We start from the raw sequence: 60,948 nt of genomic DNA, 5'->3' as shown, positions 1-60,948 counted from the left end.
TAGCATTCAAATCCATATAAAAGCAACTACCGTTATAGAGACTGATACATTAGAATTCTTGACTTCAAAAATCAGCTGATTTTGCGATGATGAATTTAACCACTAGACTAACCTGGCAGGTTCAGTTTATTCTAAAATTATTATTTAATAGTATTATATAAATTGCTTTATAATAATTTATTATTATAATACGTTAATTATTAAATGAAGTATTTGATTCTGACATATTTAAAAACACAAAATTAAAACCTTTCCCCAAACAAACTAACAAAATCTGAAAACATATCTTTGAGAAAAATTAAAAATTTTGAATTCTTACTTTTTCAAATATTTAAGTTAAATTTTATTATAAAATGATCGCTATGGTGCAATAATAAAAAAATTGAAACTTATTTTTCATAAACTTTATTAACATAAATCTTTGATTATTTTTAGCAAATATAGTACAATAGAAATTGACAATGATTAAGGAAATAATTAAGAGATCATCAATTATTTTTCTGACATGTTTTGTTTTACTCATTAACATTCTTGAACATCCTAGATTTCACATTAGTTTACTAAAGTGAAGGTGAAAAGTGATAAAATATATTTTTTTTAAAAATAACTTTTAAAAAAATTATCAATTCTTTTTAAATTCTCTGGATTTTTTTTTTGTTTCGTACGAAAAAAATAATAAGCGTTCTTTTTTACAAAACATTCTAAAACAAAAGGTTTAGAGAGATAATTTTTCCTTCAATTTATATTTTATTTCTTTATTAGAAAGTTCAAAACTGATCAAATTATGTAATTATTCAAGAAATCAATCACTTTTTTAGGGGGGGGGAAGAATAATTAAAATAAGAGTTAAAAAAAATTTATGTAACAATTTTTTTTATTAAAGAATAAATTATGTATTAACTTTTTTAATTTGATATTTCATTAATTAAAATTTATTGAAACGTTAAAATAATAATGTGTGATAATTTTTTTTTCAAAAAAATCAAATTAAAGGAATTTCATAATCTTAATTTTTTTACATTATCATTTTTGTTCTAACATCATTGTACTCAAAGTTATATAGTTTTATATATTCAGTTACTTATTTTTCTTGTAAAGATAATATTAATTTTTTTCTGATGTGAAGTAAATAATTTTTTTATACATTAATTAATATAAAATGAATTCACAACAGTTATATATAAACTCACATGCATTGTCATAGTCTTAAGTTATACAATTCAAATATCTCTTTACAAAACAAATTATCATATATTACTACTGTTTTTTGTGTTTAAAATCAAAATTTTTAAAATTATATTGTTTTTTTTTTTAAATTTAGGATCAAGGGAGGGGTATTGTTTAATAAAAATATGTTTTGAGTGTTAAAAATTTTAAATCGAGAAAAAGTTTTTTTTTTCATTTTGGGGGTCCTATAGTCAAGAGAAAACGTTCGAGTTTAATTAATTTTTAAGAAAATAATTTCTAAGTGGTGTTAGTAAAATTGTTTAAAAAATACAAAGATACAGCCGTAATTCTAAATAAACAAATTGTAATTTTGTAGGGAGGCGAAAACTTTTTGCTAATTATTTTTTTCCCAAGAAATACTAAAGAGTAAGGGCTATCAAATAATTACAATTTAAAAAGTATTTTTTGTTACCCATTCATTACACCTTTTCTGAAGCAAAATAAAGCTAAAAGAAGAAAAATATGTAGCTATTTTTTTGGGAAGGGGTAGATATAAAATAATCATTTTTGGTAATTTATGATCTTGATAAAAAAAAATTCAACTTTTGTAAGAAAAGCTTTTTGTTAAAGTGGCCCAGCAATGATTTGAGACTTTATTTCAGCCAAAACACCTCCTTTTTGCAAAAAATTTAACACATTCTTTCTCTCCCAAGGTAGTACCTGTCTACAAAGTTTGAACACAATTAGTTAGCAGAGACCAAATTTATAAGATCAATTACAGGCAAACATACATATGTACGTATATACTCACAAAAATCCATCTGAAAAAATAGATTTTTTTGGACTTGGGAACAGTGGATTAAAATTTTTTTCGCAGATTATTTAAATTTATTTTTTGGTTAAAAATTTTTTTTAATGTCTCCTTAGGCATAAAACTTAAAATAAACCAGTTTTTTAAATTTTTTTTAGTGGTCTATATACTTTTTCAATATAGCTTTGGCTGTTACAACAGCATATATCTACATAGCCAGTAAAGTAAAATACAAAAACTGTATGGTTATAAATTATAGTGAAAAAAATGAACAGATTAAAATATTATACTGGACAATATTTTTTTTAAAAATCACTCAGCCATAACTAATCCAATTATACTTAATTATATAATAAAGATGTTAATAAACAAATTAATAGTTTACTTAATCTAATAAACAAACTAATTAGGTCCTGTGTAAAATGATAAACTGCAACCCATTAATTAGTGGTTCCACAACAACATGATGTGTAGATGAAGTTCTAATGGTTAAAACCATCAGTAATCTGCTTCCCAAACTTAACCTGAATCTTAACCTAAAGTTAACCTATAATTTACTGTATGTTGTTGGCATTTTATTAGTACCTATAACCATAATGGTCTGTGCCAAACCATCAGGTAAATCTTAAAAGATATTCTTTTATTGTGATCATAAGAAACTATCACTGATATAAAGCTAGCAATAATCAAAGTCGACCAAGTTATAAGACAAATTCCACATAAAACCCTATGCCCTGCATGTACTAGCTAAAGTAAGACATGAATCAATTTTTTGTTGGCATATTCAGTGAGCTAACTATAATATCACAAATTACCATGCTAAATTAAGGAAAAATCATTTAATTCTGCAAACGACATAATATGTTATTCACGACAGGAACTGGCATTGTAGTAAATATTATTTCTCTTAAAGAAAGCAACTCTTATTGATTCCAGTTTTACGTCAGGTGCTTTATTTGTGTCACATTGCAAATGCGTATGCTAAATAAAAACGCATCGTTTTTTTAACTATAAAGTCGGTTATTACAAAATAATACAATCAGTTACTTGCCTAAGTTCCTGCCGGTAATATTACTATGACTTCTTTTGGGTTGACTCATCTTTCTTAGTAAGGAATATACTTTAGAGTTCAGTTCTTCATCATCTTCATCACTGCTCACTCTGGTACTAGAGTTATTTTGATTTTCAATAACGAATTGTAACATATGTTTTATATCATGCACTTGACTGTATAACTCACGTTCAACTGGAGTAGATTTATTACCACCATCTATAGTCAATATATTACTTACTCTCAGCATATTAGATGGATCATAATAACTGTGTCTTACACATGGTGGAAATGAAAATTGTTTCCTGTAACAAAATAAATTTTTATCATTTCCTGTAAAAAAAAAAAAAAAAACATTTATTTCCTAATTTATTACTTTTAAAATATAAACGTATCAGTATGAGGATTGTTCAGAAAGTTCATGGGCCTGACAAAGAACCACAATATTTTTCAGAAATTTTTTTTAATTTTTCAATATTAAAGGTATTGAATTTAAAAATAACATTACTTAATGTCCTAAATAAAGCGTAGTGAACAACAATACATGTTTGCTTTACTAAGTCACCATAAACAAGTAACTAAAAGCACTTGTCTGAAAATTCACAGCATGCCATCTAAAGGATTGTACTTGACAAATATAAGTCATTTGGTCATACTTTCCTCACCTCAGTGTTAGACCAAGAATTTTCTGAACAGTCCTTAATGTAAATACATGGTGGTTCATATGCTTTCATTTATTTTAATATTTGTATTTAATAAACCATCAAAAAATGTGAATATTAAAATTAAAACTAGCAGGTATACTTACTTGCCGTGTTTTTCTTTCTCCTCATTTCTAATACCGATTTTTACAATTGCTTCCAACAAAGTATCAGGAAGTCTATGTTTAAATTTAATGTTAGCAGCAGCAGCATTTGGCTCTATATCTAATTTTGTGGGTACCTGATGTCTTTTCTTTAACATATGTCGGATGGGTGTTCGTTTCAATAACCCATGAGTTGCAAATTTCTCAAAATGTGATACAAATTCAACTTGTTTTCTTAGACATTTCACATGACCTTCAATCAATAAATCCTGTTAAAAAATTAAGGTCACAGATTAAAATAAATTAATAAATAAACCTATTCTAGTATTATGCTAATTATTATTATTTTTTTAAGTATGTAATAAATAAAAATAAATAATTGTGAAGATAATTTCATTCTACGATTCTAAAATCTCATGGTACACTCTGTGTTTGTCATTTTGCCTTTCTATGTGCATAGAAAGACACAAAAGAAAGCTTATGTTGATATATTTGGAGGTTTCCCAGTAAAACTCAGTCATCCCTCAAGCTATAAAACAGTCCCAACAGTTTTATTAATTTGATTTTTTTTATTTTGATGGTGGCAATGTATTTTAAAAAATTTCTATTGGTCATAATGCTAAACATTGTGCCCAGGAATAAAATTTATTGAGTTCCCCAATTTATTTTTCTTTATTGATAAGGATTTCAACTGTGTAATTGAAGGAAATTGAATATACTTTTAACATTATATACTTTGATTTTTTGTAGTTTTTGTTTTATGTAATTTTTAAAACACAAGCTAAAAAATATTTTTGTTTAAATTAAAACAGGGTGTTAAAATGTAATGAAAATTTTAGTCTCAATAAAATGTTATCATGTAAATATTTTTGTGATGTGTATGTTGCAATCGATTCAACTCGTGAACAGTAAGCAACCCTCTCAACAGCCCAATGAGATGAGAATGTTATGTATGGCATGTAAATGAGGTGTAGTCATGTACAGTCTCAGGCCAACCATTCCTGAGACATGTGGTGGTTACTGAACCCCAACCACCAAAGTACACTGGTATCCACTGTCTAGTATTTAAATCCATATAAAAGCAACTAACTTTTACTAGGATTTGTAAAAGTTCAAAAATCAGCTATTAAAAATCAGCTGATTTGTGATGAGTTAACGACTAGACTCTCTATAGCCCATTGGACTAAATAGAAATTTAAAAAGAATATATATATCAAACAAAAAGATAATTTTGCTCTTGACTTTTTTCTAAGAATACCAATATTTCTTTTTTTAAATATTTGCAAAAACCCCCATTTTTAACCTTAAATAATCCCACATTCAATAAAGTTGAATTTTACGTAATAGACTTTTAAATGTACTTCCAAACATTTTTTGGAACTAGAAAGTCTATATTATTTTTTATATGCATAATAATTTCTTGCCTACATTTAATCAAGGTGTCACAAATGATGCAAGTGTTTTTTTTCTCAGGAAATGAATAAATATTTTTTAATCGATAACATTTTTAGAACTATATTTTTGAAAATTATTAAAATTTCTTTGTACATGTATTTCTTATTCACATTTGAAACAGGTTTAAATTTATGAGGTGCATCCTTTCTTCTAAGATCCATTTTTCTAATGTTTTTGAAAAAATGTATATTACAATTATTTCATTAAAGTAGTTTAAATGCATAAATATGAATGTAAAGTATCTATCTATCAGTATGTTTCAAAATAATTCAAAAGCCTTTTTATAAAAGTTCATTATTAATAAAAAATGTCTAAAATAAAAACTTGTTAATCACAAGAAAAACTCATTTTACATCTCAACTCAAACAAAATAAATATGACTAGGGTTATATTTATTCACATTCATACCACATTAAGAAAAAAATTCAGTGTTACCAACAATATAACAATTTTCTCATGTATTCTTCCTGCTAAGAGATACAATTTAAAATTTTGGGTTACATGACTGGGCTGTCTTATTTAAGAAAACCGTTTTACAGAGAAAGAAATAAAATTTTACACATTCTCTAAGAAATAATTTTCACTAAACTTTAACAAAAGGTTTTGTTCCAGCTTACAGAGGAATTTCAGTTAATTCACTTTTTTATTTTGAATCTGTGACTAGCTTGGAGGTTGCAAAATAAATAGTTAAACTTACCTTTATATCACTGACTGCCAAGCCAACCATAAGATTCATCAAAACAACGGTTGCCAACCAAATGAATAATAAGAAAACTAATCTACTAGCATATAAATCAGGTCCATGTTCACTGAATAAATCTTTATATTCAAATTCTCCTGCCATCATTGTTGTTGTTTTAACAAAAGAATATAAAGGATTACGGAATAATTCATTATTTGGAAATTGAATACAAAAACAAAACACAAAACCGATGATGAGGCAAATAAATGACATTAACACCTAAAACAAAAAAAGTAGTAATAAATAAAAGTCGCTAAATATTAAATAATAAATATTATTATTATACACAATGAAGTAATAAATGTAATGATACCGTAACTGTTAATTGCAATCAGTCCTGTGAAAATACACCAAAAAACATTATGCTAATAATACCCACCCAGTTACTGTCAGACTGACACAGAGAGTTACCACATGCCTTTCCTTGTGGAAAGAATGCTCTAACTAAATTTCAAGAATGAATAAATAAATAAAAATTTATTCTGATCAGAACATAAAAATACATTACATAGATCATTACATTACATAGATCTGTAAATTTAAAACAAATAAGGTAAAAAATAAATTTTTTTGAAGTTCACGTTAATTATTTAAATACAAGCACATGGAATAATAAGTTGCCAAGTTTACACACCTGATACCCTATAGTGCAAGTGAATTTATCCCTCTAACATCTGGAGGGCCAAGCAGCCTGCTGTTTCTTGGTGGGATGAGGACTGGAGGAATGCACTAAGGAATCGTCGCAGGGCTTTACATAGTTTCATTCGATGGCCTATGACAGAATTGCCCTGCACCTTCCAGAATGCTAGACCAGTATGCCGTTTAGTATTTTGGTGTGCTAAAGGCAAATCTTGGCATAATTCAGCCAAGATTATACCATTTCTCAGACATCTTCATCATCTGTTGTATGAAAAAGTTCAGGCAATCTACACAACCGATTGGACTCAAAACAATGGCACTCTTTTTACCATGCCAATTGATGTGGCAAATGCGTTTGGAAATTCATTTATGTCAGTTTCTCTTACATCTTCATACTGTCCTGAGTTTATGAGATACAAGTTACAAATAGAAAGAACTGTTTGTTATTAGAAACTTACAAAATGAATTAAAGATTCCCTTTACTTTTGATAAGCTAAGGTATGCCTTAAATAATTCTCTTGACACATCTCCCAGAAACGATAATATCAGGTTCAGTATGTTATCTCATTTCCTAGATACTTCATTACGACACCTTTTGTCTATTTATAATGAAATATTCTCTGACCAGGTTTTTCCAGTTTCTTGTTCAGAAGCACTGGTAATTAACGTACTTTAAAACCTGTTAAAGATAAATTGTATCCTTCAAGTTATTATCGTACAATCTCCTTGACCAATACCCTGTGCAAGGTGATGGAATGAATAGTAAACTGTCATCTAGTGGTACCTTGAGACAAAATTCCTAATTATTCTCAAACAATACGGTTTCGCCAAGGTAGATCGTCTATCGATAGTTGCCTTGGAATCTGTCATTCGAAACGCCTCCTACTTCACCAACGTCTCATTGCTGTATTTCTGGATATGCGAAAGAGGCACGACACAGCTTGGGAAGAGGGATCCTAAATGCAGTACATGAATGAGATATACAAGGAAATCTCCTTGCATTTATTAGGAGTTTTCTCAGTAGTCGGTCCTTTGTACTTCGAGTTGGAACGACGGTATCCGAAAATTTTTACACTAGAAGACGTAATACCACACGGAAGTATCCTAAGTGTTACCTTGTTTGCCGTAGCTATAAATACTATATAACAAACTACGTGCAGAAACCCGTTATGTCCTCGTTATTTGTAGATGATTTTTCAAATTACGTTGCGTCTAGATCATTAGCTACTGCCGAGAGGCTGCTCCAACACACAACCCATTTAGAGACTTAGTGTAAATGGATTGGATTCACTTTTCCCCGGAGAAAATGAAATCCATTTGCTTTTTCCGCCTGAGGGAACATTCTGACGCTCTACAGTTTTTATATGGTAACCAGTTGAACCATGCACGCGGGTTAGATTTTAGGACTGTAGTTTGACCAACAACTAATGTGGGTAACACATTTAAGAAGCCGAAGGTAAAATGTTAAAAAAGTGCTACACATGCTGAAAGTTCTATCGAATATTTGTTGGAGAGCTGATCGATGCATGTTGCGCTTCTACCGAGCTGTGTTCTGTTCCCGCATAGACTACGGCTGCGTGGCTTATTCTTCTATATGAGCCGGTTTTTTGACGGTGTTCCCCAAATAACATCTTAATCAAAATCAGGAATGGCCAAGATCTACTGCTAGGCATCAGAACTCAGCGATTTTTCTTAGCTCTAAAGATAAAATTACCTCCTGAAACTCAATGTTATTACCACCTTTGGGAGCCTTCGCCAAGGGGGAAGACCGCCAATTTTTGCTTTAGTCTTTGTCGGTATCATAAAAACTACACGAATCCGGTTATCTTACCAAAAAAATTTTACAGTGTTGGAAATAGTATGAATCCAGTTGCTACTGTTTACCCCAGGAAAGAAAAATGTTGTCAATATTCCCTTTGTTGCAGCAGATCGTATTATTTTACCTCCTCTACACATAGTACTAAGTCTGAGGAAGAATTTTGTAAAAGCTTTAGATAAGGATGGAGACAGTTTTAAATACTCAGCTGAGGTTTTTTCACAATTTAAGTGAAGACAAATTAAAAGAGGGAATATTCATCTGCCCACAAATAAGAAAATTAATTTGTGAAAATATATTTGATAGAAAACTGAATCCTAAAGAACTAGCAGCATGAAAGTCATTCAAAGATATTGTTGCTGGTTTTCTTGAAAACAAAAAAGCTGAAAACCACGATCAGTTTATAAATAAACAATAAATGAATTACAAAAATTTAGGCTGCAGAATGTCATTGAAAATTCATTTTTTACTTTCTATTTTGGGCTTTTTCAAACTTGGGTGACATTGGCAACGAACAAGGAGAAAGGTTGCACTAAGATATATTGCAGATGGAACAACATTATCAAGGCAGAGGGGATGAATCTATGATGAGTGACTACTGCTAGATGATAAAAAGAGAAGACTTTACTGAACACAAAAGGAAAAAAAGAAAAAGAAATTAAAATAAACATAAATGTCTGCAAAATAAAGTAAGGATTTTAATTTTAATTATTATTATTTTTGTATTCTATTACTTAAGAAGTCTCTCAATATTTTAAAAGGTCATAACTAAAAACCTGATGAAGAAAAACTTACTTCATTTTAAGATTCAGCATAAAAATTACATTGTAATTCACCTACTTTTATCTCAGTTCAAATTTTTTTTTTACCCGTGTATTTATTTGGATTATCAAATAGTTTACACTAAAATAATAGGCATGTAAAATTGTAATAAAAACACAGGAATAAAATAATAATAATAATAAAAATAGAATGTTTTAACAGCAAATCAAAATGTTAGAAACAAAAGAATACTGTTTTCATTGTTTATAATACTATTTTCAGGCAAGTAAATAGAAGAGATTGTGAACCACCTAATCAGCCACACAAATTTTAATAATTTTTATTGGACTTTAAATATTTATTAATTTATTAGTATTAACGCCACCACAGCTACAGCTTTATTTAAAAACAAAGTAGTCAATCAGATTTCGGTGGAAAATGGGCCGATATAGAGTTTAACATAGATTCAAAACAGTCTCTTTATTAATTTTAATAAATGGTTATTTATTTTATAAATATAATTTAACCAAACTGAACCTATGCTCGCTTCGCTCGCTAACCTTGACTAATTAACAGGAGTGTTTTGATTATTTAAATAATAAATAATTGCAATAATTACTGAATTTATTAAATAAATACTTAAAAAATTACGGTGTTAATTAGTCAAGGTTAGTGAGCGTAAGTTAAGTTTGGTTAAATTATATTTATAAAATAAATAAATATAAATAATCATTTATAAAAATTAATAAAGAGACTGTTCATTTTCCACCGAAATCCGATTGATTACATTGTTTTTAAACAAAGCTGTAGCTGCGGTGGTGTTAATACGTAAGTACCATTTATTATTACAACATAATCATATAAAAGTAAAGAATAATCATACAATATTTTATAGTATGTTTTTTAACACTTCCATTAACTAGTGAGTACAAGATGGAACCATTGCCCAGGACAGAACTTTTTCATTTGCAAACAAAATATATTAAAATGAATCTATTGTACCATACAGGATCCAATTAAAATAATAGAATAATATTGATATAAAAATGTATATAAATTAACATTTTAAAGATTATACGAAGAACTTGAAAAAATGAATATTGTAAAAAATATTTTGAAAATAATAATACTGTGAGTAATAAATTATTTTAACGCACAAAAGTTTCAATAAAAACTAAATTTTACCACTTAATTTACAATCACTATCACTTAATTGTAACTTCAGAATTGGTTTTCCCTTGTGAACAAACCTAATTTTTAATAATTTTTTACAGTGTTTTTGTTTTCATACTGGTGTACATCAGTTGTGGCAGATTGTTTCTGTTTACAGAGAGAGAGACACTATAATGCCAAGTTTATTTACAGTATTCTTAAAAAAATTGGTTCTAATAATTTTCTTCTATGAAATGGTATTCATAGCTTCCCAATTGTTTTCATTATATAAATGTGATTCATGAAAGGCAAGAGGGGTGTTGTCTTCTTCATTAACTTTGATAATTTGTGCTAAAGGATGACCAGAACATACATTGTACCTCATTTTTGTTTTATAAAAGTGACAAAGTAAATATTTTGTACTCTGTTTGACACATGAGGATCATGAAATGTATTCTGAAATACTTCTTGCTTTTGTATTAAAAGTTTACTGACAGATAGTATTCTGAAATGAAAGCTCCTTGTCATGTGAAAAAGCTCCTTGTTTGTGCATTACAAACATGTCATGGTCAACTGTTTATCTAAAGGAACACAATACAATAAGAAAAAAGCTTATTGACAACATAGGAATTTCCCATGCTATCATTGCTGCCAAGTGCATTTTGAGTCTCATGACTTTTGGATCACTTATTATCGATAATATCTATTTAACACAAAGTAAAGTACAGTAAATATGATACATACCCTAATAACATTAGTGAGAACTGCCAAAAACATAAGTCCATAATAGCCGAATTTAGGAAATCGTGCAAGCAGAAACATAACACGAGCCCACCCAAATAAAACAACAACTGACCCCACATAACATAAAGAATCAATTACTAGTATAATTTCTCCACACTGCAACGCTATATAAACTAGTACTATCGAATACAATGGACATATAAAATTTAACCATGGCTCAACCTGGGTCCAACGCAGCGGACCTAATAATATCAGTTCAAAAGTCGATTGTAATAACATCAGTGTACCAAAAAAAGATAGCAAATATGCGAAGAAATCTCTCCAATCCTTTTCATGAAGCTAAAAACAAAAAAATTACATAAGTCACACTCTTTGAGATTACGTAAAATAAAACTTTAAATAAAATACAGCATGATATATTATCATACAAGGTCTGTAAATAAAGTAATGAGACTAGTTTTTTCGCAGCCAAACTGGCAATAATGTAAAGTTACTAGTGAACATGGTTATATGAACACCTGATTAATATTAGATATTAATATTTTTAGTCTATTGTTGCTATGTGAGATGTAAACAAACTTTTCATGAAACATATTTTTGTTGTACATAACGAAATTGAGTGGATACTAATTATGAGCAACATTGTGCAATCAAGTTTTTTTGTTAAACTCAGTAAGAATGCTACTGAAACTTTTTTCAAAATTGAAAAGGGCGTATGGAGATGAAGCTCTGTCACGAGCCCAAGTTTTTAGGTGGTTTAAAGTATTTTCAGATGGCCAGGAATCAGTTGCGAACAATCCATACTCTGGAAGACTATTAACATCAAAAAGTGACGACAATGTTGATCATATCAGAGACTTGATATGGTACGACTGGCGATTAACTGTCAGAATGATTGTAGAACAATTGAATTTGAACCATACCACAATCCACCAAATTTTTTACAAACAAATCAAACATGGAAAAAGTTTGTGCAAAATTGGTCCCAAAAAACCCACTGTTGAACTGAAAAACAACAGGATGGAAGTGTGCCGCAATCTTCTAGGGTGAATTGAAACAATCCTAATTTTCTAAAAAAAATGTTATTACTGGTGATGAATCTTGGATATTTGAATACGACCCAGAAACAGAACACCAGAGGAAGAAGTGGCACACTTCAAACTCACCCCCTCCCCAAAAAAGCAAAAATGAGCAAATCAAAAATCAAAACCATGCTAATTTGTTTCTTCGATGGTAGTGCATTGTGCATAAGGAGTTATTGCCTACAGGACAGATTGTAAATCTGTATGTTAACTGAGAAATTCTTGAAAGAATGCGGAAAAGAGTTGTCTTTGAGACCAGCCATCAAAGACAACAGGATACTGCATCATGAAAATACACCTTATCATACTGCACTCTCAATTAATGAGTTTTTTGCAAAGAAAAACATTCCTGAAGTTCCTCAACCTCATGAATAAGTTCCTCATGAATAAGGTATTCATCTGACTTGAGTCCCTGTGACTTTTTCCTGTTACCGATTTTAAAAAAGCATCCCAAAGGACACCGTTTTGGAGCAGTAGAAAACATTTTAAAAAATGAAACCGACCATCTGCTATGAAGAGTGGGAAAACCATTTGAAGCGTTGTGTGGTTTCCCAAGGGAACCATTTTGAAGGTGATAAGAGTCATGCATAATTGGATTGTAAATAAAATGTTTTTCTGAACCAGTCTCATTACTTTATTTACAGACATCGTATTATTTAAAATTTAAGCTATACCTTGATGTAAAAAAAATTTAATTAATATACAATAAAATATCAGTTATTCAAATGCTTTATAAGATATTATAGTACTGCAACTCTTCTTTATTTTTAATAGCTTCTTTATTCTTCATTATTTTGACCGATGCTCACCATTGATAAAATTATTTATTATTATTCTTTTATGATATGAGTGCATCTAAATAATGTTTTTTTAATTATGTTGATTTGAAATTCATGTCAGTTAAGATTCATGTTTTTCATATATTTCAGTTTTAATAAAACTTTCTTCTACAAGTCCAACTATTGCACATCCGTGTAAAAAAAATATGTTTATTTGTATTTCTTTTCAAAGAACTATTCAAAATTAACTTAATGTTATTATTAAAAAAGTGTTTGCTTCAATAAAAGAAGTGACATTAGCCGTTTTCTGCTTTAATCTATTGATTAAAATTATGCTTTTTGGTTTGTTTTTTTTTATTATAACTTGGTCAAGGCAAGCAATTCTAGTTGAAGTATGAGTATATCATTAAGCTAAATTATAGACTTGCATTGCCAAACATAGGTTTTAGTTGGCAATTGTTTATCATTGTATTTTATAAATATAAGTAAAATTCTCTTGAAGTGTTTTACTAGTATTATTTATTTAGTTATTAATTACTATTATCTTAAAAAATAATATTAAAATAATTAAAATTTACAATAAATTATATTCAATTAATTATACACGATTGTAGGTGATGCTTATTTTCAATGTTTGTTAAAAAGCCATTTCAGTTTCTGTATGTTGTTAAAAGCAAAAACATTGGTTACAGACAATCGTGTGACTTCCAAAAATGATAAAAGTCATCTTTAAGAATAATCCCATGTCAAGTTTACTACAATCAGCACATCAAGCTCCTTAAAATACAGGCGATACTTGAATCTTGTGAGTTATACTGCTGTTTTGTTGACCACAAGAAAATAGTGAAGTTCATTAGTTTTAGAGAAAAAAATTCTGCCTAATGCCTCTTGTACTGCAATAAGTTTACATGTATCAAAATCATAAGAAATATTAGAATAGATAATAAAAAGCAACAAATTTCTGTAATGAAATATTATACAATGGGCACTAGGAAAGTTTTGCAATATGACAGAACATATCCACCATAGGTGGTTACAAGTTTGCGTAGGGTTGATAGACAGGAGTCTACCAACCCCTACTGTAGCCACACTAGTCACTGTCTCAGTGTCACTTGCTTTTTAGCTGCATTAGTGAAAAAAATTACTGATGTGATTGAAAACTGAATACCAGGAAATTTTGCATGCGGGTTAAATATTGATCAGTGTGCTTACAGGAAATAACTCCTGTGGTTTGAGAGAATTGTCGTAATCGTACAACAATATTTAAGTGATACCAAGAGTTTGAAGAGGAAATTTTGGCCTCGAGTCTTCAAGGTCAGGTCGACCGTCTTCATCTATGACTAAGGGAAACTTTGTTACAATGTGAAAAATGCTAGAGACAAATAGACATGTTACCTATCACCAAATAGAGGTGTCCTTGGAATTAATGCACCAGCAGTTCTTGCTACTCTGCGAGATCATCTTCAAATTAGAAAATTTTATACCCTTTTGATTACATATAACTTGATTGATGATCAGATGGCATGTCGTGTTTCATGGTGCCTTGAAAAATGGGAAATCTCCCTACATGAACAGAATTGTGATAGATGATGAAACTTAGCTGATACTATTATGACGTCCTGACCGAGGCTCAGAACAAAGTGTGGGTGTTCGAAGAGTTATATCAATGAAAAATATCTGTTAGCTGCATTCAGGGGAATGTCAGTATGGAAGGAGTACTATATGATGTTCAGTTGTTGATTATTTTCAAGTATATAATAGAAATATCATTCTTATAATGATGGTAATATTTATATTATGGATGGTGATTGTACAGGGACATCTGCTGCTTCCCTCAACTTGTGGGAAGGAAGCTATGTGCACAACTGAATTTATTGAAATCGGTGCCGTTGCCATCATTGTATGTAGCGTTCTACTACAATAACTGGGATATTCTGCTAATATTTGAGAGGGTTGTCAATTCTCTGCTTTACTGAAATCTCACAGTGACTATGTATTTAACAGACACAGAGTCTATACAATAATAATTATCCACCTTTAACTCTTTGACTTATATGTTTGTACTTTATTTAGGATTAAAATAGTATTTTTATTGTTTTATGCAAGTTCTATTATAATAATGCAATAAAATCAAACAAAAAAATTATTAAGAAAAATTATTTTTCAGTAAGGAGAAACATATTGTGAAATTCAGTCAATTAACTGAAAAATTACAATAACAGATTACCTCTAACTAAATTGTTTACACAAAACATCAAAAAATTTTAATTTTTTCAAATTATTTACTTCATAAAGTTAACTTACTATAGAAAAGATGTCACTAAATTCTTCACTTTTCTCACCACGATGAACCAGAGCATAAGTATATGCTGTTAATATAATTACAAAACAAACGTGTGCCATAAACAAGATTGAAAATATTTGTTTTATTTTTCTCCATTTTAAAAATATGAATGCTTCTATTAAAGGATGTTGTATTATCTTAAGTTTTTCTGATAATAATGACACCATTGATTTTTGCTTCATGTTATTTTTTTGTATTAAGATGTCAAAATCAAGGGTTATCTGTTGGAAAAAATAAAAAAAAGTAGAAAAATTATTTGAATCTTTTCCTAAGAAAACAATTTGTTAAACATAATAAACTGCTCATGAATTTAATACATATAATTATATCAGAATAAAACATTAATGTATCTATTAAAAAGAAAAATATCAGACCAGAGTTTTTCAAGAAAGCTGCAACAGTATCATGATTTTCAAATCATCTTTAGGGAAACAAAACCAGTAATTTTAACTCGATTCATACACAGAATGCATAAATACATTCCAAATATTGCAAAAAATTAAAAAATACAAAATTATATGTGAGAAATAGTTACAGAAAATATTTACAAAAAAATCATGATTCAAAAAAATTTATACAAAATATATCTGTAAGTAGCATTTAAAAACAATTAAAATGTAAAGAAAATGCATAAAAATAAATGGCATCTACTCAAAATTTAAAATACTACTGAAAAGATTCATCTCTTTAAAACCATTACTATGCATCTTACAGACTGAATATTGGAGTTGGGAAAAACCCTTCTTCATATTTTCCTGGTAGATGGCTTTAGGATCATATAGCTGGTAATATTAATCAAATATAATAACATGTGTGGTTTTGAAAGGTGACATAACACTAAGTATTTTTAGAAAGGTTATAATTATATTAGTTTATTTATTTCAGAGTTATCGCAACTTGAAAATAAAGAAAAAATTCAATAAATTTTGAAATTTTATAAACAAGCGAAGAATATGACTCAGGCTACAAGAATAACTTGTGACATTTATGTATGTGATCAGTATGTATGGCACAAAACTAGTTCAAACATTTTCAGTTTGGAAGTTTTGATGATGCACCTTGCTCTGAAAAATTCAATGAAATCATTTAGAGTTGACACATTAACAGACATGATATCAATGATGAATAAACATAGACTACAAAACAGTTTTAAACCAGAAGATTGAATGGAACTAAAAAACAATGTGATGTTTGAGTGCTACATTATTTAACAATGAAAAATTTAATGGATTAAATTTCCATTACAAATCGTTGCTAAACTGGAATAAAGTCAAACCACTTTTTAAGTAGCTAATTACAGGCGATGAAAAATGCATCACACACAGCAAAAATGTTTGGAAAACATCTGGCGAAGCGAGGTGAAACTCCACAAACAGTAATAAAGCCCAGAAAAGTGATTCTATGTATGTGTAGTGGGATCTGAAAGGAACTGTTCACTATGAACTGCTCCTGCTCGGTTAAATGATTGATTTTAACCTCTGTTAATAACTGGAAAAATTACTCCAAGCAGTCAAAACTGATCTGTAGGAAATTTGGAATCTTCCATCTTTGGTGACGTATTGAAAATTGAGAGAGCTTGGCCAGGAAGTTTTAACGCACCTATTTCATAGTCATGACCTTGCCCTGTCAGACTACTATTTGTTACGTTCTGAGAACTCTCTAAACATAAAAAATTGACTTCAAAAAAGGGCTGTGAAAATCACTTTTCAGAGTTTTTCGTTCAGAAACAAACAAATTCTACAACTAAGGGGTTATGATTTTACTTAAAAATTGGCAAAAGGTGGTCAATCATAACGGTACATATTTGATCAAATAAACTTCATTTGAAATAAAAAAGGATTATTTTATTTTGCATTAAAATATGAAAAAAGTTTTCTTTAAAACCAGTATATACTTTAGGTAATATAACCAAACAGGTTGTAAACAACACGACAAGAAATCCAAGTTGCTCTTGAAACCACATAACTATTCTCAATGTAACAAGCATACAATGCCAAGTCTGCAAAAGAAAATCAGGTGTGAAGTGATTTCCTGTTCGCTCTTTTTTTGCAGATGTTCTGCTCTGCAAAATTGATCTTCAATGTGTTCACTGTAGGGATTGATAATTAAAATCATTATCCACACAGATAAAGATAAGAACACATTTTTTTTTACAGAATCAACAAGAATGTGGTCTTATTTAAACGCAACACATTTAAAAAATAGTCATAGATTAATGTTTAGTCAGTCACAGAGTCCCTAGTCTTAAAAATTTAATGTCAGTGCCAACTATTAATCATTATGAAAAATTGTAAAGAATGTTAATTTTTTAGATAAAATAGGTGAGAACATTTGACATAAAAACTGCTTCTTTTTAATTTGTGGGAGATGTTGCAAACAGATAATCTCAGAAAATTTTCTTTGGGATCACTTTAATCTGTTGACTGTCGGTCTTGAATTTTTTCCTTGCTGCCAAATTGAGATACTTGTGGTCATGCTATCTTGATTGTATTCTGGCTCATAATGATGGATCAAGGCCTCATATAAGTTATACTTTAAAAATTTCATTCTTTTCATCAGAAATTGAGTTGAAATTCCTCACTGCCAAATTCAGGAATTTGTCCATGCTACGTCGTTTGGATTCCAGCTCATAATGATGGATCAAGGCCTCACTATAAGTAATTACACTTTAAAAAGATTCATTTCTTTTTTCAGAAATTAAGGTAGCCAAAAGCATGAAGTTTGATTTCTTTATGATAAACTGTTTGGAATTTATCTTGCTTATTATTGTTTACAGTTTTTTTTTATATGCGGAGCGTTATGATTAATTGAGTGAACTGTACTGATGTTTAATAATTTTTAGGATTTACTACTACTGTAATTTGGCTGCCGCCTTGTTCATTACACATTGAATAATCCATTAGTTTTTTAATTCTGTAAATCAGTTATTTATAGGTCACAATGACTCACTCGTTGATCAGAAATAATCAATTTATACTGGTTACTTGATGGTAGTTACATGCTGGTCATTGATGTAACCATTATCTTAATCAAATCTCACCCTCAGATTATCAAAAAGATAAAGTTATCAAGATTGGAAGATCATCCTTTTTCACCGTTTCTTTTCCTAACCCTTGATTCCTTCTTTATTATCAATTCTTTGAGTGCAAGTCTAATACCACTAAGCACTTCTTGATATAAGGATTTGATCAAGATTCTATCAGGTAAAGTCGGGTTATCTAATGCTCCCCCCAAAAAAAACAACCCTTTCCCATTACTCTTGATCCATTCATCCCCATTCTGTGAATTTTAGGTTGATTCTACTAAATTTATGTTCCTTTATGGTTATTATCTGCTTAATATTGTGAAGTTTGATGTAGAATAGGGTTCATTGATGGACTTACCCACTGAATAGGAAATTCAGGTCCTGTCTGATGCTGTACATAATACCTATCTAGTAAAGTCAAGCTTCAATTCATTCCTAATATATATATATATATATATATAATCATACACAGAACCTTTTGGCATGACGTGTCTGTTTTGTTTAAAACAAGGTTTTTTAAAAAATTCATGAACTAATTAAGAATTTTTATATAAAATAAATAAATCATTGATAAGCTTAAAATAACTTTTTTTTAAATAAGAATAATTTGTTTACCTTAAATCTATGATCATTGATTGGTACATCATTTGGAGTAATTTTAGAATCTAGTATTTTGATCAAGAAATCTTCAGGACGTGGCAAATATGTAAATATTTCATCAACAACAGTGAGACCAGTATGTGTTTCAGCAGTTAAATCACCACCATTATTTAATAACATATTTAGACACTCCTTGTTGCCACTGAATGCTGCTCTATGCATTGGTGTATAACCTTCCTACAAAACATTGAAAGACATATAAGATGTATAATGAAATATATTTTACAGTCTGCCAAATGTAACTGTGGACTTAAACTGAAGTGTACCTGGATCTTAATCACTAAGATACAATTTATTTGTTATTTGATATTGTCAGTAATGAAACAGTTTACTTTATACTTGGTTATTTTGCATTTTCATTGTTGACTATATTTTTTATTTCTATAATTGCTGAAGCTTTTGTTTCCATTGTGACAGTGTTTTAGCTTGCTTGAAGATTGCATCTTTTTATTGAAAATATATTTTGTTATGGTAATAAGTATACAGAATGTATGAACGAGATGTTTTATCAGAAGTTACCAGACATTGTTGTTTCATATCATAATGCTGTGTGAAAATTAAAAATAAGTTCCAAGAAAGTGGATACGTCAATGATGCACTCGAGTACAGAAGACCATCTATCCTACACAGAAAACGTTAGATGGTATTTGTAATCGCATAGCTGAAAGTCCCAACAACTCTACCAGAAAATTGGCTCGACAAACAGAAATCTCAAGGAGTAGTACACACAGAGCACTAAATAAACATTTAATAAAAAAGAAGACAATCTTCATGTGACAGTTTTTTCAGATGAAACATGGTTTCATTTATCGAGCCATGTCAACAATCAGATGTGGACTGTAAATAATTCTTGCCAGATCTTTGAATGACCATTACACAATGAAAAACTGAGGTTTGGCATGTTATATCATATAAGCAGGTAATCAAACAATTTTTTTTCAGAATACAGTACTCAAAATGTTATTACAATGAAATCATTAATTCTTTATCGGTCAATTAAATTTTTGAAGAAGAAATTGCTTTATTTTACTTCCAACAAGAGAATCATGGAATTTATAAATTAGGTCAACAAATGTTTAGGAAATGAAAACATTTTAAAAATAGTATACAGTTCACTTTATTTTAAGGTAAAAGTTACAGAAACCTTAATTGTATCTGAGCTAGATTTTGACCTAAGTTAAATTCTCTTATAATATACAGGTAACATTTTTATAATTTTTCATTTTAAAATAAAATGTATGGTTGTTTTTTAAAATACAATAAAATCATGAATATCAAAATCCTAACATTTAAAATGTGATCAAAAATAGTAATGGAATTGAACTGCATCTATTACACTTATATTATTGTTATGTATGTTTATTTATTTCATAATGAGTATTAAAATATAAATGCAGTTTTGCATGTTTAAAACAAGGTTGTTCTTAATGTTAGTGGATTTGTGATCAGCGGTCTACAAGACAGTCAGCAAATGTTGATTATATGTTACCATTGAGACCTTAAACGCTTATTTTATTTTTTATTAAAGCTGAATTCCATTTGAACGATGTCTTACTTAAGCAGTGTGAGCAGATCAGTTTATATTCTAGGAGCATTATGTTTGTTTGGTATTGTATTTTTTTCTTTTGAATGGTCTGCTTTATTTTGCTTTTCCTAGGGCCATATTGAATCCAGATTTTTTTTAATTCATGAACTATTTTCTGACTACTTAATTATGCATGCTTTTGATGTATTTTTTTTTTTTTTTTTATAAGTAGATCAATAATGAGTACATTTATGAATGCTTTTTCATCACATATTTATTCATAAGTAATGAATACATTAATAGTATATACATTTAATAGTATATGTTTAGTACCATTTATATGTTAAATATTTTATTCTAAATCAAGAAATTGTTTGACCACATTCTAAATCCATATCTGCCAAAGTTACATGTGATCATATCTAAAAAAAAAATACCAGTAAAATTATTGGAATATATGAATTAAAAACAAAAAAAAGGATTTAAATAGAGAGTTGTAAGATGCTGACCTTGTCAGGATAATTAATAATATTTTTACAGTCATTCATTAAGATAACACAAAGAACATCAATGTTGCCGAATTTAGCTGCAACATGCAAACATGTCTCACCGTTTTCTTCTGTAGAGCTAATACTAGCACCTTTTTCGATAAGAATGGTGGTTGCTGTAACTGAACCGATTTCTACCGAATAATGCAATGGAGTACATTTTGTAATTTCATTAGTCATGTTAACATTAGCGCCTTTTGAAACTAATTGATTCACGATATTCTCATATCTGAAACAAAATAAATAACTGTGCGGTCATGATACTGCATGGTACTGAATGTGTATACAGAGTATTTCTAAATTAGTTATATAAAAGTAACCTTTAATAATAAAAAAAGTAAATAACTTACAGAAATGTTTGACAGAACACTAAATACATTATATCTTCAAATTACATTTATAAATGTTCAATATGGCTACCTTTTGTAACACGGCAGATGTCAAATCTGTAATCAGTTTCCTGCCAAATCCTATGAAGCATGTCTTGGATCTATGGTGGCGACTGTTTGTTATCTGGTACCACAGCTCGTCAACATTTCCTGGAAGCAGGGGAACAAACATTCTACCTTTAATGTAATTCCATACAGAAAACTCTACTGGAGTTAAATCAGGCGATCATAGTGGTCAGGAAATTGTTCCACCACATTCAATCAAAGTCGCCACTTTGCCATTGAGATATGGGACAACTGCATAATGATAATGTGGTAGCATAGCATCTTGCTGAAAAATGAATTCTGTGCCCATACCCTGTTGTAATTGTGGCATAAGATAATGTTCAAGCATGTCCAGGCACTGTATGCCAATTATAGTTGACGTGGCTGATGGTTCCACCAGGTGGGGAAGAACTCGATCAATGGTCTGACAAAGCACAGTTACACCTCGATAGATACATCAATACACAGAATTCACCTGTTTGGTGTACAGAAAATCCACATCAGCTGCACGAGTCTCCTTTGCACAGACAAAAAGTGGGTGTTTGGCATGCAATTGCAATGTCACATAGCGAATCTTCATGACATTGTTTCATGGCTCAATGAACACTGAGTGCTACATACAGAAAGTGCAGCAATTCGTAAAATCTATTCCTGCAGACCAGCTGGAGTACATGTAGTTTCAGCAGAACAATGCTAAGCCAATAACACTATGGATTTCATCAGTGCTTTTTTGGACAAGTGATTTCAAAGGGATTTTGGCCCCCATGGTCTCCTGATTTATTCCTTCCTGACTTTTTCTTGTGGGGATACCTTAAGGATGTTACATACAAAAGTCATTCTCTCACCATCCCTGAATTGCAGAGCAAAACTGAATGACATGTCGCTGCAATTCCTCAACAAACATTACAATATATGTTTAAAAGCATGCAACATTGTATTCATTTATGTGAGTTACATAATGGAGGCTAATCTTAATGACTATTTTAACTTGCTCATTTTCCCAAAATTTAAATCACTTTTTGAACACTAGTATATGTATAAAGGATTGTCAATGTTGAATATTTGAATTTAATAATTAATTGTTTATGTTGAATTATCAGTGTTCTGTTTGTATGATGTTTTCTGTCATACTGACATCTCTGGTCAATGGTTACGGATGACTAAGTAAACCACGTATAGTATCAGTTGCTCCATCAGAGTTACCTCCTGGCAATATAATGATTATCATTCCCACTACAATTATGAACAGAGTGAAGATATCATTTGTAGAGCTGAATATCATGTGAATTTTTTCCCTAGTCTTACTGATGTGTCATAGTACATTTGTTTTATGAAGAAGGCATTGGATCACTCAATCCAATTTTTCCCTAGTGGACCAAGAATGGAATGCTTATTATCATTGAGAACAATTGTATTATTTTCAGAATCAATCTATATCTCATACTAGATTACGTACATGTTTCTTTTTGTTATCTAATAGGCAAGTTTGAAAGATTGATTAACCCAATTTGTTGATGATTCACCTGGATCTGTTTAAAATTTAAATAATTGTATAATTATTTTTAACAATGCTGAACTTTTTTTTACCGTTGTTATACTTTGTTCTGCAACTGGGAATACAAACTGCTGAATAATAAAAAATAAATAAAATGTTTAATTTAAATTGTATAAATAATATTCCATAAAAATAATACCTTTCAATGCTTAACATTTTGTTATTGCCAGATGTTACCTCTGCACTTGCCAATAATAAAGGGCTTAGACTATTTTCATCTGATGCATTTACATTTGCATCTTTTTCCAATAGTATTTGAACACATGTAATATGTCCACCTTTTACTGCTTCATGTAATGGTGTACGACCCCCCACTGGCACTGGCAGCTATAAAATAAAAGATACAAATATCATAGAATTACTGATAGGTAGTAACTAAATTTCACTATCATAGTTTTTCCTTTTTTAATTTTAAAATTTATAAAAGATAAATAACCTAAATATTGGCATGCAGCCACACAAATATTACATTTCATTACAAAATGTTTTAATTAATTTATCGTTATTCTTTTAATGTAAGTAGATTTAATGTGTAGCACAATCTTGGAATGTGATAAAAAAACATATGAATTTTTTTTTAATAGAGACCAATATCTTAATAGCAAAGTAAAGAAAGAGTAAATATATTGTAAATAAAAAATGTCTCTTCATAAAGAGCATGCACTGATTTCTAGTAATTGTCTGTAGTAGGTGTTTAGATATGATTTAGTTTGTAGGTAGGGTTGATTATCTTAAATATGAAATCAAACCATCCGTTGTATCAATAAGCGCATAGAACAGAATTAAAACTTGTTAGAAAATTTCAGTTGACCGTAGTTTGAAACTCTTGAATCATTGGCCTCATTGGTTGAAACCTTCCTTGAAGAGTACAAATTCACATTACTCAATTCTGTGTTTAGTTGGTGAAACAGGACGGAAGGTAATGATATATTAATGAAATTTATTCAGTAGGTCTCCCTCCAAAACTTTTACACTAAATGAACAAACCCTTAGAAAGTGAAAAAATAATATTTTTTTTTATTTCTGTGTGGCTTGACAAGAAACAATTTTTTTTAAATTAAATACTTTAACCTAAAAGAAATTTTTAAAATGTAAATGAGGTCATAGATAAAATATATATCCCAAAAAAGTAGTATATTTGAAAAATGATAAGGATCATTTTTGCTCTCTACTTCAAAAGAGTATTTCAAGATACAGAACATAATAACAAATTCAGGATTTTGGGGAAATTTACCCTTCACATTGTAAAACAAGGTATGAGAATCGTCTTTTCTCATCATCCAAAATTGATTGAAAGCTTCACAGTATTGTAGGGATCAATAGTCCCTCTTGAAAATTTTTTTTCGCATACAGATAGAATCTACAGAGGGAAAAATTGCTTTTTTCAGGGATATCTTGGAATTGTTCACCAAATTGAGCTGCATCCTCACGGGATCTAACCAGCATAAAAATTACTTTTTTGTAATTTTACGTAAATGGTTAATGGCCATGCAGTTAAAAAAAATGGAACGCCGGCCTAGTCAATGCCCATCTTCTTTAACTCCACGCAGTAAAATTAGAATTAAAAGTTTCGAAACTTTTTAAGAATTTTTGAATTGTCGAACCAATAGAAAACATCTATGCGGTAAGGATTATGTTGGGGGAAGTGATCCTTAAGGATTATGGAGGGGGAAATGATGAACCTTAACAAGCGATTTATAGATAAACATGTCTCCTGTTAAATTTTAGTAACTATACATACATCATTAGCAGCAGTTGCTTCTCTTGCACAATTTTTGCCATGCAAACATTGAAATGGATCGTCATCATCTCCCCACGGCATATCTGTATATCGGCTGTTTGGAGAAGCTCCAGCATCCAGTAATAGTTTAATAACATCGCTGAAACCTTGGATAGCAGCATGGTGCAATGGAGTTCTACCAAGTCTGTCACAACAGTCAGCCTACAGTAACACATATTAATGTGGATTAAGAATCAAATATATCGATGTTTAGCTAAATTTTTGTAATTTCTTATTACAAAGAACAGATCTGATAAAAAGTAAAATCAAAATAGGAAAACTAGAAATAATATTCGGAACATATTGTTAAATTTTTGACAATGCCTTTTATGTATATCATACACAGTGTGGCTGAAAAGATCCCGAACTAAATTTCTGCAGTCGATACAGCGCCATCTCTCGGACAACCAAGAAGCTATGTAGTACGATGTTTGAAGAGACTGTGTACAAAATTTCATCACGCCTCGTCACTCCAGTCTAGAGTTATATTTGGCCGCGTTCGTTGTGTTCGTGTGACCTTGTGAAAGCTCGCGACATGGAATAGAGAAGCGCGATAAAATTTTGTGTTTGACGTCAAAAATATTTTGTTGAAACTTAATTATGATACAGCAAGCAATCTGTGATGAAGCCGCATTTCGTACTACAACATTCAAATGGTGGAACCGGTTTAAAGACTGTAGAGAGCGGTTGGATGACGATGAACGAAGCGGGAGGCCATCAACACCTGTTCACGACGAAAACGTTGCTAAAGTGTGCACACAGCTGGTCAAACCGTAAATTCTATTTGGAAGTAATGAAACGCCTGATATGTAGAATCCGACCCGAGTACTGGGATTCAGGCAGTTGGACTCTCTTCCACGATAATGCCTCGGCACACATGGTAACAGTTTTAACACGTTATTACGACTTAAATCAAATCACCGTCTTATCCCACCCGCTTTATTCACCTGACAGATCCAGCAGACCATTTTCTGTTCCCGAAACTCAAGTTGAAGATGAAAGGCCGCTTTTGCGATGACATTTCTGCCATCCAAAGGGCTTTCACCGAGCAGTTGAAGGCGATCCCACTAAGTGATTGCTCTAGAGCATTTGATGGACTCTATCGGCGCTGTAACGAGTGTATAACTAGAGAAGGATTCTATGTAGAGGGCTGATGTGAGTAAATTCATCTATCTTTAAATCTGTATTTTTATTTAATTTAGTTCGGGAACTTTTCATACATACTGTGTATATACTATTCTATGTACTATCTATATATCATAATATGTATATATTTTGGTGGTAGTTGAGATATTACAGTTAATTTCAACATTTTTTAAATATAATTTCACAGCATAGATATTCTGCAATTCTTTAGATATGTCTTTATTTTATATTCCGTACTATATATCTTTCCTTCCGTACCGGTCCTAAACATATACACCTTAACATCTTAACTTGTAAGCTGAAAGGAAGGCCTAAGGAGGCTTCAACATAGTGATTATTTCTAAAAAGGGCTGCTTGTGTCAAAAAGGTTGGGAACCACATAGGTAGAAATTAAACTGCAGTGACTCTCCTCTATAATAAAGTAAAAATTTGACAAAGATAAAACATTTTATACTCATATGTTTAAAAACTTATTCAGTTCATCTTAAAATCAATTTAATTTTGTATAATATAATTATATTATAATTTTAATTTTATAAAGTATTTCTTGGGTTGTCTTATTTAAAACAGAGTATGTTGCGTACAAAAAGTCAGTACAAAATTTATTGTGGTTGTTTCCAAATTTCTACTTTAGGCAAACAGGTATCTCATCAGATAAATTTTTCAAAGAACACCAAAAGACTGACAGTAATAATTATAACAGTGAATTAAAATATCTTAAATACAACTCAAATGACAAAGCCTTTGCTTAATGAAATATTTTAACATACATGCTTTTAGTTACAATCACACTTTTCCCTGACTGCATGAAGTGATTAAGTTGAATGGTTCCACCGCTTTCAGTCACATATTCAATAAAGTCTCCTCTACTACTATTATATCCCATTACGGATATTGTAAACCTAAGTCCATTAAAACAACAGAACAATGAAAATGTGCATCCGTCTCAGCTTATATATATCACCTCAAAGGTTTTGGGTACAAATACCAGTTGTGCTTGGTACTTTTAATATAAAAAATAAATTTTATCAAGTTATTAGAAAAAAAAAGTAGTTACTCAAAAAAATTGATTTTGTAACAAAAATTTATTTTTCATGAAGACAGTTCTGACCATTGATTAAAATTTAAGATGAAGAAAATAGCAGATATTATTAAGATTCATCTTTTAAACTGGTGTCTAATTAAAATTTATTTTAATTTATTCCTTATTTATAAGAAAAACTAAAAATACTATAACATTGGAATAAATATATGATTTTTAAAAAAACCAGTCGAATTAGAACATAGGAGTTACTTCCTTAAATAAGTATAGGCTGTGCTTAGAAAAGGATTTAAACAGGAATATTTAATAACATGTTACAATATTAGACTTATAGAATATTAAATAGAAAGAAAATGAAAATCTGTAGTCAAATATAAGCTAAATATAGACATCAACACAATAGAAATATATCAGTATAACGCAATTAAACCTTGGGATTAAAAAACAAAAATAAATAAATAAAATACAATTCTAAGTCCTCTAAAACATAATGTTATGTATTTGTTTAATGTTATTTATAAAAATCAAACTTCTCAGAGTCATGCCATACGAAGAAGATAAATTTTTCAGAGTAGTTTAAAAATTTTCCTTATAGTTATCTAATATGAATATAAAATTCTGTGTAATGTATTAACAAATTTAGAAGCTAAAACATAGGCATGTCTTCGGTTAAGAGTAGCTTTACTTTTTGGTTCTTTAAATTATTGATGAGTCATCTATTATTTATTTTATGATTTAAATACGTGATATAACACAAAAAACTTAAACTCAGCCGATTTTTATGACTGAAGAATTCTAAATTAGTTGTGTAACTGTATACTTGGATGGTATTTGTATTACGAGAGATGGCTCTAAAGTACGATCACTCATAATTCATAAATGAAGAGATTTACTACAACAATTTATTTTATTTTTTCCATTTTGTCACCGTTTACAATTACACATTTCACCAACAATGAACCAGTTTTCAAATTTCATCATTGAAATATGCTGGTGGTCTCTTCTTGATCCACGATCTCACTACATCCATTAGTTTATCATCCACTGTGAAATGAATTATATCCATCTTTAATTACAAAACAAGGGAAAATTGCAGGGTGCCAAATCTGTTGAATGTGGAATAGATTGAAATTTGAGTGTCACAAAAGCCTCAGCAATTACATGCGATATGTATGGCCGAGCATTATCATGTTGCAGGATTATGGTCTCCATGAATTGTTGAACACTACACTACATACACATAACTCACACGTATGTGCATGCATGCATATACATATATATATTATTATTATTATGCTTTTATGGCCAACATGGGACCACTTAAGTCAATTTTAGTTGGATCTTTTCTGAGAAAAGCGTGTTATTTTACTCTAAAGAGCTGCCCAGTATTTCTTCACCCGTTCAGATCTTGCTTTCTTTTCTTCATCTATAAACACCCTCTTCGTTGTATTTTGTCGTTTGTCTGACTTTTGTTTAAATCTAATGTTTTTGTCTTTTAGCTTTGTAATTTTTCCAGTTTTATTCTGTAGGTCGGTCAGGGAAATACCCAATTGTTTCATATCTTCTCTAATTTCTTTGATCCATCCTACTTCTAGCTTTTGGAACCAGAGCTTTTCAATGATATTTCTTGACAATCTTGTTTCCGGTGTCCTTACGAGATGACCAAAGAAAGAGATTCTTTTTTTCCGCATAGTATCAGTAACAGGCTCTATTTCTTGATACACCACCTCATTCGGCACAATCCACCATCGGCCTTCTTTTTGGTGTTTTTTATCAATACACGTTCTCTATTCTATTCTCCTCTCTATTTTCAGAATTTTATCGATTCGGTTTTTCTGAGTGATTCTGAAAAGGGTCTCGCTTCCGTAGGTGACTTCTGGTTGAACTACAGTTTTATAATGTTTAAGTTTTGTTTTAGTCTTTAAGTTTTTTATATATATATATATATATATATATATATTAGCTATGGTGTGGGAGGGGGGGGGGTTTAATGCCACTATGTATCGCATAGAATTTACAATCGATCACATGTTTGGTGTAATATACTACCATACTTTTACCCCGGCAAGGTTAGAAGTCATTAAGCTGAGGGCCTATCTCCCCACATCATTATCATACCCCCCATTTTAATTATGCTTCAACCATGATCATTATTCCTTTTTTTTTCTGAAGTTATCTATTTATATAAATAAGTTTTATTATTCTATGTGCTACTTTTCTTTTTCTGTTTCTTTTATAATTACTGTTTTCATGAATTTTGAATTAAATTCAGATACGACTTTTTGCTGTTGAACTTCTGTTTTCCTTATCCTTTTTTCTGTGAATTTCTCTTTTACAGTTGTTATTATAAATGAAATAAAGATTTTTATTTATTTGATGAACCAGCAAATAATAAAATATTTAGAATTAAACCTAAGGAGGTATTGAACCAAGATGGCATATTATTCAACAATTATAACAAAAAAGGTATATATAACAATGCTAACTGTTAACATTAATAATGTAAATTAAGAAATATGATTATGATATTTATAAATATAAATATAATATTTATAAACTATTTATAAATATTTATTATCAAATCTAACACTAAATTGCCATTTCGATTGTTAAACAATCATTATTTTCGTTAGACACTAAAGGAAGTGTATATATTAGAAAATAAGCCATATAAAACAAACAAAAAGGTAAAAACAAACAGATCAGTTGTTTAACAGCTGAAAATCAGCTGTTAAATAATAAAATAACTGTTAAATAAAACAAACAACTGATCACTGTTTGTTTTTACCTTTTTGGTAAATCAGCTTTAACAGCTGATTTTCGGCTGTTAAACAACTGATTTGTGATGTGTTAACTACTAGACCAGCCTGGTGGGTCAAATATAATTTGACTAAAGTGATTTTGATGAAATTTGGCACAGGCTCGTGTTAATGACCAATTTATTGGTAAAATTTTTGGGGTCAATATCTCCAGGAAGTGGGGTTTCTTTGGGGTCAATTTTCTTAAAATTTTGCAAACATAACACCACCTTGCTCAGTACATGCATACATGCTTAACTACCGTCTTTAAAAAAAAAATGTTGCCCCGCCAAATTCTTCCCTTCTTCAGAAATCAAAAAAGCTATTTTTATTTATTGCATATTTTTTAACCCAATTTTTTTTTGTCTTCCTAGGTGTAGTAGTATTACCCGCCGGGTTGGTCTAATGGTGAACACTTCTTCCCAAATCAGCTGATTTGGAAGTCGAGAGTTCCAGCGTTCAAGTCCTAGTAAAGCCAATTATTTTTATACGGATTTGAATACTAGATCGTGGATACCGGTGTTCTTTGGTGGTTATGTTGAGACTGTGCAAGACTACACTTCATTTGCACTCATACATATCATCCTCTGAAGTATTATCTGAATGGTAGTTACCGGGGGCTAAACAGGAAAAAAGAAAAGAAAAAGGTGTAGTAGTATTAGTTCAAATGACCCAAAAAAAAATATGTAGAGGACAATATTGGAGGTAGGGGAGCTGATCAAAGTTTAAGAATATTGATTTTTTAAAACCTTTTTTTGTTTATTTAAACTTTTAATAATAATATTACGATAAAATTTCATCATAATTTACCCCCACCCACCAAAAAAACAAATCTTAGATAATTTTTTATCGGTTGTACATTTTCAGTGGAATTTTTTTAATCTCCTCATTTATTGTAGTAAACGTAGACAAATTAACAAATTTTCTTTAGGAGGTGATTTTGGGGGTGGGGGAGCAGAAAAAAGTAAAAAAATATTGATTTTTCAAAACTTTTTTCATGTGTTATTTTTCACTAAGTAAAAATAAATAATCAATACCAGGAAAACAACTACTTTATTGTCAGTTTTTCAACTTTTAAAATGTTTATTTGTGTTTTTTTTTGGTTTATTTTAAATAAATTAAAAATATTTATTTATATTCAGATATCAATCACAGTATCTCAATAAATATTCAGTACTACCTCCTACTGTTCAATATATAATCTTTTACTACCATACCAATCAAGATATGATCAAAACTACCTACATGATAAAAAAATAATTTATGAGTTAATTATTTTAAGAAGTTTGTAACGGTCAAAATCATATTTAAAGATTATTAGTGTTTACACTTCCATAAAACCACACCTTAAAATATTGTACTATATTCAAATTAGTAACATTATTTGATGTTTTTTGCTTATTTTGGGAAGTTTTGGCTGGCAAGTGACAATATGTTAACTTATTGGGCTAAACAATTATTTTCAATTGTAAAGTTTTACCAGCTAATACATAATCTATTGTAGAAAAAATTTCCCATTTTCACCCTCAGTTTAAGAAAGATTACAGTTGCTAATACAACATAATTTAGTAATATATATGACATTATAAAAATGTATTTCACTTACCTTAGCACCATGATCTAAAAGTAATTTAACAATATTAGCTGCATCCTGCTGATTTTTTAAAGATGATGCTAGTTGCAATGGTCGTACCTTCATTGCCCCGCAATGACAATTTACAATTAATTCACTATTACCACATGTTCTAGAAAAATCGAGAACATTTTTTACTTCATTATAACTGGAGCAATGTATTGCAGTCATTAATCTTGCAACAATTTCACATTTATCAGTCTTTACCCATTCTCCCATAGTTGTTTTGTAAAAATTCATTTTGCTATTTTTGATTTTTTATAACATAATAGACTTAAAATTAAATAATAAAATTAATATAAACTAAATAAAACTTTTTATTAGCACCAAATATCTGATGAAAATATTATACCGCAAGAAATAAATTTAAACTTTTATGCTTATCATAAAAGTTTAGATAGGTTTAAAAGAAATACACCTTAACACTGAATAACTGTGATATTTTATGGCTAAATAGGTTTATTTAGATAAGAAGTGGTTGGTATTTGGTTGCACTGAGGTTTTTTATTTACATTATCAGGAAATGTTTGGTGGTTTAATACAGATTAAACTACAAGATAATATTATACATTAAACCACAAAACTGTATATATGCTTGCAGTTGTTGAAATTATAAAATCAGAAATTCTAACACATTTTCCCCTTAATAAATTATGTTTTTGTCTTTAAAAAATTATTATTTAAATCATTAAATCAAATAGTGTAATTGCCATGCTATTTGAAGTTTATTTTTTAATTAAATAATTTACAAACTAATAGAATTTATTTTTGTAAAGAACAATGTAAAAAATAAATATAAAAAAATAAATAAATTATTATTTATTTATTTATTTTATAAATAAATATAAAATTGAATTTACCCTCAAATATTTAAAAGCAGTAAGATTCTTCATTGACACTATAGTGGCTGCGTAATGTTGCAGCATAGAAGCATGGAATAGTGGCAGAACAAGGTCGTAAAAGGACTTCTTTCAACGTTTAAAATTATTTTTAAAGTTATTTATTGTAAAATAATAAATTTTTGTTACTTTTATTTAGAGTAATTTTTACTTTTACTTTCAAATATTCACTTTAAATGTCATACTCTATTAACTATATATATATGGTTTTCTTAAAAATGCTATTTTATTGGCCTAATAGAATATTTTAAAATATAAGTATAAGTTGTGGAAATGTTAAGCATAGATTTATTTTTAAACCAAAATTAATGGGGCCAAACTGTTACCTGAGCATTTAGTTATCCAAGGTATGGTCCGTTTATATAAACTTGACTGAGCAATATTCTACTGCAGTTTAAACAATAATGCTATAAATTAATTAAAATGGTTTTAAAAAATAATATGAAGATGCTACAAAAAAAAAAACATCAAATAATTTTCACTTTCCAATTTGTTATTAAGCATCAGGATAAATCTATAAAATAAGAAAGGTGTCAAACATAAATACTCGCTGAACATAAATTCATTGAGTAAGAGTTTCTTATGAACATAGAAGGAGGCTTTGAAGAATGAAAAATTAGAAGACTTTTGTTGGATTTATCCAAGAATTCTTGGAACCACTAGTCACGTTGGAATTTTGCTCTACAAAATTATTATTAAACATAAAAGAACCTTGAAAAATAATCTTAATACATCACTCAATCCACTGCATAAAAGGGGAAGATGAAAATCTCAATTAGTTCATAATTATTAGGCGGTGCAGCCCTCTGTAATACTTATGTTTAAAAATAGATGCATAATGGAAAAGATTAAATTGCCATTAAATTAAATTACATTGTTCTTGTTCACCATGAACAAAACCGATTAGAAATTAGGGTGGTATGATTTCTGCAAGGAGCATAGTCCATGCAAATATTTGTTTGGTACTTAGTGGAAATCAATATTTGTGAAAAAGTATAGGAACCTTTTCCAGTTCACTTGTCTCAAAATTCATAGAACCATAGCTAACCTGAATTGCACTCTTATGTTGAGGTTGCACTACTCCAAAACTGTTTTTGCATCAATGGAGTGAATCTAGTGAAAAAAATTATAGGAATTTAAGGTGTAAGGTAAAACGAGAACAAAATAACTGACTTAGAATCAAATCACTGGTGAGTGGGAGGCCTAACACCCTAATTATTTTTTAAGATACAAAATATATCAAACTTAAGAAACACTGGCTTTTAAGTATAGGCCTTGGAAAATAAATAACATACGAATCTGTTTTGTTTAACACCGCTTGAAACTAAAAGGAATTAGAAATTAGGGATGACATTATCAGGCGGTACTGGCAACTAAAGTTTTTTTTTTTGAGAAATGAAAAACCAAAACCTTCTAGGCATACATGTCTTGGCATTCTTGAACCTGATTACCTTATCAAGCTGTGTTAATTTTGAGGGGAGGGGGAGCCCACCAAAACTGATTTACCACCTAAGGATAAAACTGAAATACATTTGAACCTCTATATATAACGAACTTTGATATTACAAAAACTTTGATTTTACAAATTGTTTTTCTGCACTGACATTTTAATAAGACTAAGTATAAATTTACCTCTAACGTATTCATACCTCTATATAACAAAATGGTGACATACTGCATATTAACATGATAATGTAGTAACATCAAATGCTCATGTAAGATGCGAATACGGTCTACTGATATTTTTGCAAACTCTTGTATCTTCAACAGTCAAATCTTTTAAATCCGCATTGTGGATTTTTGCAACACTTTCATTGGTCATGGTAGTTGCAAGGCAACCTACAACCGAGTACAAAAAGCTTTTAAGTATAGCCTACAAGCATTCTAAGTACGAGGTAAGTTCTTACCTGAGATACATTTTATACATAATGTATAATTAATATGTAATGCACGACATAAAAACTATTCAATTTTAATTCATTATAAAACTGGATAAAACATTCATAAAAAAATTAGACAGAATTTGTATTACTTCTAATGAAAATCTCTAACAAATTTTTCCTGGGATTCTCGATTTCATTATATAAAGATTTGACCGTATAGCACAGTTATATAACAGCGTAGCACTCTTTGGGTAAAAACAAAATAGAAAATTATGGTTATGATGAGAATACTCAGACAGCTCAGTTTCTTGTAATTGTTTTATAAAAACAGAAACCAATCACAAAAACTGTAAAAACGTTTTGTTATACGCAAAAGTAAACAAAAGAAAAAAAAAATCAAAAAATTGACTGATATAGTTCCAAACATTTTTTTAAATGCTCGAATTTAACAAATTTTAACAGAGGACTAGCAATGAAAAAAAATAATTTTATTGCTCCCTATGATTAAAATTCTATACACGTGTTTTAAATTATGCGGTTGTAATATGTGGTATTTAATAAATTCTATAATTCAAGCTTTGAGCCCTCTACTCTACCTAATCCTCCCAAACAGTATTTGAATGTGAGGTAATAGAGAGAGAACTAGTACAAATATAATTATATATATAATTATCATAGTCTACACGAAGCACATAACAGATTTTTCAGTCATTTTTTATATCGACAATTCAAGTTTCAAGTGGATCTAGATTTGCAATAACAATTACTGTCATTCTATACTTTTGAAGAAAATAGCATTTAAAACTTACTTTTACAGTACTTAAATGTTAAATTTCCCAATGGCCTTTACTTTAGAGATATTCCTTGTAGTATATCCTTCACAGCTATTGAAGATCGATTCTGTTTGGGTGATCACTGATGATTTGAGTGTTTACATGAACCCTTTGTCATGTTTAATTGTTAAGAAGTGGACATATTAAAATGATCCCTTCTGTAACAAGGGTAGCCGCCACCAGGTACATCCCCATATTTGGGCTACCAACCCCAGATGTCCAACCCAGTATGCCAGTGGAACCAGCATGTCAAAGCAGAGACCAGAGAGCCCTATGAACCGACACAAATGGACACCTTATTATTACAAGCTTGCCATCGCAGGGAGCAGTGAGAAATGAATTGATCTCTGTTGTGTAACAGAGATCAATTCAAGCTGTAGTAGGTGTCTACTACAGCTTCAACCCTGGTCGCTATATCACCAGCACAAAAGATTGTGTAAACCAGTTTCCAAAATCCGATCTGAAGTTGAAAGTAAGATCAGCATTATTAAAAAAGAACGATCACATTTTCGAGGAAAAGATTTGGAGTCCCGCTAGCCAGCTATATGTTTTGTACGTATAACTTATTGCCCCAGATGGTATATTCCAGATATGGAATATCTACTCAGGGCATTCTTTTTATTATTTTTTTTAATTTATTTTAAGTGTAGAATTAACTACTGGTAATTTAAAGAGAATGAAAAGATGATTGTCATTCATCTGGTTGTCATTTTCTTTAAATTGCCCTTTAAAGAGCAATTTAAATGATTAGATGAATTGATTATCACAGATTTTACGTAGAACAAGTCAGATCACCTTAAGAATATTGGTTTCTAATGTATTTATAATCTATAATTTAATAATTCCAACAAAAAAAAAAATAAAGATCGTTGCTGCTCAATTTTTATAATCTTAAGTATAAATAAAATCTTAAGCGTAATACCATGAAGTTTTATTACATAAAAAAATAATAAAATAAAACAATGCAATATAACCTACTTTTGTTTCTGGTATTAGCTAAATGAATGAATTTTTCACTACTTTTCAAAATTCTTTAATTCTCTGAAACAGTTGAATAAAATGTATTTGTATCAATTGAATAAAACTGTCCATATATCAATATTTCAAGTACAATTGGTTAATTTTTTTTTTTATTTTATTTCTGTGACATTTAATTATATAAACATAATAAATTCAGTTTGCCATGTGATAATTTTTATCTGAAATTTAAAGTCAAGAAAAAACTTTTTTATTTGGTAAAATTGACAAAAGTAGGGATAAAGAGATTTATCATATAAAGCACAAAATAAACCTATAAAAACCATTTGTCCAAGTGTGCCTCCATAAAGTTCTCTTGCATGGACTTGATACAACTCTATCTTTGATGTGAACTGTTACTACATTAACTCACAAATTCAATAGTATGTAGTTATCTAACTAAATAGAAATAGCTTACATCATTATTTTTATAGATCACCACAGGTGATCGATAAAAATATAATATCAAACTTGGTTTTAATTATTAAATAATTCATACTTAACATCTTTTATGTCCGAGATGCTAATTTATAAGAGATGCCACTTGCACTGGAACCATCAGGTTGTGAAGTATGAATGTATGTACTAATTCTTTAATTAATTTTCATATTTAATTGAAAGTTATTTTTGTATTTTTATAGAGATATCGAAGCTTTATTACATGTAGTCAAATCAAGCCTTGGTTCAGGAGTACTAGCGATGCCGGTTGCATTTAAAAATGTTGGCCTTCTGCAAGGGTTTTGGGAACTATATTTGTCTGTTTACTTTGCACACGTATAAATTATCATTTTATCGTTCCAGATTCATTAAAACTTGGTTTAAACTTCATCCTTCATTTTCTATAAAAGTGTTTCTTCCATTCAAAATATGTGGAAGGGTTAATATCATAAAATAATTCAGCAGTATGTTGAATATTTACAGTTTATATACAAATACAATATACAGCAATATATAGAACTGTGTAGAAAAGAAAGTAATTTACGAGCAATCTGGTAATAGCTGTAATTATTAAAGATAATGAATTAATAATTATTTAATTAATTACTTCCTGGTACCATTGTTTTTATTATATGGAACACAGTTAATACAGTGAAACTCCGTACAAGAATAGCAATCACAGAGACAAAAAATATTCCATCAAGTGAATCATTTCAATCTCTGGTGTAGGGCGATGCCGAACTCAATATAAATGTGTTCACATAATTATAATAATGAATTTATTTTTAACATTTCTTATTTGCGATTAAAAAAATATTTTAGCTCAGCAAAGATAGAAAAACAGTAAAAAGAAATAAAAAATGTTAATTTATTAACCGCTTCAGAATTATCAGTTTTAATTATTTTGAGAAAAGGTGAAACCACAGACAGATTAATTTAATTAATAACTTGAATTCTTGAAACAAGCAGACCCCTCTTTTTTGCTGGCCACAGGTCATAATTAGACTAGAGTGTTAATAAGTTGTTTTAAGTGGAGTTAAATAAAATTTAGTTCTAATCATAGAATGTGTGTTCTGTGTTAATATATTTACTACGTTTTTCACCTGTTAAAACTTATCCGCAACTTAATTTACTGTTGTAGGAATAATACTTTAGTATCTAATTCAGCCTACTTCATTTTAATTGTATACATGATTCATTATATCCCTTACAGAATTGAGGTAATTTGTATAACATTGTTTCAATACAGAAAGACATGTTAATTTGTTGTTATACACTAACCCAGTCTATCATGGTTATAGCGCTTGTAACATAAGTTGCAAGAATGACAGATTACGGTTTTCTCTGAGATAATGATTTCTACATTCCTGTGGTGCAGTGTTGTCTGTAGGGCTGAATATCATCTGCATTTTGGTAAGTTTAGCAGAACGATATGATACAACATATTTGACTGATGAAGAAGACAACATGAAGTCTCACTCAATTTTAAAGGTAAGCCTTAATTCAATTTATAATTTATAATTTTGTTAAAACAAAGTTACATAGAACTAAATAAATAGAACTGTCACCAAAAATAAAATTTAATAACTTGTTGCTTACTATATTCCAGAATATTCAAAAACTAAATTATCTATATTTAAATTTCCTCATTGCCGAATCAATAGTATACATTTATATATAAGAAAAAAAATTGCCAGTTTTTTATTTCCCAGATAAATAGAACATAAATTATACTTTCAGGTAAAATCATATCAGAAAATGTGTTACACACTTAAAAAATTTAGGATATGCAGAAACAGTTGAAGCAGTATTTATGTCATCACCACATGAAAGTGTCAAATCTTGTGCATCATTAAGTAGGTGAGTTGAAACCTACATTTACTAAAATATATTATATTAAATATAAAAATATATTATATTTATTAAATTATATTACGCTAAAATATGAACAAAATTAATTTAAAACTCACTAATTTTATTTGTTAAATGAGGAAGATACTTTCAAATAAATCATGTAATTCTTTCTGTTACAACGATTGTTTATTATAAATGATTAATACTAAATGATAAATTATTCCACTGATAAGCACTACCTTCATTGAGATCTAATCTGTAAAAACTTACCCACTTTATCAAGCAACATGAAAAGTTACATGGAGTTTAATTTGTTGGGAAAAGTTACAAAATAAAATTACACATAGCTCGTTTTTGCCAAAAGAATTGGACTTTATTTTTTGACAGAATGAAATCAGAATTGTATAACCAACCATATTTATAAAACTGCATAAATACATTATCACATTTTAATACTTTGTAAGACTGCACAAAAGTTACATGTGCGAAATTTATATACAACAATCCTTAATTTAAAGGATTATATAATAATAATACCTTATTATTTAACAGACAATCACTGTTAATATCACTAAGATATTAATGAAAAACAATATAATCTTCCTTAAAATAAAATATCTTACACTTGCACAAAATGTAATCTCACAATCGTGAATTTTATATATGTCTACATAAATTCCTTTGATTTCAATGGAACATTCCAAATTATAAAGAAGAAAAATCACAAACATAATTTATGACATGCAACAAAGATTCATACGTATGACTACAAAAGATATTACAAAGATTCATACGGATTATAACATGACAAAGAATATTCGTAGAGCTCACACAACAAAGATTCATAAGTATTAAACATAACAAAAAATATTCACAGAGTTAAATCCATTCAGGTGTTCAATTCTTTAACACAAAATGAAATGTTCACATACACAATGGCTGCTTAACACAAACTCGAGAAAAATATGTATCAAAAATGTTTTGTTAAGTTTTTATTTTTAAGATGTTATTTAACACGAAGAATATATAAAAAAATTATTTACATTTACAAAGTCTTGTAAGTAATGTTCAAATGTGTTAAAACATCCTGTTTTTTGCAATTGAAAATTGCTACACAAAAAATTATAAATTCTAATATTAAAGGCTGACTAAATGATTGTTTTATTAATAAAAGGATATGGAAAATCATTTGTTGGATGGATTGTAACTACCTTGTCTTAATTATAGATAAAATTCTTTTCAATTTGGTCAGGTTGATAAACCATTGCCAGTTGTGTGGAAATTGTTACCATTATCGATAATAATAGCATTTCTGTTCCCCATAGTTGATTGCAAACATTTTAAGCATTTTTTTTTTTTTTGTCTTCAGTCATTTGACTGGTTTGATGCAGCTCTCCAAGATTCCCTATCTAGTGCTAGTCGTTTCATTTCAGTATACCCCCTACATCCTACATCCCTAACAATTTGTTTTACATATTCCAAACGTAGCCTGCCTACACAATTTTTCCCTTCTACCTGTCCTTACAAAATTAAAACGACTATTCCAGGATGCCTTAGTATGTGGCCTATAAACGTCTCTTCTTTTAACTATATTTTTCCAAATGCTTCTTTCTTCATCTATTTGCCGCAATACCTCCTCATTTGTCACTTTATCCACCCAGCTGATTTTTAACATTCTCCTATAGCACCACATCTCAAAAGCTTCTAACCTTTTCTTCACAGATACTCCGATTGTCCAAGTTTCACTACCATATAAAGCGACACTCCAAACTACACTTTCAAAAATTTTATCCTGACATTTAAATTAATTTTTGATGTAAACAACTTATATTTTTTACTGAAGGCTCGTCTAGCTTGTGCTATTTGGCATTTTATATCGCTCCTGCTTCGTCCAACTTTAGTAATTCTACTTCCCAAATAACAAAATTCTTCTACCTCCGTAATCTTTCCTCCTCCTATTTTCACATTCAGTGGTCCATCTTTGTTATTTCTACTACATTTCATTACTTTTGTTTTGTTCTTGTTTATTTTCATGCGATAGTTCTTGATTAGGACTTCATCTATGCCGTTCATTGTTTCTTTTTAACCCTTTTTATTCTCGGCTAGAATTACTATATCATCAGCAAATCGTAGCATCTTTATCTTTTCACCTTGTACTGTTACTCCGAATCTAAATTGTTCTTTAACATCATTAACTGCTAGTTCCATGTAAAGATTAAAAAGTAACGGAGACAGGGAACACCCTTGTCGGACTCCCTTTCTTATTACGGCTTCTTTCTTATGTTCTTCAATTGCTACTGTTGCTGTTTGGTTCCTGTACGTGTTAGCAATTGTTCTTCTATCTCTGTATTTGAACCCTATATTTTTTTAAAATGCTGAACATTTTATTCCAGTCTACGTTATCGAATGCATTTTCTAGGTCTATAAACGCCAAGTATGTTGGTTTGTTTTTCTTTAATCTTCCTTCTACTATTAATCTGAGGCCTAAAATTGCTTCCCTTGCCCCTATACTTTTCCTGAAACCAAATTGGTCTTCTCCTAACACTTCCTTCACTCTCCTCTCAATTCTTCTGTATAGAATTCTAGTTAAGATTTTTGATGCATGACTAGTTAAACTAATTGTTCTGTATTCTTCACATTTATCTGCCCCTGCTTTCTTTGGTATCATTACTATACCACTTTTTTGGAAGTCTGACGGAAATTCCCCTTTTTCATAAATATTACACACCAGTTTGTATAATCTATCAATCGCTTCCTCACCTGCACTGCGCAGTAATTCTACAGGTATGCTGTCTATTCCAGGAGCCTTTCTGCCATTTAAATCTTTTAATGCTCTCTTAAATTCAGATCTCAGTATTGTTTCTCCCATTTCATCCTCCTCAACTTCCTCTTCTTCCTCTATAAAACCATTTTCTAATTCATTTCCTCCGTATAACTCTATATTCCACCCATCTATCGACTTTACCTTTCGTATTAATATATAGGTGTACCATCTTTGTTTAACACATTATTAGATTTTAATTTATGTACACCAAAATTTTCCTTAACGTTCCTGTATGCTCCGTCTATTTTACCAATGTTCATTTCTCTTTCCACTTCTGAACACTTTTCTTTAATCCATTCTTCTTTCGCCAGTTTGCACTTCCTGTTTATAGCATTTCTTAATTGCCGATAGTTCCTTTTACTTTCTTCATCACTAGCATGCTTATATTTTCTACGTTCATCCATCAGCTGCAATATATCGTCTGAAACCCAAGGTTTTCTACCAGTTCTCTTTATTCCGCCTAAGTTTGCTTCTGCTGATTAAAGAATTTCCTTTTTAACATTCTCCCATTCTTCTTCTACATTTTCTACCTTATCTTTTTTACTTAGACCTCTTGCGATGTCCTCCTCAAAAATCTTCTTTACCTCGTCTTCATCAAGCTTTTCTAAATTCCACCGATTCATCTGACACCTTTTCTTCAGGTTTTTAAACCCCAATCTACATTTCATTATCATCAAATTATGGTCGCTATCAATGTCTGCTCCAGGGTAAGTTTTGCAGTCCACAAGTTGTTTTCTAAATATTTGCTTAACCATGATATAATCTATCTGATACCTTGCAGTATCGCCTGGCTTTTTCCAAGTGTATATTCTTCTATTATGATTTTTAAATTGGGTGTTGGCAATTACTAAATTATACTTCGTGCAAAACTCTGTAAGTCGGTCCCCTCTTTCATTCCTTTTGCCATGCCCGTATTCAACCACTATATTTCCTTCCTTGCCTTTTCCAATGCTTGCATTCCAATCTCCAACTGTTATTAAATTTTCATCTCCTTTTACGTGTTTAAGTGCTTCATCAATCTCTTTGTATACACATTCTACCTCATCATCATCATGGGCGCTTGTAGGCATATAGATGTTAACAATCGTCGGTTTAGGTTTTGATTTTATCCTTATTACAATGACTCTATCGCTATGCGTCTTGAAATACTCCACTCTCCTCCCTATCTTGTTGTTCATCGCGAAACCTACTCCTGCCTGCCCATTATTTGACGCTGAGTTAATTACTCTAAAGTCACCCGACCAAAAGTTGCCTTCCTCTTCCCACCGAACCTCACTAATTCCTACTATATCCACGTTTACCCTATCGATTTCCCTTTTTAAATTCTCTAGCCTACCAACCTTTTTTAAGCTTCTAACATTCCACGCTCCGACTCGTAGAATGTTATTTTTTACTTTTCTGGTGACCACTTCCTTAGTAGTCCCCACCCGGAGATCCGAACGGGGGACTATTTTACCTCCGGAATATTTTACCAAGGAAGGCGCCTCCATTATTGCTTTTGAAAATGCAGAGAGCCACATTTTCTTGGAAAAGAAAAGCAGCTGTAGTTTTCCATTGCTTTCAACTGTTCAGTACTCAGAGGACTGAGTGATGTTGATATAGCCGTTTAAGTCATTGTGACTCACGCCCGTAACAACTACTGAAAGAGCTGCTGCCCTCTTTCAGAAATCATTCCTTAGTCTGGCTCTCAACAGATACCTCTCCGACATGGTTGCACCTTCGGTCCAGCTACTCTGTATCCCTGCGCACTCAAGCCCCCTCACCAACGGCAAGGTCTCATGATTCATAGAGAAGGTTTTAAGCATCTTACTTGATAAATTTTGAAGGCAAGGTATAATTTTGTATTTTCTTATATTCTCTAACCAAGGTTTTCCCATGGTTTCCCTTATCCTTCTAGTCAAATGCTATAGCAGTTTCTTTTTATTATCCATGGAATAACTCGCCAACCACCAACAACTGTACTGTGATATGAATAAAGTATTTATCTATTACGAAAAACAATCTCCACTTATAACTGCTTAATTTGATACAAACTAATTTTAAGATTTACATTACCTAATTATCTACTTAATAACTTCAAAGGTTTTTTTTTCTTTTTTTTTCCTGTTTAGCCTCCGGTAACTACCGTTTAGATAATTCTTCAGAGGATGAATGAGGATGATATGTATGAGTGTAAATGAGAAGTGTAGTCTTGTACATTCTCAGTTCGACCGTTCCTGAGATGTGTGGTTAATTGAAACCCAACCACCAAAGAACACCGGTATCCACGATCTAGTATTCAAATCCGTGTAAAAATAACTGGCTTTACTAGGACTTGAACGCTGTAACTCTCGACTTCCAAATCAGCTGATTTGGGAAGACGCGTTAACCACTAGACCAACCCGGTGGGTTAATAACTTCAGAGCTGTCATTTTCAAATCTAACTTGCTTACATTCTTATCAGACAATTCTCTGTTTTAATTTATAATCTATTTTTAATTAGTTTTACTGCATTTAATAATTTATTTCTTAATTATTGATATTATTCATCAAAGTTTACAAAGTGTTAATGCATAGATGCTCTGTAGTTCTACGAGGGTGTCTAAAGTAGTATTGGCTAATAACGCAGTAGAGGGGTTAGTGTACCATGACAGAACAAGAAGCCATTCATCAATACTCTGTGCCTCGATTGAGCTTTCTAAATTTTAATTGAATAGTACCATTATTATTTAAATATCGGTAATGTTATGATTTTTTCATAACAACAATTTTATTAATTTATTTATTTATGAGTCTCCTAAAAGTCTAGTCATACATTCATAAATTTATTTTAACTTATTTTATTTTTAAATGATTTATTTCAATCGTGCAATTATAAAAAAATTCTACGCCTTTTATTGAACTGTTGTTCATACAAAAAACAAAAAGCTGAAATTTTAAAACAAATAAATTTTGGGAGAATAATGTTAACAAGGGAGCTAGCTGACCTTACCGGAAAACCTGGACTATGCTGAACTACCATTACCGGTAGACAAATTTCAGTCTGGAAATTTTATAAATGTAGTAAACTCACTGGTGTATTATAGCTTTGGACAATTTATTCTCTGCTGTTAAATATCAATATTCTGATACATCCTTATTAGAAGATGAAAACAATCTCTTAAAAAATACATTATTCAATGAAAAAGAGAAAATATTGAAATACGAGCAAGATGCATTAAATCTGAAAGATTTGTAACATGTCTGAATGATATAAATCTTGTTTTGCGAAATGGGATTAATTGAGGGAAAAATTAGGTCATTAATTAAAAATAAAATCTATAAAATAAAGTTCCTCCTGAGAATTCTAATTTTTCCCTTTCTGAGTTTACATGTACTAGGAATAAGGTCTGTCCTTTCTCACCAAATTTTAACAGTTTTGCAGTACCTCACACAAAGGAGACAGATATCATGTGAATTTAATTTCCATAAATCAAAAAGTAATGATAGTTTACTATTTCAGCATCTTTTTTCATGAATCTGGTAAGCCTTTCATCAGAGAACCACAGTAGGGTTTCTTTCATAAGCGATAGCTAAACAAGAAACATGCAAAAACTTCAACAGTATAGGCTATCACAAAATTATTTTCCACATAGTTATATTTATTCTTGGGCTCCTTTTTTTTAAATCAAGAGAAAATATTTTTGTACTTAGCAATATCAATGCAAGTGAATATAGCTATTATAATTTGAGGAGGTAGTAACAAATTTTCAGAAAAATCTCAGTTATGATAAAAATTTTCAAATAAAAAGAACATTTTTTATAAGCTTAAATGAGTAAAAGGTTTCACATGAAACTGGCAGTATATAATTGTAAAATGTAAATGCACCAAGCGTGTAGCATTGACATGACCTCAAGTGTCTATTGTTAATAAAATGATTCATTTAAACCATGATATATAATCCATAAATTGTGTTCTGAATGCAACTTGAAATTTGTTGATGTGTGGCCTTTTACTAGCAAAATATATGTAAGATAGATCTTTTTTGAAAAGGTGAGAATAGCTGAAACTGTTAACTCAGTTGGCAGAACTTATCAATGGTTGGTTGTTCATTGATTATTTTTGTATTATTGTCAATGAGATTTTCTATTCTTACTGTCTTACTGTGATTCTTCTCCATCCTGCCAGTTATACAGAATGGCACAAGAAATTATCCAAAATTTGGTTTTGTTAAAAAATATTTATTCGAATTGCAATACAGAAAAGTAAAATACAATGTGTTTAACCTGAGATTATGTTCTGTTTATGACCACATCATGTCTAACAACTTGTTCAACACGAACTCCTATGTTATTAATAATGTGACGACACATATCCTCTGTTATCTTGTTGCACACCTCAATGATCGGCACCTGCAGTTCCACCATTGTACAAGGATGTTTAGAGAAAATCCCTTTAGAAATTCCCAAAGAAAATAAATCACATGGATTCAAATCAGGACTGTTCGGGGGCCAGTTCTGTCCACATGCAAATCGGTTTGAAATGATATTTGCATTAAAAGTTTCATGCAGAAAGTCTAAAAACAACATTAGTTGTGTGCGGTCTGGTTCCATCCTGCATGAACCACTTGTTTTCTAATTGAAACCGTTTTGCAAGAAGCAGAGGAACAAAGCGTAATACACAGCATGTTTAGATAACGTTCACTGTTCACTGTCTTCAAAAAAGAATGGCCGTATTACCCCGTTACTTGAGATAGCGGTCCATACCGTAATTCTTGGAGCGTGATGCACTTCTTCATTAAGCATGTGGATTTTCAGAAACCCAAAAATGCATATTTTGTTTACCGACAACCTATCTAGGTGAAAATGTGCCCCACCTGAAAACCAATACAATATGTCTCGGTTCACAGCCTGTTCAGTAAATGCCATTCTTTGATGTTTGTTGTCAACCATTAATTTAGGCAACACTGTTATTTTATATGTATACATATGCAAATTGGTTTTTAAAATTTGCTGCACAGATCGTCTAGAAATCCTACGTTATGCTGCTGCTTTTCTTGTTGATTTGCCCAGGCTCCTCAGCAATGCTGCTCTGACAAATTCGACATTCTGTGGAGAATGAACATCGGCATGCTGTTTGCGCTTACTCTCAAATACTGAACCGACACTACTAAATTTTTCATAAAGTCTATATATTGTTTTAATTGAGGGTGACCACCGAGTTTGAAAATGTGCACAAAACTGTCTATGTATAAGCACCACACTTTTCATTTCATTAAAAAACAATAGTCTTTACGTGCTGTTCAACAGTCGGTCTTCCTTTGTCAGCCATCTTGGAACAATACAGAACACTGTACTCGGAAAAAGAGATTAATATTCATGAACTGCTGTCACTTCTGTCAACACAAAACACATTCATAATTAATTATTAACCTAAACAATTATTGCCAAAACAAATGTTGGATCATTTCATGCCCCACTCTGGAATTACCCATTGTAGGCTTTAATTACTGCTGAGTCTTCTTTCCTAAGTTTTACTGTATTAGATAAATACAGAAATAATTTTATTAATAAAAAATTATAAAAATTTCAGCTGAACAACAGCTGGATGGTACTGACTTTTTTAAACCTGATTTGTTCTGTCGCTATAGCATTTAATAAGTAAAATTTCCTACCCTGGCAGCAATCCTATACTTTTATAGGATGATATTGGTTTGAAAATCATGAATTTCAATGTTCAGGGTCTGAGAAAGGCTAACAGAACTGATATATCTAATGTCTTCTTTACTAACTCGGTTAAACTGTTTAGTATAATTTGAATTACAGATACTAGATTAAATAAGAAAGTTTATTTATACTGCCCAAAGTAAAGGGCTGGTTGCTAACTATTCTTGCAAAGTAAGAAATAATGTTGAGAATTCAATATTGCTGGTGAAGGAATTAAAAACTTTTGATAAATTCAATATCGAGTTCATTATATTGTTGCAGCATTATCAATAAAAATACAACAGTACAATAATAGCGCTGCATAGACCCTCAGTGTTGATGGTTGTGTAATCAATCAATTACAGATTAGAGACACGTGGACAAAACTTCAAGTGTTGAAGATGTAAATATTTTAACCCTCCCTTGTATGTATTTGTACCTGACAATTGCATTTTTTTTTTATTTTATGGAAAAACCCCATCCAAATTCAGCCCTATTTTAAAAATTCACAATTATAACACACTTATGACAGAAAGTAAGTATTATTCACAGTACATGAAACTTCTACTTTTCAGAAATTACCTTGTTACAGAATTATATACTTTTTATACAAGCTTCCTATTCGCATTAAAAATATTTATAATTTTAAAAACATTTTATTGTAATTTTTGAGAAATAGATATTACTATTCCAATGGGGAGTTAATAAGCAACTATAGCAGCAGCTTATGCTAAGTTTTTTGTTTGGTTGAGTGGTCCTGCAACTAATGTCAAATAGTATTAATACTAATCAATAGTATAATCAAATTTTACTATATATTATTTATTTTGAAATGCTATATTAAATTGTTTTTCATATTAAATTAATCTTACTAAAATTATTGTCTACCTTCATGAATGTTAAGATATTAAGCAATAACCTAACACCATTTTTTAAACTATAAGAGTAACTGCATTTTTCTTTTTCTTTTAGGTAAGAATAACACAATTTATTTCACCACATCCAAGCTACGAGTCCATTACACCATTGCGTATCTGCTACCAGAGAAATGCAAATCCTCAGTTATGGAAAAAATTAATAACACTCATTGCCGACAAAAAATCTGTTGCTGATTTTTTACACAGGTTTTATAATCTTCAAGATGATTTTTCAACTGAAGAGATGTTAACAATTCGTGGAATTCTGGAGGTAGGTTTAAGTAATGTGTACATTTTATGAAACAAAATTAAAATACAATAAAATCAACTTTACAAAATATAAAAAATTAGAATCGCTACAATTATATTACACATTATTTTTAAATTTCAACTATCTGAAGTCACTGAAAATAAAACATATTCAGAAGAAAACATATGGTCAAAAACATTTCCGCTTCATAAAAGTAAAAAAAATCTGATGTGAACGGCACATGATTTACTTGAACGCCTATTAAATTACATATACACATTTTCTTTAAATGAAAAGTATATAAAATTTTATTTCATTAAAAACTTCAGATATTTTTTTAAATTTTTATTGTTATTATTGAATTATTTATTATAAAATATGTTTTTTTACTATCAGAGATTAACAATTATTAATAAATCAATACATTTAAATTAAAAAAAAAAGTTTAAAAAGAAGGAGATGAAGTTGATTTGAACCGATATGCCTTCCCCCCTTGTAAGATTCAAATATTTCATTTATTAAAGTTTTATTTGGCTATAACTCTGGACCAATCAAAAATAAGTAACACTTATGATAATTGTTGAAAAGCTCTCATAGAGCACTACTGCAGTTAAGAAAAGTCCAAAATACAAATTTTTTGGATTTTGGGCTTTCTTGAACACTTTTGGTCCAGTCAATTGCAATCAAAAGGGGAAGTGCATAATTAGATGTTACAACAGTTCTTAATTTTCAATATCCAATTTTAACATCCTATGACTAATCATTTTTGAGTTATGTGAGATACATACACATGTATGTATGTACAGAGATCATGCTGAAACTAGTCAAAATGATCATACTTCTGTTGAAACCTGAAAACCAATACTTTGTACAAGGAAGTAAAAAGGAACACTACAGTCAGCACTAAGTCCAATCTAGAGACTGTTACAAAGTGTGAGCTAAGTGAGATGACATTACGCTAAAGCAATGTAGTGCTAGGAGGTGTTTGATAACAAATAAATAAAAAATATCTTTCAATAAGCAAAAGCGAAAGATATAATTTTCATTAATAGGAGATTGCCCTGTAATAAGATTTCAAGTGAACACAGCAGATTTAGATAAAATTTTATAATTCAAAATTATAAATTGCGTTTTAGTGAAATATACTAATTCATTAAGTTTCATTCATACATAATCCCATGCAGACACAATTTGAGATATTAGCTGAAATAACAATAGATATAAATTGGAATAATGGGCTTTTGCATCAGTTTTGTATTAAATGCATTATTAGCAATTTAAATAGATAATTAGGGATATGAATGAGAAACCTGGATAAACCTGTCACAAGTAAGTTTTTTCCAGCCCTGGATAATTTCACAGGAAAATGTTGATACCTACTAAAGCCCAGTAAAGAACTTCCCTGTCAGTTGCCAGAAGATGCTAGCACTATGTCAGAAATAGAACCGGGTTGACTGAGCCAACTACCAACTCCCATGGCGCTTGTCCTAGGAATAGGAAAGGGTTCACTAAGAAGGATAAGATAAGGAGAAGGAAGAAAACCCATAGAGGGACTATTTCTGATTGGATTAACCGATATAATTCACTGACTTACCCAAATTAATTCTTAGCAATATACAGACAAACTTTACTCCAATATGGAGGCAGCAGTGACTAGTTGAAACAATGAAAAACAAGAAGGAAATTCACAATTACATGAGACATGTTTTTAAAGTAAGTACCGTTTTGAAATTGCGTCGCTGCTATGCTGCGGTCGGCATTCCACATATGCGCACTGTATAGGTGCATCTGTTGGCAAGCCACAGATGCCATTATGGAAATATTCAACTGTGTTTACATTTGTTTGTGAGTATTTAAAATGCCTCCGATGATCGAGAATCCCGCCGACTGTGAAATACATGGTGAGATTAATTTTCTTAGTGTTAAAAATATGAAAGCGGCTGAAATTCATCATCAGATCAGTGAAATGTATGGACAGAACAATATGAGCGATGGCATGGTATGAAAATGGGTTAGAGCTTTTAAAGATGGCTGCCAGAATATTCATGATGAGGAACAGAATGGATGACCTGTCATTACTGAAGATTTGGTGCAAAGAGTTGACGAAAAAGTGAGAGAGAACAGACACTTTACGATTTCTTCGCTATCTGAGTAGTTTCCTCAAGTTTCAAGAAGTGTTGTCTATGAAATTGTGACAGAATGCTTAAATTATCGATGATGATGGTGTCAAAGCGACGTGTTGTAGTGGTTATTAAGTCAGGCGGCAGACTTCTACAATGACGGTGTTCAAAAGCTGGTTGCACGATATGTGACAAGTGCCTTAATATTGGTGGCAATTATGTAGAAAAGCAGATTAAAGTACATGCTTCATGTAAAAATTGTAAAATTGTTAAGAATAGTGTACTTGTTTTTTTTTTTTTTAATTTCAAAACAGTACTTAGTTTAAAAACATGTCTTGCATATTCCTTCTGCATTTACCACACAGCTATCTCTTACAGAACATGACTCGATAAGAAATTCAAAACATTATTGCATGAAAAATTACATGCTATCAATTAAGTCTTATTGCTCACCCGCTAATGGAGTTACTGTTAATTTACACCTAAAACATTTCTCAAAGTTCACTCAACAGTGACAAAGAAATCATTTAGAGTGACTCAGAATTTCTTTACAAACATAATAATTAATTATATTAAGTATAACAATTATTAGTATGGTACTAGTTTGTAAATTTCTGAGTAATATGTAGCAAGTAAAAATCCATAATTTATTATTCAAAATAAATGTTAATAAAGTATGGTTCATCCAAATGTTTCTTACACACATCACAGAAAACATCTCTACCTGTTCTCAACTGGCTGAATTCTGGGATTAATCTAACCGCTCACCAGTAAACAGTCTTTTTAGATGCCATTTAAAAGCAATTAATTACCTAAAAATAAACCAAAAAAAAAAGAAAGTGTGGTGGTTTAAAATAAATTCCAATAACAGTTAACCTTTACATCTTTCAATGGAAACTTTTTGTTGAAATTTCTCCAGTGGAAAAATTAACTCCAATTTGGAATATTCCTCCTTTAATACAAAAAAATAATTGGGAAATATAAATAAGAAAAGGACATATTAAAGGCTGCTTAAAGCACATGTAGTTTGCAATGCGGTGAGCAATGGGTCACCACTACTTAAAAAATACTAACATCTTTATTTGGTAACAAAAATGCAAGTCTGAAGTTTTTTGCAAGTCTTCCTGATTTTTTCTAAATATTCTTGACTTTTCCTTAGGAAAAGATTCCTTGACTTCACGTTGTATTTAGAAAATTAATTTTTAATTATGACTTGAGGGAAATAGAAAAACAAGATGGTTGTGGAAATAAATGGACTGAACCACTCGTCACAATGTAGGTTACTTGCATCTGATCGCATTAGTTTTTACACAAAAGAATAGTGTATGTTTTAAATAAAAATCAACCTGTTTTCCGTGGAACATTGTTTATTACATTACAAAATAAATAATTTACAAGTATACCTGAAAATTAATGACAATATTAATTTTTAAGTGGATATTAAAGTTTTGACTTCACAGACACCATACAACAATTCCAGCCTCTGTGTAATACCTTGGTTATGTAACTGTATACATTAAGTAATTGCCAATACACAAATATTTATTGAACACTTCTTTATTCACCTTTAATTTACAATAATTTAATCGCTACACTGAATTATAATACGTTAAATTACAAATAAAGTCTAACAATATTTAATATCAGCTGGATCAGTATATAATAAGAACATAACAGTAGTTTGCTTACATTAAGTAAGAGGATAAAGAAAATAAATGAATTTTAACAAACACATTATAAAATTAAACTACATCATTCTGAAATATTACAAAAACAATTTATAATATTATAAACATATTTCTAAAACTGAATCGATTGCACTTTTTATTATTACAATAACATATTCTATTTCACAAAGAAAATTATTTTCTAAAAAATTAAGAAAAAATATTTTTAAATATAACAAACAATTATATAAACTTGCGATAGTAAAGTTTTAGCAAATTATTTTTTGAGAACTATTAAAATTGCAAACACCCAAAGAAAAGCTGTACTGTTAGAACCTTTCTTGTTTGTTCTTTTCGAAAGAATCCCACAGGAATGGCAGTCTACTTGCCATTCCTGTGGCTATTCATACGATTCAGTGGGGAGAGGAAGGTGACTTTTGGTCGGGTGACTTTAGAGTAATTAACTCTGCGTCAAATAATGGGCAGGCAGGAGTAGGTTTCGTGATGAACAAGAAGATAGGGAGGAGAGTGGAGTATGTCAAGACGGATAGCGATAGTCATTGTAATAAGGATAAAATCAAAACCTAAACCGACAACGATTGTTAACATCTATATGCCTACAAGCGCCCATGATGATGATGAGGTAGAATGTGTATACAAAGAGATTGATGAAGCAATTAAACACATAAAAGGAGATGAAAATTTAATAATAGTTGGAGATTGGAATGCAAAAAGGCAAGGAAGGAAATATAGTGGGTGAATACGGGCTGGGCAAAAGGAATGAAAGAGGGGACCGACTTAGAGAGTTTTGCACGAAGTATAATTTAGTGAAGCAGTAATAAGAAAGGTAGTCCGACAAGGATGTTCCCTATCTTCATTACTTTTTAATCTTTACATGGAACTAGCAGTTAATGATGTTAAAGAACAATTTAGATTTGGAGTAACAGTACAAGGAGAAAAGGTAAAGATGCTACGATTTGCTGATGATATAGTAATTTTAGCAGAGAGTAAAAAGGATTTAGAAGAAACAATAAACGGCATAGATGAAGTCCTACGCAACAACTATTGCGTGAAAATAAACAAGAACAAAACAAAAGTAATAATGAAATGTAGTAGAAATAACAAAGATGGACCACTGAATGTGAAAATAGGAGGAGAAAAGATTACGGAGGTAGAAGAATTTTGTTATTTGGGAAGTAGAATTACTAAAGATGGACGAAGCAGGAGCGATGTAAAATGCCGAATAGCACAAGCTAAACGAGCCTTCAGTAAGAAATATAATTTGTTTACATCAAAAATTAATTTAAATGTCAGGAAAAGATTTTTGAAAGTGTATGGTTGGAGAGTCGCTTTATATGGAAGTGAAACTTGGACGATCGGAGTATCTGAGAAGAAAAGATTAGAAGCTTTTGAAATGCAGTGCTATAGGAGAATGTTAAAAATCAGACGGGTGGATAAAGCGACAAATGAAGAGGTATTGCGGCAAATAGATGAAGAAAGAAGCGTTTGGAAAAATATAGTTAAAAGAAGAGACAGACTTATAGGCCACATACTAAGGCATCCTGGAATAGTCTCTTTAATATTGGAAGGAAAGATAGAAGGGAAAAATTGTGTAGGCAGGCCATGTTTGGAATATGTAAAACAAATTGTTAGGGATGTAGGATGTAGAGGGTATACTGAAATGAAACGACTAGCACTAGATAGGGAATCTTGGAGAGCTGCATCAAACCAGTCAAATGACTGAAGACAAAAAAAAAATTCATATACTTCTATTTTAGACAAAATAGAAGTTAATAATTGTAGAGGAAGTTCTCTGCTTTCAGTAACCTTTTAAATCTTATAAAAGCGGTAGAAAATAGAATAGAAGAGAAGACATCAATAAACAATTTGGAGAATTGTTTATTTGTAGCTTGTGTAAAATTATTAATCTTAGTTAGAATGATGGTGTATAATAATTATACAATTACTTTTTTACATTTTAAAAAGGTATATTATTCTGCTGGGAAAAATAAACAATTTCCAATGCCTTTTCTAAAGTTAAATTTATTCGGAATTGTCGGAACAATTAAAATCATAAAAGGGGGTAAGAAGATAACAAGACTGCTGACTCTGATCGCTTTTAATTGTGTTCAAGGTAGTTGTAAAAGAATGGAGGAAAACATTGAAACTTAATGCAGTAGAAACAAAAGGTTTAGGTTACAAAGAGGACAATCTAGGAATAGATTGTATTGTTTTTATGGAAAATCAGGCGGTAATTGAAAACAATTTTGAAGTAGCAAAAATTCAAATAGAAATGTTACAACTTATCGCAGAAAAAACAGGATTGTGTATTTCCTATGAAAAAACAAATTTAATAGAATTGAATGAATTAATTCATCAGTCAAAAAAAAGAAAATTCTGAAATATAAATCTCATAAATATACAATAAAAAATTTCTTAAAGAAATGTAACAGAATTTTTTTTTAAATTTCTAATTTTTTTAGGGAGGTTTTTACCTTGTCGAGTAAAAAAAATAAAACATATTTTTTTACATTTTCTGACAGTATATACTTTCAAAAATATTTCTATTTTCAAGCATCAATTCATATTTGCAAAGTTATAACTTAAATTAGTAGAAATGCAGATAGAATTTCAGAGCACAGCAAGTGACCTGACATCAAATCTCTACCCTCTATTGTTTGCAGTTCTTATCCGTTCTAAACACTTTTTATACTGTGAACAGAATATATTTGAGAATGTAATAAGACTATCATGATTTGATTTGGGACATATATTTGAAAATGTTAATTTTTTTTATTTTCAAGATTATTAAATATTTTTAATCATAATTAATAATTAAAGAACCCTCTTACCAACAATTCTTTTACATACATGTTCAAGCACATTCAGAATAAAATTCCATCATCAGAAACTTAAAAATTTAAGTTATAATCTTAATAAAACGAAAACTTCTTCTTTATGTAAATTTGTTTATGTAACGTTACCTGTCATTAATATACTATAAAACATAATGATGGAGACATTCATAATGACAGGATATGAAGTAATTGTTGGTAAGCGGGTTCTTTATTTATTAATTATTTACACCAATGTGCCATGTCTGATAAAATTTATTTTTAATCACGTTTGTTAGTGCGAAAGAAAAAAGGAAAATAATTCATAAACAGGAGATAACAATAAAAGATGACGCTTTTAAAGAAGGTGATATATGTGAAAGAAGCAGATATATGTGAAAGAAGCAATCGTTTAAAGATTTTGAGATCAATATTGATATGCTTCTTGTTTGGTTTTAATATCTGAAAACAATACTAAAATCTAAGATAAGTGATGTGAAGTAAACTTTAATAAAAATCAGAGCAAAGCTTTAGATTCATTCAAGATCAGTGTTTTGTGAAAAAGCATTTGAGAAAAACCACTCTCATTTGTGAACTTTAGATATCTACACCGCTTTTGCTGAATCGGTGGAATTCCTAAGCATCTACCAAAATATCTGATCGGCATGGTTCTGGGCTTAAGATGTTCATAAATGTTATTCACATATTATAAACCAGAGTAATATTATAAACCAGAGGCTGGCCTCTGTGGTAAGAGGGAGTGTCTCGCTCTTTAATCCCGATGTCTTGGGTTCAAATTCAGGTGAGGTATGGTATTTTTCACAGTGTAAAAATTGCTATTTCATCTCATCCTCTGATGCAGTATCTAATGGAGTATTACATCAATGAGAATGGTAGTACAAAAACTAGAAAAATGTAATTTTAAATTATAAAAATTTTGTTTTCTCCTTAATCAAATTTCTTTTAAAGTGTAACTCTCGTTAAACATTTTTGACAAATGTTATTTCTCTTGTTGTGTAAATTAATATGACTCTTTAAATTACAAAGATGAATGAAACCCTTTTGGCAGAATTACAAACATATTTTTTCTATGAGATTAAATAACTTTTGACAAAAGTTACAAGAATATCTGTATTTTTATATGAATATTTAAATGTAATTTTAAAATAGAACTTTGATTAAAACTTTTCTGACAAAATTTACAAATATAATTTTTTTCTTTATTATGAGTAATAAGGTGGGTTTTTAAATCGTTATCATGAATGAGAGACTTTTGAGAAAAGTTCTTTATTTTTTTTTTTTTACCGTGAAAATTAATGTGTTTCTTTAAATAAAATTTACATCTGAATCTTTCATCGCAACATTCACAAACCGATTTCTTTCCTTTCTGAATAGGTAACTTGTTTTTACTACTTATATTTTCGACTTCTGTTGTTACATCACCATATGCACACTTACATTCACTGAAATTTTTTTTTATAATTGCATCACGCACAGAATTATTTATGGATCTCTTGCAACGCTTGGTACTTCCCTTGATAGTAACCTGTAAAATTAAAAATAATTAATAATTACAATCGCAAATCAAAGGGTCAAACCAAAAGTCAATGTCTGATTATGATGGAACAATAATGGTATCATCAACATGTTTTTTCATGGAGCTTGCTGTTACAAGGCACACGTACCTCGACATGTTTGAAAACTTTGCTGTTCCTCAGATTCCTGCAGGATACAAGCTCCCCAGGGGCCACAGTTTGGGAATCACTGTATTAGAGAATAATAATATATATTTATAATAAATAAAATAAAACTACCACTTACTGCTTGTTTTTTTAAAATTTTTTAAATTAGCACTTTTGTCACGGGCACTTCTTCAGTGATGTATTAAAAACCTTTTAAAAAAGACATGTTGAAAAAAGAAGGCTGTGTTCCTCCTTAGCCAGATCGTTAAAGATTATGAAACTCAGATTTTTAAGAATCAGACTAAGGACTAACATCTTTCCTTTATTAAATTTTATTTCTTTTTAAAAGGTTTATAATATATCTGATGAAATGGCATGCACTGCAAAAGTGCTAATATGTAAACATATATATATATATATATATAACATATATACTATATATACTATATATATATATATTTGCATACATTATCTGTCGTGTATGTTATTAATCTAATCTACTGTTGTCAACTGTTATTTTTACACAGACTTTTATATTAGATCGTGTATACCAGTCTTCTTTGGTGGTTGGATTTCAATTAACCACAGACCTCAAGAATGGTCGAACTGAGACTGTACAAGACTACTCTTCATTTACACTCGTACATATCATCCTCATTCATCCTCTGAAGTATTGTCTGAATGGTAATTACTGGAGGCTAAACAGGAACAACAACATTAAGGATGTCCCTATTGCAAACATCCTGTCCATTTTATATATTTAAATCGATGAGGACAGCGATGTGTATTTGTATGGACGTCAGGAAATGTTGGCATTGCAGGAAATGAAAGCGCAGTACTAGAACAGCAACAGTCTGTGATAACTTGGATTTATTTCCTGTAAGAGTGGCCGATGTTAAAAATTGTCTAATACTATAAGAAACAGGTAGAATAATAAATGGAGAAGATTAAATACAAAACTAAATGCAGTTAAAACCTTTTCATATAAATGGAAGAGTGACATGAAGTAAAACTCGCCGAGAACAAGAGGTGGTGACCAGACTTACAATTGGTCAAACACGAATAAGAAATTTATATTTGTTAACCGGCGAAGAAAGACCAATGTGCAGCGTTTGTAATAAAGCACTTATAGTCAAGCATCTAAATGAAGAGTATACCATATATGAGGACCTCAGTAAAGGGTTCAGTTTAAGAAATAATTTTGCTGCTGATTTGGAAGATGAAATGAAGAGAAGAAAAAATAGTTGCATATCTGCACGCCAGTGGACTATTAACAAGTCAATAAGTAGATTTAAGCTGTGTTGAGGAATCTCTAAGTGAAGTAGTTTAATTCTATAGATAAAAAAAGGGTGTCCTGAAGTGTAATAAAATAACTATTAACACAAATTCAAATCATCCTTGGGCGCATAAAATTAATAATAAATTTACAAACATGATAAATAGAGCAATACATTACCCACATAATAATTTTAAAAAAACAAGATTAAAGTTATTACAATAAAAAATGGATATAACATGTCATTAATTGATAATAGTTATAAAAAGCAAAATTTAAAATCTAATAAAACAATGTTGATACCTATAAAAATAATAAAAGTGTTGATGAAAATATTTGTATAAAATATTGCTACACTAACAACAATATTGAAAATTTGGTTAATGTCTAAAATGATAAAAAAAAAAAATAGCTTATAGACCGTACAATCGCATAATAAACGATTTAAAAATCCATAATAATGATAATGATCTCAATAGCTTGTGTGGTATCTATAAAATAACATGCAATGATTGTAACAAAATTTATATTGGAAAACTAGTAGATCCTTTAGGGAAAGGTTTGCAGAACATTTTAGTTCTTATAAAAAAACAAGTTAGGTTTCTCCAATCTTGCTAATCAATATTAATCTTAATTAATAAATGGTTTGATTAATGTACAGACAGAATTTGATAATAAGTTTCTTATCAAAACTGCCTTGGATAACCGCACATTTATATCATTTAAATAAAAATTTAACATATTTTAGTACAGAGTTGTATGTGTGACTAGTCACATATAATAAAATTTTTTATTCATTTTAATTATGACTACATGTTTTTATATATTTACAACTATAAGTTTTAAATTTTAATGTGCGATTTTTAAAAAGAATATGTTTTATTAACTGATGATGAGGGAAACCCTCGAAAGCGCTTTTATATAATAACAACATGCTTAAGGTGAGGCATTATTGAATTCTGTACTCTTGGTGGTAAACTTTTTATACTTTTGTCTTTGACATAATCAGTACAGAGGGGAAATATAGACAAATACAATAACAAAAAAAAAACTGATTTTTCTAAGTTTATATATATATATATATATATATATATATATATATACACACATGTTGTTTGTCTGTTGTTAATGTATCATGCAAGAACCAACTGACCAATTACTTTCAAATTTGCAGGATACATTCATCTTATCCCAGAGAAGCTTTTAAACCATCACCTGAGGCCCTAACTCCCTTGTAAGTTAAGATAACTTAACTTCGCCCCCAAGGTGGGTGAAGTTATGAATTAAAGATACTCGTTAAGGAAAAAATAGACTAATCCTTTTACTTCATTATTATATTTCTGCACCTTGCAAAAAAATAAGAATTTTTCATCGTCAAAGGTGTGTGTACTTTATTTACCATATTTCCCATTATTCTACCTTTTGTAATTTAGTTCCTTTTTCAGATTTCTGTAAAGCCTGAATACTGTAACTATTATTTATCAGTATTATTCTCATAACCATGAGAATAACATACAGTGCGGGGAGTCTAGGATATGGAGTCGTCTGGTGAGATGGAAATGGCAACCGAAGCAAAATCTGCGGGTGTCCAGGACACCAGTCCCCCTGGAAAATTGGGAATGGCAATCGAAGCGATGTCTGCAGCCATGGGGTAGACCTTGAGGTGCCTCTTGAGTTGGCTCTGGGATTCTCGCATGGGCTGACCTGAGCCTTGAATGATCCAGGTTCTGGTTAGACAGCTAGTGTTTTATAAGAGACCTAACATGTGTTTAATCCCTTTGGGCAACCAAGTTACAGGGTTAAAAAAATTAGAAAAATTTTTAAATGATTATTTTTGAATATACACTTTTAATAACATTATAATACTGTACAAATATAAAACCCTCTGCGTTATCATATTTTTGAAATTGCACTATCAATAACTGAAGGCAAACGTTCACAACAAAAAACTGAAATTATTGACAACATTTTGCATCAGGTGACTCTAGTATGATTTATTTAGCATTGCTGCATCAGCTCCACAGAGCAGCTTATAAACTTATCATTACTCATAACTTATCCTAAGTTAGCTCATAACTTAAAATATCATTTGTAAAAATATGGTAAATATGTTAACTTTTCCTAATGTAAATATAGAATTAAATTTTATTTTATTTTCATTTCAATAATAAAATTGTATGTCACAACTCTGTTGAATCTGCATCAGGTTAGGTTTTTATTACTAACTTGAAATATTCAAATATGACAAGTGATTACAAATAACAACCGTTTACCCAGAGCTTATTAAAATGAGAACTCTATCAAAAAGTTAAAATACACGCATTTCAGATATCACTGAAGTTTAAAAACAACACTTTTGCCCTCAAACGTTAACCGTTTATCATTCACACACAACTTAATAAGTTGATATTAATTAAATAGAAAGAGAATTAAAAACAATTTTTTTATAATTTTATAACAGAACACACGCGTGCGCGCATACATACACAGAAATGAAATTAACAAGAGATTAACCCATGTTTGTCATAATATCCAATAATTATAAATACTTACATGACCCGGAAAACAGTACTGTGTATGGTTCAGTTTAGGTGGATATTGTTATTTTTTTAAGAATAAGTGACAATTGTTTTTAAAGATTGCACGCACATCCATAAATATAAACAAGGATATTTAATTTCACTTAATAAACACCAGTTAATGATCAGACAGCCCAATTTTCTATCTTAAAAACTCAATCTGACTTTGAGGGAGTGCCAAGTTTGATATTAGACTTTATAGAGGAAATATGTAGACATAATAAACATTTCCTACAAACTTCATACTTCCTATTGGACACTAGTGATCAAATGATCACTCGTACTAGTGCATTAAAAAATTCAATATTCTAGATTTTGTAATATCAAAAAGATACAAGAATATGAAGATGATCTATAATGATTATATTGTACATTATTATGCTTTATATATTGTATAAATTGGAGTAAAATGAATATTGTTATATCTGTTATGTTGTTAACACTATTTTGTAACAATATGAAATAATGCTAAATAATCTTAGTATTAATATTATGACTATAATTGAAATTATATATTTACCCTTAATATTGCCTTCCTTAGTTTTGATTAGCTCTGTTACAAGATTTTATACAAAAAACCAAAATATTATTAAGATTAGATTAAAAAATTAACTAATTATGTATAATTTACACAGGATGACAACGTGTTTAAAATAGTAATTCATATACATTATTTGTCATTATCCACTCATCTATTTCATTAAGGAGTTTTTTGT

At 30.1% G+C, this 60,948-nt stretch overlaps 1 protein-coding gene across 1 annotated transcript; it reads right to left on the bottom strand.

Annotated features, from left to right (window-relative positions):
- Positions 1 to 2,592: 2,592 nt before the first annotated feature.
- On the bottom strand, positions 2,593 to 31,791 carry LOC142318024 (transient receptor potential channel pyrexia-like). The gene is made up of 10 exons (XM_075354555.1): positions 31,469 to 31,791; positions 24,838 to 25,038; positions 23,236 to 23,423; positions 21,069 to 21,336; positions 18,990 to 19,211; positions 15,310 to 15,570; positions 11,145 to 11,483; positions 5,987 to 6,250; positions 3,838 to 4,103; positions 2,593 to 3,334 (listed from the first exon to the last, which is right to left on the bottom strand). The coding sequence occupies exons 1-10, from the start codon at positions 31,733 to 31,735 to the stop codon at positions 3,022 to 3,024; spliced, it is 2,589 nt and encodes an 862-aa protein (XP_075210670.1). The 5' UTR covers positions 31,736 to 31,791; the 3' UTR covers positions 2,593 to 3,021.
- Positions 31,792 to 60,948: the final 29,157 nt, after the last annotated feature.

This window comes from Lycorma delicatula, chromosome 1 (assembly GCF_047948215.1).
Source record: "Lycorma delicatula isolate Av1 chromosome 1, ASM4794821v1, whole genome shotgun sequence".
NCBI lineage: Eukaryota > Metazoa > Arthropoda > Insecta > Hemiptera > Fulgoridae > Lycorma > Lycorma delicatula.
This window is presented reverse-complemented; position numbering and strand designations above follow the sequence as displayed.

Bases quoted from the DNA above. Each gene is read 5' to 3' on its own strand.
- LOC142318024 (XM_075354555.1), bottom strand. From the start codon at position 31,735: ATGAATTTTTACAAAACAACTATGGGAGAATGGGTAAAGACTGATAAA. The intron at 15,571-18,989 runs GTAAACAAATTA...TTTTTCCAACAG, and splicing joins TCAATGATCATAGATTTAAG to ATAACCCTTGATTTTGACAT. The intron at 3,335-3,837 runs GTAAGTATACCT...ATTTTGTTACAG, and splicing joins GAGAAAGAAAAACACGGCAA to GAAACAATTTTCATTTCCAC.